This window comes from Aricia agestis, chromosome 3 (assembly GCF_905147365.1).
Source record: "Aricia agestis chromosome 3, ilAriAges1.1, whole genome shotgun sequence".
Lineage (NCBI taxonomy): Eukaryota > Metazoa > Arthropoda > Insecta > Lepidoptera > Lycaenidae > Aricia > Aricia agestis.
Genome location: NC_056408.1, coordinates 10,050,960 through 10,123,048, shown reverse-complemented (window position 1 = coordinate 10,123,048; position 72,089 = coordinate 10,050,960). Strand labels below are relative to the sequence as shown.

The window sequence follows — 72,089 nt, the reverse complement described above, 5'->3', positions numbered from 1 at the left end:
AAGGGCATACATACGACCACGGCTATCCTTTAAAATTTCCATATCCCTATAAATTGTTTTCTTGTTTCGTACTTTTTAGAGCGTGTTTTAGTAGTCGGGTTTTAGTTTTTTAAACTTTATTTTATACTTATTCTAAACTTACAAAACTCTACGTAGAGCTAAATAAAAAACATAGAAAAAGTTGGTTTGTAAGTTTTTGTAATTTTTAAAGTCGTTCGACTTTAAAGCAAACTTAAAGCATACTACTGCAGTTTTTTAAGTGCCCCAGTTTTTACCGATTCTTCTCGGAACGTCAGGAAACTTTGCATAGAACAAAAGTACAATTTTTGTATTGTTATTTTGGTTATCTAAAAACACCTCGCTCCTTCAATTGTTATATTTTTATAAAGAAACTGAGAGTGTATTGTTCAATTATAGGCCGTTCACGCTTTTTGTTTGCGCTTTTTGTGGCGTCATAAAAATATAGAGCATAAACAAAAAATCTCGAACCCTTTTTTCCGACAATTGTCGCGTTGCGACAATTGTCGGTTACGTGGCGGAATCAGTTTAAAAATACAGGTGAAATAGTGAAGGTGGTTTCTTATTGTGATAATCGTTCGTCTTTGTCTCCACCGAGATATAATTGCTTTCTTTTGAAAGCGATCATTGATTTACGACCGAGAAAGCCCGAGGAAGCGGTTAGTATGTTCAATTTCATTTCGTCGCCACTCCTCCCAGTGTAAAGTGCTATAAACATTTCATGTAATCAGTGTACAAACAACGAAAAAACTTCTACGTGACTCGATGCGAGTTCGTATCAAACGATGCGTGGATTCATATCGTTTACAATTTGTTTTTCTCGTAATAACGTAGCTCTATCCCCTACTATTTATGTATTTGCCGAGTAAAACAATATTTGTAGAACGTGTCGGCCGGCGTGACGACGCGATGGCAGAGCGTGACAACGACGGGACTACGTTCATATTACACATGTTACTCCGGTATTATATTACTGTAACTTTGTTGCAATATAGCCTTGATTATTTCCTTTATGTTATGAAGTTACGAAAATCGGTGTAGGGAGCTCGCGCTGCTAAGCTCGGGCTAGTGTTACGTGATGTTATTACATTCTAAGTTCTACGTATAGCTACCGTGTATAATTGAAACTAGCACGACAACAATTTTTATTCAGATTTCAGAATAAAATCCACTACTATTTAAAAACTGCTCTATAATTATTGGCAACGATACAAAAAATACTTCAGCATGTTCTCATAATATTATGTATTCAGTATTCCAAAATTATATTGTTCGAACACATCGAGTACTTATGTATTCCAATAGATATTGATCTAAAGTATTATTGTGTAACAACGTGTTAGTGTATTTTAAATGTATAAGTAGCACTTTTCAGCAGCTCATCAAAGTTCCTATTATATTAAAATTAAGTACGGTAAAATTAAAATCTTATCTAGTGTATCATCACCCCTTTTCACACGCGCCAGTGACTCGACAGACTAGGGTAAATAGAACAGACATTTCTCGACAGTAATTAATAGGATTTCTAGTGGTTTCGTATAATTTCATATTTTTTGCAAAAAATGTCTTATCTACATAATACGAGAGAATTAGCCTCGTACTAATTAAAGTTAAGAGATAAGGTTTGTAATTTCCATAGAACTTTCCGCCCTCTAGCACTCGAGAGAGAAAGTTGAAGAAAATTCCAATTTCACAGGTCACAAGCTGATCCGCGATGTGTGAAATTCGTCGACTTTATAAACTCCACCTCGAAGTGAAAACCGATAGATTAGGTAGCGAAAACTTTTCTATTTCCAATTTATCGACTCAGCATTTTACTTTGCTTTTGAACTGTTTAATCTATAATAAATAGCTCCTAATTATCACAAATTTATAGTGCATATAAAGCTCTACATTGAAACAAAGATATTATAAACAGGACATTGAATATTATACTCCTATTTAATATGTTTGGAATGAGAATAGAGCTAAGTGACTTTCGATTAAAATAATCGAAACGTGTTCAACAACGCATAAATACTATTTCATGTAACGTCAAGCTAAACCGCTCATGCCATAATCTAATCTTTTAATTCTATACGATATTCAAAACAAGGTAACAGGTACAGCTTTTAAGCCTCCACCATAAAATGCATGATAAATTTAGACAAGCCCTCGCGTGCTCCTTTCCCCGCTGCGAAGGGCTGGGCAGAGCACACCAGCGTACTCTGACCCCTTATCCCTCCCGCCGCCTTTGAAATCCCCCGATCGGTGGGTGACATATCCGACCGCGGCGGGGTCACGTGAACTGGTCGCACGATTCGAATATAAGAATAGGGTTCGGTGCACTCGGCACCATGTTTAAACTCGATCACTAATGGAACATTACAAGATGGCCGTATTCGACTTGAAATTTATAATTTTGTTACCATTTGTTTGCACTAACAATAAGAAATAGTGTAGCGTAGGCTTTATAAATGATCGTGTTTTGTTACGCACAGATTTTATTGAAAGTGTGTTTTACAAATTAAACAAAATGTTTAATAGTGAATAAGTGAATTTGTCAGGGACAAATACGACTTACCACGTCTGTTGTAAATACTAATATCTGTTGTAATATTATTGGTACCTATATCTAATGATTATTAAGGTTTAATCAACAATCATGTAGCTTAAATAAGTATCATTTATGTTAATGCAATAATTCAATTGTTTATGCATCATCACCTCTTTTTCCAGATCTTATACCCAAGAAACACCTAAAAGTACGCGCTATCACTGATAATAATATTTAACACCAAATTTTTATATCCCTTGATATTCGATTTCAACGCGTTTAAATTTTCATTAAGTCCTTAAAAACCAAGACTTATAAGTCGATGGAAAATAATAAAGATGACATTTTACTGCTCGTATTGAATTAACTTTCAAATAAACTCGTAAAGTTAACATTTTAAACACTTTAATTTTGCATGATGTAATTTAATATGCACTTCATCTTGTTAATGTAAAATTGCCTATATTATGGTTTAAAATGTGTCAGTAGAAAATTAAGAAACTGTAACTTATAATAAGGTGTTAGTCAACCAAAAGGTTTAATAATATATTTATGAATTCGGAGTATTTAAAAAACTATATTATTTAAAAAGCAAAAATAAAATACTTTTGATCGCAGTAGTTTAGTTAGTAACAGTTATAGTAAAGTTAGGCTAAAGTAAAACTAGTATTTCAAAATTAGCAGTTACAATAGAAGTGGTTAGAAAGTTAAAGCAAAGTAAGCTTTAGAATAAAGTGCATGGAGCGGTAAACTAGAATTGTCTGTCGTAATAGAGTTGGGAAAAAGGACCCTACTATCCTTTAAGACAATTGAAAAATATAGTAACACAATCTAATCCTTCAATAGAGATGTTAGAATGTATTTAGTTTTTGCATGATGGTCTCGTCGTGCTGTATTAATTTCTACCACTATACCAGATAGGTATAGTGGTAGAATTAATACTGCCACTATATCTAGATAGATATAGTGGCCTAATTACTGCCACTATATCTAGATAGATATAGTGGCAGTAATTAGGCAAACAAATCGAAAGAGTAATTTTAAGTTAAAAGTTCTACTTATCAAATCTTTAAGTACCAATACAATAGGGTATGTACGTGTTCCTAGTAGAGAGTTCACTGTGAAAGTAGCAGCGCTGAAAGACGAATTTTTTTTTTCACTTTTGTATGGGCAAGGGCCCGAACGTCACGAGTTTCCTCATACAAAAGTGAAAAAAAATTTTGGTCTTTCAGCGCTGCTACTTTCACAGTAAACTCTATACAAGGAACACGTACACACCCTAAAGTATTATCACTTATTTTTGTTACACCCTGTATACAGTTTTGCCATAATATTGTATTTATCTAAAAGCTTGTCACACAATGATATGACATATTTCATTCTTGTAACCCGATATCCACTGCAGCATTCACTATACATAGTCATAGTCATTAGTTATTATACCCACACAATAGGATGTAAAAACTTCCTACGCTTACTCTACCCCCTAGGGGCACAGAACATAAGTGCCTATTTGCTCTCTGAAATACTATGGCAAAGTAATATTTTGCGATCATACAAGTAATAAAAGTTAAAAAAAAACAGATAATATTAAAAGGAAAATGTATTTAAACGTTGTTCACAACATTTTATTATTTTTTGCAAGCGCTTGTGGCTTGTATGATGCTTGTACCTCATCAGATTAAAATCTATAATATTACACTTAAATTGTAAAAAAGTTTGTTATAACCACGAACTTTTTATTTCGATTTTCGTATGTATTTATATGTAAATTAAATGCTGCTTAAAATTATATTATGTTATGTATCCTGATATGATTTGACACAGTTTCTAAAAACACAAGTAGCACCTAGTACTACGTGAACGGTGCTACTGTATCAAAATTATTTTTACTCATATAATTACTTGACTTGATTTATTCATAATGTCATTTTACATTACTTAAGTAGCAAAATTAAGGGCATGTCGTCACATATTATTAAGTAACTATAATTTATGATATTCGGTAATCAATTTAATTAACTCGGAATGGATTTAATCTTATCGAACGTCGAATACTTCAAGAGGGCTAAATTAATTTTAATATAACAACAAGACAATATAAAGTTGTATGTATGAAAAAAGTTCAACGCAATTTTCAACTTTAGCACCTCGGAATAGAGCTTCGGTAATGGATTATTGGACGCAAAATGCACCTAACTAGATGCTGTGAACGAGTATGGCATGAACCAGATGCCACTAACGAGTTATGCCTCATCCAAAAACCATGGAGCCAGACTGATTGCTGTAATTGTTTTGATAATTTTCTAGAAGCTTTTCGAAATTACATCCAAATTGGATCCCTTGATGGCTCGCCAAAACATTTCCATCTAAGAAAATCTGAATTTTAAAACGAAAACTTTTGATGGAAGATTTTACCCGAAATAGTTTTTGTGGCTCTCATATTATTAAAATAATGTAGTTTTTAACAAAGGTAGTTTAGTTATTTCGGAGTTTTTCCACGAAATTTGCTAGTCTGGAGTCTCGACTCTGTTAATCTTCCGTCGAGAGTAAGACGCCGACGCGTCGGTAGCGGAAGGTTTAAGGACATTTTCGCTGTGGCCCAAGTCATAAGAGGGTGTCTTCAAAAATGCAGTAATAGTTCATCATCGGCCTGTTGTGATTCGTAAATGCCAACGCCACAAAATGTATGGGATTTGACATTAGTATTCGCTAGCGAAGCGATGACTTATGTCAAATCGCATACATTTTATTAGCGTTTACGATTAAATCGCTTGCCACTTGTCTACTAGGGCTGATTCAACGTAAATGATAAATAAACGTTCGTAAAAGTAAAGTCATATTATGGTAAAATTAAATGTAAAAGTTTGAAATTTTTAATCGTACTTTTACATTTAATTTTACCATAATATGACTACTTTTACGAACGTTTATTTATCATTTTAAATTAAATTGTATATTGATAATTAATTATTAATTCGTTAATTCATTACAATACTACTAACTATACTTAATTAATCTATATACATAGACCTGCACTGGAAAATGTCCGGATCCTTTGTTGTCCCGAAGTTGCGAACAGCAGCTACAAATATTACCGCTCGTAGCAGCAGCGTAGATGAATAGGCATGATGACTATTTTTTTTCTTATCGGTAATTAAAAGACACTTAAAAAATAGAAACATCATTGAAAGAATGACTCTGATAGCTTAAAAATTCACCAAGATATGACAATTCAAATATCTCATAAAAAAGACCTGCCCGAAACGCTCCATACAAAGTGCTACTAAAGTGCGTGGGAGAGCCATGCTTCGGCACGAATGGGCCGGCTCGACCGGAGAAATACCACGTTCTCACAGAAAACCGGCGAGAAACAGCGCTTACGCTGTGTTTCGCCGAGTGAGTGAGTTTACCGGAGGCCCAATTCCCTTCCCTATCCTCCCCTATTCTCTTCCCTTCCCATCCCTACCCTCCCCTATTACCCTATTCCCTCTTAAAAGGCCGGCAACGCACCTGCAGCTCTTCTGATGCTGCGAGTGTCCATGGGCGACGGAAGTTGCTTTCCATCAGGTGACCCGTTTGCTCGTTTGCCCCCTTCTTTCATAATAAAAAAAAAAGTATGACGTCAGTCTTTCGTAGTTTGTACGCATCGGGAGACAACTTTGTTCGACAGGTATATTAAATATTGCGTTTATGAAAGTAGTTTCATAACAAAATTTGCTTTTAATTGCATAAGTTATCGAATTGTATACAAATATTAAGAAATTTAATTGAAAAAAAATTCGACTTGAATATCCAACTTTGAAGGCGCATAACAAAAAAAATACAAATGCTATCAAGCTGAAATTTTGGGAAAACTTATTTTTTACCGCGATTTCTTTATTTTATTAACAAAATTCGCTAATATTTGACCTTGTCATCATCCCTATTATGATACCTTTCTCAATTGGTATGTTGTAATTAACAAATTACTGCTAAATTGTCCTTTTAAGTTGTACTTTGAATCTAAGTCTCTGTAGCACTGATAAAATATTATTATAATAAAATATAATTGTCTTACGTTGATTCATCTTAATGTATCTGCTACTCAACTGTGTTTAGATATAATGACAGTATGTTATCAGCGCAAGAAAATATACTAAAATTTTCTATGCAATACATTTTTATCCTTATCTAGTTTATTTTAAATTTTTTTTCAAACTAGAATATTTAATTTATTGTTAACAAAATCGCTTCCTCCTATCACTTGCTGCCTCGACCTTTTAGTAGAGGTACAATGGCTCGGACCTGTTTAGTTATAGTACCTACAAGTAAAGGTTAATTACTGGGAGGTATCCATAAGCGTAATGCACCTCTGTCTGAGGGTGCTAGCTAGTTTCCACGAAAAAACCCACTTGCACGAAAAACCTTTTTTGAACGAAAACTGCATGTTTGAAGTAAATAGCCTGGACAGTGAATATTAAATTAGTCGGGCTATATAAAGACAATTTTAGTTGTGGGCTTGCGATAACCCGACTAAATTACATAGATGTCAATGTATTTAATGAATCAAATTTCCTGACGTTGAAGCAAACAATATTATTTAATAATTAATGTTCAAGGAATATTTTTCAGTGGTAATGTTACTACGAAGGGTGAATTATCTCAACAAAACAAATTTTTACTTAAAGAGGGAATGGAAATTCCAAACGCAATTGTGGGATCCTAATTACGCCTTTCAAAAGATTGCTTTTGGGGAGCAAGTAGCCTTAATTTGGGAAGAAAATGTTTTGTATACAAATTTTAGATATTTGATAGTAATTTCTAGATGAAATTAGCAATTTTCTTGCACGTTACTTTTATAATAAAGTAATGCTCAAGCAATTTGTTATTTCAAACCCATCTTTTTTACTATTTATTAAGAGCCCATATGACCCTAACTTGACTACATACTTTAGCCTAGATCTCAAAATCTGTAAGGTCTAGAAAACTGATTTTTTGACACAAGTAACTTCAGTTCATAAAGATTAAATGCTCAAGACGAAAACACGATTACTCAAAAAATGCTCGATAGTTTCTTTTTTACAAAAAACCTTGTTTTAGACACATTTTTGCTTGGATCTTCGAAGTTTGCTGTCTTTTCTTTAATATTTTTTAATATCTAAAAAGGTATTGATAACACCTAAATTTGCTCAAAACACTTTTTTTATAATCATTATAGTTCGTCTTTTATTCAAGTAAAACTAACTCGGCGATGATTCCGCGCCGTCCTTTTTCACCTGGCATATGAAAGACGGGCGTGAGTGTGAAGAGAGAAGGACGATGTTTGATTTTTAGAGTCAGGTGAGCTCTTAAGTAATTACAAACGGTGTTACAACTTACAATGCGAAGTTTTAACAGAATAATTTGCACCGTACGAGTAAGCACATGTTGCAAATGGAACAAAGTTTATTTTCATATTATCAAGTATAATATTATATAATTATTATTCTCTTTAGTGTTGTATTGAGTTGTATTCCGTAAAAAAAATAAAAATATTTTTATTGCTATATCTAATAGAAACACGCCTGATGAACACATCTCCTTATTTATTTTAATTAACTTGAACTATAATGTAAACTGGCACGTATGCTCTCACTTAAACAATAATAAAATACTAATATTCTAAATGACCAGCTTAGGTCATAAAGCCATTTTAGTAATTTATCAAATATTATTACGACGATAATAATATAAATTAAAGTGATTAATTGTATTCTATATGTTATTAAACAAAAATAAAAAATAATGATCGCATTAGAAGCGATAGTATCAGTTTTAATTTAAATTTTTTATAACTGTCGCATACTTCCTGTTACTGTTTTTATATTGAAAACGTATATTTCTAGCAATTTAATATAAATAGAGACTACAGCAAATATTTTTTGTAAACTAATTTTTATCTTCTATTAAAAATGCATAGGGACTTATATTATTAGGAGTACCCAAGTAATCGAAAGATAAAATGTTATTCTGATATTTATGAAAACTGTCTTTTGATAATTCTTGTACCAAAATAAATAACCATATCAAAGAAGGACCTGTAGAAAATAGTGAAATCTTGATATTTAAGGCCCCGTCCGCACTGCGAATTTTCACCGCGAGATTTAATTTATTCTCGCGAATTTATTCATATTATAATTTTTTCATCGGCAGTGAGGACACGCTTAAAAGATTCAATGTGATCGCAAATATCGCGAAAAAAAAATCCGCGCATTTAAAATTTGCAGTGCGGATAGGCCCGAAATCTATTTTTTTTTTGTTTTGCGAAATAAAATCTTTACATTAGAGGCATACATACAATGTTAGTACAAAAACTCTCTACTAGTATAAATAGAGGGCAGTAGACGATTAATATGAAAATACGATACAGGTAATGCGTACGAGTTACGGACTGCGGTATCTAAAATTCTAATACAAGCCTTTTTAGATAGCTTGAGCTGTGTTATTTATTATATTATTATGCCAGAGAGTATAATATGTACTTTTTCTATTGCTTGGTGTTGTAAATGAATGATTCCTGTAACAATAAATATGACACTTAAGTTTTTTAACTCCTAAGTTTTCAATTTTAACGCTAAGGAGGTCAAAAGGTCAAAAGCGTTTAACCAGACTTGTCTTCGACTGTGCAATCAAAATATAATTAAAATTTAATTTAGTATTATTATTTGAGGATGAATACTGCAGGCACATTATTACGAAAATATTCTGTTATGTAAGAATTCCGAATTCTAACATTCTACAAATTTAATTTAAACATATTATATCATTACGAATCATAAATAATTTTGTATTTATCTTATCATGCGTTAACAATTTTTCAAATATTTTCTATGTACCTATGCAATGCTCAGGCTCCGTTCACAAGTTGAGTCCATAATATTTTGCTTCCGAAAAAAATCGCAACTAAAATACAGGAAACAAACAAAACTAATTTAATTGAATATATTATGTACTTAATTATCATTTTTATTACGAATATTGTATGTTACAAATTATAGAGTATTGTAGGACTATTAACTGACAATATAAACTAAATGATGGATTCAAAAGTTTGTCAATTTAAACAAAAATCTGATCGTCAAAACCATTAACAAGATAATATTATCGTTACTCTGTATTTGTGTAACTGAAGCTAACTATAACAGCTGGTAAGCAGAATAGGTAAATGTAACATGACGTTATTCATTAGTCATTACCAAAACACTGAATATTTTCTGAAATCTTATTCAATAAACTGTTTTATATTTTTGATATTAAGTAATATTATATCTTACGAAATATTTATTGAAAGAGAAAAGAGGGAACTAACGCAAAATCGCTTCATGTGAAAGCGGCCTTATCTATTAAGCAGTCGTTCGTCGAGGTTTTATTTTATGATTTACTTTTGCAGTAAAAATTACAAATTCACATATTATTGCTTAATTTAATAATAGCAAATTATAATATTAGATTACACATAAAATTAAAACGAATGGAAAAGTCTTTTGTTTGCCCATTTTGTTAATATTGTACCATCGAGGAAATTGATTCCTAGGCAGTTGACAGACCAACGTAATTTGGTTGGATCATGTCAATTCAATGTTATTTGTGATCTGTCAGCTGGGTTTGACATAACGCGACCAAACTACGTAGGTCCCCCCTATCTGCCTAGGAATCAAATGCTCTGATAGTACATATTATTACCTATAATACCTGTTTTGTATAAAAGAATGCAAAAATAAAACTATTCCCTATCTTAACACAAAATTGGAAACAAATATTTAAAAGTGGTTTTTAGAACAGCTGGCGTTCTAAATTTGAGTCGTGTAGGCGAATATGTTTGAGTCGGATTATATTTGGCTCACCTTTGGCTTAACTGGGCTCAGAAGTCAGAGTGTTCTCTTTTCAAATGGGTGTAACGTGCTAAATGGTAGATTTGAGTTTCAAACTTAGTTTGAATCATTTGCTGTAGTTACAAACACAATAATTCTTATACTGACACATTCGTCCCCCAATAACTTTAAATTACAATTCTGAATTAAACTATCCGATATGATATGCATATTATAAATGCAAAAAAGTGCCTGTTAGGCCGCCCATCAGACACGGTATGTATATTCAGAGAACTTGATTCCTAGACAGATGGCGACATAATTTGGTCGGATACGTCAAACCTAGCCGTCAGATCACGACTAGTATATGAATTGATATTACCCAACCAATTACTGACGTAGGTCCGTCAACTGCCTAGGAATCAATTTCCTCGATAGTTCAGAATGACTAAGTACCTAAGATAATAATCTAAAAACATTGAGTAAGGTAACCTATTTTAAATAGTTCTAATAAATACTAATGTGGCAAATAGGCAAATAAAGCCTCCATAAGCCGACAGTTAAAATTTAAAAAGTACTTTTGAGCGTCAAATTGTTTGTTTAAATGGGCATTCAATTTTGCTTATGACCAAACGACGTTGACTTATTACAGAATTATTAAATAATTTTATAATCTATTCATACAAGTGACGCTTCCGCTAAATATATTTGCGAGGATTCCTAATATTTTTATTTTGTCTTAAGGATTTATGACCTGCTAACGTCTAATTATGTTCTTTGCTATAAGTTACAATCTATGAAGGCTAGAACTATGGAATGTGAAATGCTAGAGAAAAAGAAATCTACACTCATACGATAGAGTTGAAAACTGAGCACGCGATTTGATAACAGTGAGAATTCCTAAGATAGTCGTAAGACATATATATAGATAAATGGATTTTTAAATTATATCTCAATAAAGTCTAATGTAATCCTTATTTTGATTCTATTAAAAAGTATGCCACAGTAACCTTATTTCTTACAATGAACATAAGATTCCTAATTAGTTTTTAAACTACACATTTTCTTATGCCCCATCAGAAATTTCGTTGCCCTTGCAGTTTCTTGTATTATTTACGTTTATACTAATAAAGATATATTTAGGTACAATATCATGGTGGCTTCCGCCACCCCTTTCTTATAAGCAACTAGTCCCAGAGGAAATAAAACGCTAATATCGGCTTATAACAAGTAAATAAGATGCCAAATGATGCTAATTCCGTGCAGGGGCCAAAACATGAACGAACAAATGAACGGCCAATGTAAATAAGTCCTTGATTGATCATCATGATCAGCTCCTGTCGAAACAAATGTTAGAAATAGTAAGAGATTCGTCTGACGCTTGTTAAACTAATATGTATTCTGTGCTGACGCTAAAGAAACCTCTAGTAGAGTAGTGAGGTAGAGTAATTTCATACCCTCTACAAATTGCGAAAACGTGTCCGTAGGCAACCTTTTTCATCGTCAAATCAAACAGCTGACTGAAAACTCCCACCAGTAAAGGAGAGCGACAGCAATGCTTGGGGTTGCGACGAATGAAAGAAACAAGTACCTACCTAGGTACTTGTAGAGCTCGGTTACTAGTCGAGGCATGCAATCCATCCTGATAAAATCAGCATTTCTCTCATGGCATGAGAGAAATGCTGATTTTATCAGGATGGATGATCCAAGAAGCATTTAAAAATACTATTGTGATATCGACATAATATCTTTATCACTCCAATTCATAGTCTTTTAAAGTAAGTCATTAACAGTTCTTTCTATAAATAAAAGCATTGAAATAAATTACTATGATAAACTCTCAAATAATATTCTAAAAATATCATTTACATAATATCCATTTATACAAATCTCTCAATCTAAGACGGTTCAACGAATCAGAAATTTCGTTAAAAAGTTTTAACTTAAACGAGTTGATGAAGAAATAAGCTCAAATCTTGATAGTGGCGGATTCTAAAGATGTCTTATCTGGTGACCCAATGAGAGACATTTTGATTACTCTATGTAATATACAGTATACAATATTTTACATGTGGATTTGAAAACAGGTAAATGGACATTCTTTACTCTTAATACGTCAGCGAACGCATTCGCGCGGAGAGTACGCCTGAATACGTATAAACATGTGAAATAATTACGTGCCAATGGTCTATAACTGTGTGATGTATCTATATGGCAGTCTAGTAAGCATAACTTGCATTCAGAAAAAAGAGCGCCAAGCATCTGGACTCCGGAGTCAACTCAATATATGCCGCATCAAAGGTCTTGCATACGAGTGAATAAACATGCGCTTTCTGAACGAGATCTTAGCGTATATTCAGTTCTAAATGCTTATCTATTGTCTCTTTTTAAAGGCATGCATTGATTGAAACTGTATTCAGAATTAATACTTAATACTGCGAGCATTAAAAATGTCTAGAGCCTCTAACTTTAGCAAAACAACGTCTGACTTCCATAAAATATTCTTATAGCAACCGAGCGACAGTTTTCCAATAACAAAGACAACATATCACAATAGGCATAATATGTATCGATTCCGAATCCCCTTTACGTAAGTTGCGGGTCCCTGCCAATCCCTCGCATAATACGACCTAACAATGCTATCGACCAAACAATGCTGGATGTTTACCAACAAATTGGCAGGAGTCCATCCGCGCATGCGCAATGGAACATAGCGGAGAAAGCACACTCACTTGAGACAATGCAACTGAATCTAAAGCTTGTAAAAAACCAACTCAGCTCCCTATTCTCTACCTCTCATAAATTCATAGAGATACCGAACGCTTTTATTTTTTGATTTTTTAATTAGAATAATAAATATAAATATTTTTAAAATAAAAACGGCAGCAATTATAAATCAACTCGGTGAATGTAAATGCGAAGGAAATAATTATTGTAATTAAGTTTAATTTATTACGGGGGACCGAAAAGGTGCGACCGCATCAATATTTATAAATAACGCTAAATTAATTTAAAAGTAACGAAATTCGAATTGGAATCTTATCAAAATCCGAGTAACTGAAATGCTATTAAGTGATGCATAACGCCATCTATCCGAAGTCCTTAGAGGCTCTACAGCATCAAATGCTTCGGGATGTCGTCAATTTTTTTTTTATTCAGGATATTAAATAATTTGTAACATTACGTTATTTTAAAAATTTACTGTTTATTACTTGAGTTACCGTAAAATACAGTTTTTGTAAAGGAAGTAATGAAAATATTTATAAAAAGTTGTGTGCAAAATAAAATAGAGAACCTGTTTTTTTATTATAAGTAATTCAAAATATATACAGTAATATTACTGTAGTACAAAACTTTAACCATGCATAATATGTTAGCTTTTTCAAGCTAGAAACTTATGGGTAATTATGAAACAAACTAGATAAGACTATGCAATAAAATAGAATTTAGTCCTATTTATTCTATTTCTGTTACTTTTATTTTAGATATTATTAATAATAAACGCATGACAGACATTTTTTTTAAATGAGACTTAAAAATGTGCAAGTATTCGAATATTTTTTTAAATAATCGCGTCGTCCCGCAGCATTCGGTAATAACCAGTTTCCCGACGAAGCCTTTAAGGTACGGCCTATCCGGCTTTGTTCATCTCTTTTCAAATCACATATCGAATCCTTATCAGAAAGAGACGGAGATATTCTACGTAACCTTCACTTAAACCAGATTCTTATAGGATCCAGATAAGAGTTATCTTAAGTAATGCAAACAATACTTTTTTTATTTTTAATTGGACGCTCGTTTATTGAAGATAAGTTATGTATTTACTTATCGGATGCAGCTAGGTGCTAGGTGCATAATGTAATAGATTAGTGCCCATACCTTAAATGTTATATGTAGAGGCTCTTTTCATTTTTTATAATATTATTAATTTTAAGTAAGTACTATTCTTTCATAATAAGGCGTGAAAAGTTTTAACAACCTTCGTACTTGAAGAATGTGAATATACTTCGACATTTATAATATTGATGGTATTGACTGAAAAAGCTGTTTGTTATATTTTATTTATCATTCTCATTAAACAATTATATTATTTTGAATAAAATTTCTTTTGTTAACATGACTCTCCACTTTTTAATGTATTTAAATAATGAATACAATCCATATTCCATAACGATTTTTTTCAAGGGCGTCCTATTGCGAGTGAGTTCCCATGACCGCGTTGACCCCGAAAAGCTTAAAAGCTTTTATTCAAATGTCTCTTTGAGAGAGTTTGTTTTAGGAGATTTAAATAATAAATAATAAAAAATAAACACAATATTATTATGTAATGATTAGAAGTAAATTATTGAGTATCACGTGGAATACAGCCTACTACTTACCTAATTACTAATTCAGAGCTTATACTAAATAAAGAATGAACTGCCGATCAAAATAAGTTTAGTAGTTTTTCCTAATAAGACGTAACAAACACACATAACATTATATTATTATTATTATTAAATCACAATTTAAAAAATTCGACATTCAAAATTCGCTGTTATATTTTTTGCTGTTAAAATGTTACAAATTTTAAGCATTTCAGTTCCTGTTGCGCTGTTTCTAGGAGCCATACAGTTATTGTTCTGTTAGAAGGAAAATATGATGATACTTCAAACGAAATTAAGCCTTACTCGAACGAGTTAAGGTATATAGCTTAGAAAACACAGTCTCGTGCAATTTTCCTGCATAACGTAAATTGTAGAGTCTGACACTTTTGCTGTTCAGCAAAAATTGAACCTTGTTTATTTAACAATACGGTCAAAATGTTGGCGTCCATAATTATGAAGGACCTAAGTACGTATAGCTAAGTATTATTACCGACATCAAATTGAAAGCAAAATATTATGCCGATAATCACACGTATTTTATAATAATAAGACATAAAATATCCTGTAGAGTCAAAAAGCATGGTCACCTAAATGGCCCCAAACATCTCCATGTTTGGGGCCATTTTAGACGAAGCGTGATCCAATAATGTCTGAGAATAATTAGCATAATAATATAATCAATTACGTATGCCTCGGACCTAATACGATTATTTAAATATTCAATTATGAAACCTGACAAGTGCGGACAGCTAAATTGTAAAATATTTCACGATTGCGACGGGCACCGTTATGTGGATATGTAAATTGAGACATGTTTATCTCAAGCAATTCCTGTCCATAAATATTCTTGTATGGGAATAAATGTGATTATTAATACGATAATGTAAATGCGTCTGCCGAAAATTAATACGAAGCGCATTGACTAAACTGTCGTAAGTGCAGACTCCAGCTTTTCAATAAAATGTCTCCAAAATGAGTGCCCCAAAGCGCGTTTTCGCGGTTTGTCAATGCGTTCTTATTTTGTCCTATTATTATTTTGTGTGCCATCACAAAATAATAATAGGACAAAATAAGAATATCTAATCATACCTGTTGTTGTTATTGCTTTCTATTTGTATAAATTGTTATTTAATTATATTAAATACTGCTTACAGCAAGATAACATAAAGACTTCAATGGAATCATCTCTATTCTTCAAACCATTAGCCACTGTAGAAGCTTAATTTTCATAAGTTATATTTTAATAACATTTTTAGTGAAAAAGGCTTCTAAGTATCACACAATTTCTCAAGGATAACGGGAAAACTTTAATGTACCCAATCAAAGGATGTAGCTAAACGTTGTGTGCCCCAATTGTCATAGCTTGCACTTAGTGTATTGTTGCCACGGAACCCCAAAATCTCATCTACATACCGACTTTAGTAAAATCAATATTATTTCATTACGATCATAATAAAATTATGATAAATGTTTTCCTCTTCGTGAATAATAATAATATTATTATGTTTACGCCTTTTCTTGATTGAAGACTGTCTTTTGTTGTGTAGTCGGTTAAAATTTACACATTTTTAGAACTAGATTAATTATACAGTGACCTAAACTTTCATTTAGAAAGTGTACCTTTTGAAACAAAAATAGAAAGAAATGGTTTATTGTAAAATACTGACCTATCTTTATTGTTAAACTTTCAATTCCATTGAAACTTCACAGATGCAATAGCACATCTTAAACTTAGGGTCAGCTGACACCAAGAGTACGCTGAGCTGATCATCTATAGTAATGAATTAATGATTGAAGAATCTCTAAAAAATTCGAAAATTTAGAAAATTTGAAAATTTCATTTGACTTAGCATATTAATTAAATTAAAAAAGTATTCAAGGAGAAAGTTTTCATTTTCAGTTACCTACAAATAATATTATGAATATTCATGTATACTTATCTTATAAACGATAAGTATTGCGTAGATATAAACGTTGAATACTAAGATAATCGTTGTGGGTGGTCTCACAGGCTCCTGTGATAAAATAAACTAGCTTCCTAGTGTAACTCCTGTGTACTTGTAGAAATAAATTCATGGTAAAATTACTAAATCAAAAATAATCAGTGAATGAGTTAAAGTAATTAAATTTAAATCAGGAGGTAAAATATTAAACAAATTACAATTTTTTCCTGACTCTACAATTTTGTCCGTTATAATATTCTACCAAAAAAAAATCATATTATTTTTTATGTGTTTATTTGTATGTGCTGATAATATTGATGATGGTGATAATAAAAATATAGTAGCAGACAGGTTGTTGAGACTAACCGCTAGCGATATAGCGATAAGAGATAGCATCAAATACTAATGACAGTAATTAATTAGGTACTAGGTAATTTAAATAATTAAACCATAGGCTTCTAGCACAGGCAGGTGACCTCGGGATCAAACAGCGCCGATATTACAATTAAGACATTATACCCATATCGGCAGGTGAGTAATTTGAATATGCAATAAATTCACATACAGGAAGTATTACTCCTTGCAAGTAGATCAAAAGCTATCATAGCGTTTTTCGACCTTCAAAGTTCAACTGCCACCTGCTATAGCGACGACAATGGCATCTCTCCCTCTCTGACGTAAACAAATAAGGGGGATAGAGCACCCTTCGTGCACTACAAATGTCAATGAACCAATCTGCGAAATTCGGAGGTTTTAGATAACAAAAAACCGAATCCTATAGCTGACCTTTAAATTGCAAATTTATTCAAATCAATTCGTGGAATTTCTATGTCGCACTTTCAATTATTGCGTTGCTAAGTGGATAAGCATGTAGAGCTAAAAATATATGAAAATCAATATCCGTTTGTTTGTATCATAAGATATGACAGCTTCTGCAACTATAAATTAATTAATGATAAAATACTTTATCTGCATTTAAATCGTTAAGTACTAAACTATTCCCTTTTTAGTGTTCCGTACCCAAATGGTAAAAACGGGACCGTATTACCTGTGCTATTACTAAGACTTCGTTGTCTGTCCGTCTGTCTGTCGGTCGCCAGGCTGTAACTCAAGAACCGTTATAGCTAGACATCTAAAATTTTCACAAATTGTGTATATCTGTTGCCGCTTTAACAACAAATAATAAAAATAATAAAATCCCATACAACAAACTTGATTTTTTGTCCTTTTTGGCAACAGGTAGGCACTTGAAATTCTCACTATATATGTGTACTTTAATAATTAATAATAATTTTTAAAGAAAATAAAAAATATGGGGGGCTCCCATACAAAAAACACAATTTTTGGCCAATTTTTGCTCTATAACGGTATTTACCCCTTCGTGCGCGAGTCCGACTCGCTTCTTGACCGATTATTTTTAATTTATATAATTACCAGCAACCGTACGTACTGATAATACTTTTGATCAGCAAATATTTATTGGTATCATAACATTTAATATTAGATTATCAACATCTATTCTAGAATTTAAAACGACCAGTAGCTTTAAATTTAAATTTTATTCGACGCAATAAATAAGTAGGCCATCAAAAGTAACGAGCTGTGACCGTGATTTTTTAAAAGATGTTTAATTTTTAAATAAAATAAAAAAAATACAATTTAATAAAATTTTAAATATTTGTCTGCTGGGTTATACTTTAAATTAATTTTAGTATTTTTTTTTGTCTTGCATTTTTTACAATTAGTGATGAATGATGATCAAAAAATTAAAAATTATAATTTTTGTTAAGCTTTTTTTGTATCTTTTATCTACAAAAATTCTATTGTTTAGTTTTTTGTGTGATTACTGATTAGTGTATTTTATATGGCAATTGCCTCCGTTGACCTTGGCGAACGATGTTATCATGATTCACGTTTTAAATACGAATAACTTAATCAAATGGTCTTGAATTTTATTCAAATTACTTACCTTTTCGATATTAGCTTAAAGGATACAGAATTTGGTTTAAAAACAAATTATTTTCAATTTATTTACCAATAAAATTAAACGATTATGACTTGACAATCGACTTAAACCTCGTTTAATGTCTCATTACGAGTTTAATTTGAATTATGAAATAATTATACTGATAAAATAAAATAATTATGCGTAAAGTACTTACTAATAAAAGTTCAAAATTAGATTGGTCTTATATATAGATGTAGAATTAATGTATTTTAAAAATATTGAAGTACCTAGCGGAAACCGTACATTTTATCGTGTTCCTCGTAATCTACCCTATATCTCGATTAAAGTTAATCCAGTAATTTCGAAGTTTTATTCAAAGGACATAAAAGCATACCTTTCCTTAGATTTAGAATATTGTTTTATAATTAGTATTAATAGACATAATTAGAAAAAAAAGTCTGAAAGAAAAGTTTATCCATAATACAGCTTAACGAAATTCAGCTAAACCTCTGTCGAGGACTTGACTTTGTCGTGATAACATTTTATTTTAAGCTTGGACGGTCGACCTGAATAAGTACGCAACTGAACTTTACAACCATAGTACAATTACTATAATATAATATTTTACTCGCAAAGACTGAAAAGCTATTGATTGTTTTTCACCTATGATTATAATTGAATTTTCCTAATAATATTATTGCCGAAGGGCATCACACAGATTTCAATTTATTTTCAATCATTTATAAATTATTCATAAAAAAACTCCTCCTCCTCGCGTCGTGATGTGACGTTACAATCTTTCCATATTTCTTAGAATACCTATATCTTCTGATCTCCTTTTCACATAATCCTGTGTTGTTGATGTTGAATCGCAGGTATACAAAGTCGGAGACTACTTCAAAATCAATCAGGCCTGCAAGATCTAATGTTCCATAGCTATCAACCACCATTATTATGTACTCTCCGTAGGCGTTAAAGAGGGTGACAGAATACAGCCTTGCCTGACGCCTTTTCCAAAGCTAAATGGTTTTGAGTAGGTCTTGTTAGCCCTAACAACTCCTTTGTTACTCTTGTACAGTGCCTGAATAAGAGCGATGAGGTGGTGTGGCACGCTAAGTTCCTTCAGGACCCTCCACAAGTCAGACCATACAACACTGTCGAAAGCCTTGCTATAGTCAATGAAACACAAGATGATAGGTGTATTAAACTCGCATGACTTCTCAATAAGCTGCCTGATGTTTAAAATTTGCTCGCGAGTACCCTTGCCTCTCACGAAGCCGGCTTGTTCCTGTGGAATCTGCCAGTCAAGAAAATTGTGAATTCTATTATATTTATAACGTGAAGAAGCACCTTGCTAGCGTGCGATATGAGTGCCATTATGCTATGAAAGTAACAAACTGCTGCAGGACCCATGGCGCTCAGAATCTCGGCAGTTATTTGATCTTGCCCAGGGGCCTTTTTTGCTTTGAGTGCGGATATAGCAGCAGTTACTTCAGACAATAGTATAGGAGGCTCCAATGTCAGTTGGTCGCACTCGAACGTAGATGTTTCAGTCCGTATTTCTGGGTTTTTATAAAGTTCTTGACAGTAATTTCGCCAACTATCTGTTATTGCTGCAAGATCGTGTAAAGATGTACCATGTTCATCCTCTATAACTCATGAGTTGACTTTAAACTTTTTAGAGAGGAGTTTAACTTTTTTGAAAAGGTCCGCACTTTGTATCTTATTGGCATGCTCTTCTATATTTTCTGCACAGATATGATTTATGAAAATATTCTTGTCACATCCACATTGCAATTGAACCAGTCTGTTAAGATAAGAGTATTTTTTTATATCTTATTCTTTGGATATTCCCCTGTTCTTCACAGATTTCCTTCCTTCAATGATTTTTCTTTGGACATCCACAGACTGAAATCCACAGACAGGCATGAAAAAATCTAGTCTTTATAATTTTAAACAGAATATAACGATTAACACCACACGTTTATTATAATGTTTTTCCTTCGTGCACAAAAATGTTAGGAAAATGTTAGGAAATCAGATCATAATTTCGGAAGTTTTCGTAACGCTTTTTTTACTACTGATTCGCAGGTAAGTCTCACACACACACCACCTGCGAAGGTGTCATGTCGTCGTCGTCAGGTCGTGTCATGTTCACTTCGCGTACCTTACTTATTTTTTTGTTTTTATGATAATTACAGTTGATGGTTTTCAGGAAATATTTCATGTACCATCGAGGAAGTTGATTCCTATGCAATTGACAGACCAACATTATTTGGTCGAATATGTCAATTCAATGTTAATTGTGATCTGTCAGCTGGGTTTGACGTAACGCAACCAAACTACTTAGGTCCCCGATTTGCATAGGAATCAACTTCTCTGATAGTACATGCAAACTTGATTTAATAATACATACTTAATTTGTTCTTAAAAAATATAATATTAAAAAAATATTTCTTTACTAGCAAGTAATTATAGAAACACATCATTTAATTTTAAAATGTGTAAGACTGATTAAGTGTGATATGAACACATAATGAATAATATTATAGACGTTTATCTTTAATGTTACTTCCAATAATAGCAAAAATGAAAAAAATAAAAATGAATAGTCAGCGGTTTTTGCCGACAATTCGCCGACTAGTCGATGACTACGAAAGTGGCCGGATAGTCGGCTTTACCGACTAGTCGGCAAAGCTATAATTTAAATACAAAAATACGGGTTAAAAAGCTATTGCATAGCATTTTTTTTACAACTTATGCCATTATAAATCGCATTTTACGTCTAGTCGCACGCACACAAACTTTCGTTACGGAATTTCTTGATTCAGTCGCCGTGCTCAAAGCCCGCGACAAAAGCTACGCAATAGCTTAAAATAAATTCAAAATATTATAATTTTTATAAAAATAAAGTTTGAATTCAAAATTTCAAGTCCAGTAATTATGTTTGTTTATTTCAATATATTTTTTAATGATTATTATTAATTTTAAAGTCAAAGTATATTACAATAATATTAAATTCAAAGTGAACAATATCTACTATCATTGTCTACAACTTTTTAGGTACGACGCTATGCTTCGAGACCGTAGTCTTGCAATTTCACATTTCCTTACTAGATGTCGCTACGTACATCGTTCTGTAAGTTTGAGCCACCTTTCAACTTTTGTTTGGCGAGTCGAAGCCACTCACACTAGCGTGCGCGTATTCTTACAGTCTAAACACTAACGAACACATTGACAGCTTCTACGTTGTACACGGACGTAGTAAATATAGTGAAGCGCGTCTGTGTGAGTTGAGCCAAGTATACAAACGTTGCGATTACGACAGATGGCGTGCACTGTCTTGATACTTGAAAACTTTCGAGTATCAATATTTTATGGTCTTGATAATGATAATTATGTTAGTTTGGAAGCAGAATGTTAAGAGTAGACATAATAATTGTATTGGAATCTTTAATCAAATTAAGTGAAATGATGAAAATCTTATCTAGTGCCTTGGCTGTAGATGATTTTTAACCACGAGCTTGTGAAGTCAACGGCCTTGGAAAATGAGATTTGTTTTGCCTCTATTCCCAGATGAGGGCCAAAATTCACCCGAACATTTTGTAGAAATATAAATAGGCAGGACGACGTCGTCTCTCGGTTCAAGAGTAAGAGGTTTGTTACTTTGCTTTCTTAGTTTTCATTTACTCTTTACTGACATTTTTAATGTATCTTTAGTTTTACTTCCAGTTACAATTATTCTTAAGTATAAATATTATTACCTTGATCGTGGGAATCCCAGACAAAATAGGTTTTCAATTGTTATGCGGCACCCGGGTGCCGCTTGGGAGTTGATGGGTTAAATGGTTCTTAAAAATATATGTTATATTTAGAAATTATTATTATCAGCCTACAGTGTCCCACTGCTGGGTAAAGGCCTCCCCTCTTTCTTTCCAAAGTTCACGATCCTGTGATGATATTTAGAAATAACAATTCTAAATAAACTAATATTAGATTTTTTAATAAAATTATTATTTTGATCCCGTGATACCTTTGTTTATTAGTAGTTTTTAGGTTTAATTTTCCTAAAATAAGTATTTTGTTATTCACTTGTTTTCCATTCTGTAACTTCATCTATCTACACAGAAAATTATATTTAAGTAAATAATTTCATCGAATTTCGTTTATTTACGGCTTCTGCCTTCTGTGCTATAGCTAGGAGTAAAATGTATGTATATTGTATGTACATATTTTAGTAGTTATAGTTTAGTATTCCTAACTTTGCACCGAGTTTGAAGATAGACCACCAAAAGTAACCTTGGACATCGCATGTAAATTAGTTTAGTTAGGTATTAGTAGCTTATGTGTGATATGAATACAACGACTGATATTATGTCACATTTTACTTCTAAAATCTGTGGTCACATTAGACCTGCATTCCTCAAGTTAACGTTAAGGTTAAGTCATTACAATGTGATAGCAATAACAAATAATTTCAAATAACTTTCTTTAATGTAATTAGACTTCTGTGAATCTTTTCTTTCTAAGTGATTATTGATTAATCATTGTTTAATTTATATTCCTATATTTTAATATAATGTTTCCTACATTTTAATACTAACATTATAAATATTAATTTGACTCTTTGTGTAGATATTCAATACACATTAAAGCTACTGAATGGGTTTCGAATTTCGATTTTAGGCACACTTTAACCCGTCGATCGTGGAAAAATGAGAAACAATAGAATTTCTATTGTGTCTCGGTCACCGGTGACCGTATGGGGCTTGATGAATATAGGTACTACTACTATATTTGTATACCACGAGACATACCTACTGGTATTTTTTAGTAGCCTATGACACTCTTTACTTTAAAATGTTATCAAAATCGGTCCAATCGTTTACGCTCATTGCCGTGAATCGTAATAGAGGCAAATAGGGATTCATTTTAATCTATATCTATACTTATACTTATAATATTATAATTGGGAAGAGTTTGTTTGTTTGTTTGTTTGAACGCGCTAATCTCAGGAACTACTGGTCCGATTTGAAAAATTCTCTCAGTGTTAGATAGACTATTTATCGAGGAAGGCTATAGGCTATATTTTATTGCGCTAAGACTACGACTACGAAGAAATAGAGAAAAGCGTGGGAAAAAAAGGGAGAAATTATTTGAAATGGCTTATTTGAACGCGCTAATCTCAGGACGATTTGAAAAATTATTTCAGTGTTAGATAGCCTACTTATCGAGAAAGGCTATAGGCTATATTTTATCACGCTAAGACTAATAGGAGCGAAGAAATAGAGGAAAGTGTAGAAAAAACGGGGGAAATTATTTGAAAGGGCTTATTTATTATATGTGGGAGAGCCATGCTTCGGCACGAATGGGCCGGCTCGACCGGATAAATACTACGTTCTCACAGAAAACCGGCGTGAAACAGCGCTTGCACTGTGTTTCGCCGAGTGAGTGAGTTTACCGGAGGCCCAATCCCCTACCCTATTCCCTTCCCTACCCTCAACTATTCCCTTCCCTTCCCTTCCCTACCCTCCCGTATTACCCTATTCCCTCTTAATTCTCTTTTCTAAGAGAATTAAGAGGGAATAGCGTAATACGGGAGGGTAGTAGTCTTAATTCTCTTCTCTATTATAAGCTCTTCTGATGCTGCGAGTGTCCATGGGCGACGGAAGTTGCTTTCCATCAGGTGACCCGTTTGCTCGTTTGCCCCCTTATTTCATAAAAAAAAAAATTGAACGTACTGGAGCAATTTTTATGTTATTTGGCACACATGAAGAATAGACCATGTGAAAGGACATAGGTTTCTTTTTTGCGGAAAAATGCACGGTTTCCGTGACATTCCTAAATTACGCGGGCGAAGTCGCGCGGAACATCTAGTATAATATAAGACCAGATGCCGTTCGCAACTCGTTGATTTTTTATTCGTTGATCTCGCGGATACCGTATATTTGTTACCAACAAAACTATCCTCTCCTATGTCTTTCCAGTCTCTCAAACTCTCTCCGTACCAAATTTTATTTAAATCAGTTCGACCGTTCTAGTATGAAGTGGTAATAGACAGATACATTTTCGCATTTATAACAATTATTTTGGTAAGATTTTTTTATTATATACAGGGTACAAAAATAAGTGATAATACTTAAGGGTGTGTACGTGTTCCTTGTAGAGAGTTCACTGTGAAAGTAGCAGCGCTGGAAGACAAAAAAAATTTTTCACTTTTGTATGGGGAAACTCGTGACGCTCGCGCCCTTGCCTATACAAAAGTGAAAAAAAAATCGTCTTTCAGCGCTTCTACTTTCACAGTGACTTCCCTATAAGGAACACGTACACACCCTAAAGTATTATCACTTATTTTTGTTACACACTGTATATTATGCAGACGTAGTCTTGGATTACGTCAAGTTCACTAGTACTCTTCAGAACATCTTTTGATGACGTCATACGGCGGCCCTATAGCCGCTAGCATAGTAGGTATGTATCATTTATTATTCCTATTCTACGCATTCCGAGCTAAACCCGTTTGCGATAATTCTTATCCAACTTATAGCTTCTGCTCACGAGAAGGTTGTACTGCCGACAAACGTGCTAGCCAGTAGAAAAATAGGGGTAATAATGTGATAATAATGGCAACTTAACTCTACACATCTTTTTAATTTACAATAATATAATATTACACATTTTCACAATATTATAAACCTTAAAATACCGATAATTATAGGCATTATAATAAAAAAAAAAAAAACATGGAAAATTAATTTGCCGTTTGTTTGTAGCTAACGCTTCATCAGCTTGTGCAATTAATCTGATCTAAATGTAATGTTTAAAAAAATCTCCTTTGGCAGGGTATTAACTATTTATATTCGTCCACATGCAAAGTAGTCAAAAACTATTTCTACTAAGTATCTACCTCTTGATTTTAAAAACTTAATTCCATAATATTTAAAGTTTCAAAAATACATTTTTAAAAATCCTTTATCCTTTTCAACTCAAAACCTTTACGCTTTTTAAATTAGAAACTTGAGTCACAATAAAAACCATAAAAACTAGAGCAAAACATCTAAAATATTTCCATATAAAAAACGTTCCACGTCGATTTCTAACTTTCGATTCTTTTTTTGAATCTCCGGCGGCCATATTGTCCCCGCGCATTGATTGGCAGAAAAAATCAACTGATCCCTTCTGTTCCCCTGCCATTGGCCCAGTTTTTAGTCGAGGGGACACTATGGGATCCGCTTTCCCTTTTTTTTTGCAAGCAAAGGGTCCCTTTAAATATGAATGCTTAAATTTCAGTAGTGCAGATGCATTCATAGTTCTGTGAGAATTAAAAGTTGATTTCATTGAGTTAAAAATTTTAATAACTTCATAATATTTTCTCAGTGTCGATGATATAGGTAAGTTCTGGTACCTTTTTTTTTAATCACAATTTTTTTTTCAAGTTACTTATTAAATTTTCAAAAATACAACATTGTTATAATATTACTTATACATATTTAGGTAAAATTATGATTTCAACATTAATCAATTACAATACCAGCATTGGAAATGTAAAATTGTGTTCTTGTAATACTTTTTTCATAATAAGTATAAGTTTTATTGGAATAAGTAATAAATAAATAATAATAAACATTGTATGTAGCATTGTTTAAAGTTGCTAACTGCCAAGCATGTCATAATAATAATAGAGAAAAAATGACATAAAAACATTAGCACATAAAAACTGACAATACACAAGACGAATTACCATCACAATTCACAGCTAAGTTTAAAGTATGTCTAAATAGTTTTGATATAAAACTAATTTTATCGCTCGTATATAAAATTATCACCTAGTTTTCATAAAAACGCAATAAATTTAAACAATTGCTTTATTAATGCCCCCTGCTGTGATTACAAACTCTTAATTAAAAATTTTACATAATTATTATTCCAAACACAATAAGTATTATTTACTCGGAAAAAGTTTTTTCTTGTAACTAATTATTACATTAAATCTAATATTTCAAGCAATTATTTCGTTTACCTACATCAAATAACATATTTTACGTATAGTTGGTAGGTTGTTTGTGTTCCTTTTATCAAAGTTTGCCATGATACGTTAGTATGAACGTATCAGTATAATATTTTGTCGGTAGCGTTATCTCTACAGAGCTATTTAGCTGAATATTTCGTATCTACCTACATATTATACATAATATAGTTTTATAGCTAAGTAGGAGAGGATGTTATGACGTCATATGTGTCCGGCGTTGTGTGCTTCATCCTCTTCAAACTTCCAAATTATGTACACATTTCACAGATACGCTTCATATCCTATGAATGTGTTGCTATACAACTCTTTATCAATATTGTGGGCTACGTATTTTGTGTGCGTGGGTTTTTTTAATAATTGAGTTTTGATAAGGCTATAACAGAGCTTCGGTTTCGTAGTGGGCTGATATGGCAACTTACGTGTGGCAAAATATTTTCTTTTTAACTTAGGAGTTAGGGCCGGGACACAAACACGATACGACCTCGTGTCGTACCCCGACTGGAGCGTCGTTTCACGATGCGACGTCGCGTCGTGGGAATCTACGACGAGCATCGTAAAAACTACATCGCGATATCGTAACGTGACACGGCACGACGCGGACGTCGCGTCGTGTTTATATTATGTCCCGGCCCTTAGAGGTAAAAGAGAAAGATAGTTAAGTACATAGTAGATACGTCTAAATGTAAGCTTTACGATATTATAGAGTGGTTCATCGCCTAGATCAAGAGTAGCCAAATGTCAAAATATCTTCCATCCGATATTTGCTCGTCATAAAATTAGCTGTTTAATCCTGATTTCCCAAAGTAAAAGACATCGAGAATAGGTCGTTAATTGTTGTGTTCATGGTCCAACTCAGTTCCAAGCTACGAAAGGGGCCACGAAAATTGATAAAAATTTGACATTCACTATCGTCTCGTGGTTTGGACCATAAGTTGCAACATGAAAAAATCAAAATCTGAGGTCGCAATGTGTAACATCTAATTAGACAGTGAAATCTGAACAGTACCGCCTCTCTTTACAAACTCTTTTACGGCTCCGCTTAATTTCAATAAATTAACATTGAACTAAGTGTTTTGATATTTTTACACCTACTCTCAAAGAAACTCTAACCCCCTTATTAATAAACGTTGTATAAGCTTTGAATAGTTATACAATGTTTTGTCTTCTACAATCCAATTAAAAATGTCACTTGTGTGACAGGAACAAAACACTGCATAACTATTCTAAGCTTATACAATGTTTATTAATAAGGGGGTAAGTGTTTCCGTTCATTAAAAACGCCATTTCGATTTTATTCAACTGAAACTGTATCAAGAATTGCGTAGGTATTTTATATGTGGAATTAGATTTTTAGTTTTTACTTGCAGTACCTAACGTACGTAACATTTGTTTACTTCAGAAAAATACTATAATATTATAATGCACGTTAGTTTTTTTAAAGTTAATAATTTAGGCATTTTTTATTTAATTTATATTTTCAATAATTCTGAAATTCTTGAAAATCGTCTCTATAATAATTATTCTGTCTCTACTTTCGTACGAAAATTAATAACCACAAAGATACCCATTCCCACCAAATTTAATCCAATTCATTTGTAGGCAATTCCGACTTCCAAAGATATAATGATGTGCGCAATCAGACACGTCGTCGAAGCCGGCTCACTGTTCGGGGAGTGTATGATAATCAAATTTGAGGCTCCGAAGTAGGGTATTACAGGCTTGTTCCAACTTAAAGCCCTTATTCGGGAAGATACGGCGTATATACGTAAATAAGGATTTTGTTGTTGTTTTGAAATAAGTTTTGTATATAAATTACCTATATTTCCGAGTATTCGCTTTGTTGTTTTGTGTTTGTATGTTTTCGTATACGATCGTTGGAGATTTGATCGCCACAAATAACCTAGAATTAAAATGAATATCTTTAGCATTATCATCTCAGTAAGTTTTAGCATTAATTAAAAATCTTTTAACGTGAAATAACTTAATATTTTTTGGTAAGTAATCTAAAAATAAGTACTAAAAATTCGTGAATGTCGATTTCATTAAAACTAAATGAACTAAAATCTTCTATCAACTTCCTTGGATATAAGTCGGATAGTCCAAACGGAAACACGAAATAATGTTGCATTGTCTAAGTCACGGAAAAATTATATTCATATATTTTATGTAAATGGCGAAGGCGTTCCTTAGTTTTAGTATGCGTGTCGTGTTGTCCAAATCCTGCCCTCCCACTAGATAACTGAAGACACGAGTGGATGAAGTGGATAAGTATAATTTTATAACATGAGGGCAAATACCTAGGTACTCATTTTGTTCCTAATTTAATCAAACCTTGCAACTTACCTACTACATCATCTGGCTAATTTATCTAGTTAAACATGGAATCCTAATTTTTTTTTATTCCAAATAATTTTTCCGGTCCTAAGCGTTTCCACCAAAGATGCGAGGAATGTGTTTTTAAGATCCAATAGAATCGTTGCGCTGAGCGAGGTCACGGCAAGCTCACGTCAATGAAGCGTTTCTATTGGTTCTCAAAAACACGTTCCTCGCAAGTCGCAACACATGTTCTCTGCTGGAAACGCAGCCTTGTACAAATAAAACGATCATTTTCAAATTGTTAGTTACCCACTTTAGCCACTAACGTCTTCAACTATCAATCACTATATGGGCCTCGGCGCCTCAATGTCGCGGAGGCATGCAAAATTTTTCGAATACAAGCCTAATTTGTGCCAAACAACCAGCAGATTGACCCAATCAGGCTAAGAGACGAAACTTTTATCTATAATAAACATCCATACATTATTTTTATTCGGAAAATCTATTTTCTTTTAGGCATTTTTTCTATTATCTCGATGTGATCTTTTGGTATCTAGGTTTATTCGTCACGACAAACATCATCAGTATTATGCCTGTAGGCTGTAAACCGAGTTTCAACCAACTGAGACCCAACCAAAAAATTTAAATAGCCTTAAATTTTTTGGTTGGGTTTCAGCATCATAGAAATGGAAAATATACAAAAAATCTTATCTTAAATCTGTTTATCTTAATTTTATTTACTTGTCCGAATTAATCGTTTCTATAGTAAAGATTTTAGTTGACTATTCAAAATTAACATAATGTACCAGTCCTATCTTCTTCCCTTTTGTATAATGCAGGTGGCTATCTTTACAGCCAGTTGTATATCTAAGAATATACTTTATCAGAACAAACAGGAAAAAGAAAGCAAATTAGGTAATAGGTATTCATCTGATACAACAAATCCTCTCTCATAAACTAGGTGGGTATCACGACGAGACGAAAATACAACCTCATTGAAGAAAAATTTGATAGGCCCCAAATCTGCGACGAAATAGGCATCTTAGTCTTGAAGGTAAAAAATAAAAATGTAAACATGAAATGTTTTAAACCTGAATAAGTATATATTTTCGTTCTATATTTAAGTACCTAAGTATTTTTTGTTAAAAACATACCTGATTTCCGAATTATTTTACAAAAGTTCTTGTAATTTTTAACACTATCTTCCAACATTATCATCAAACTTATCAGGAACACTTAAACCACTGAAATGATAAGCAACAAACAACTCTGGGCTCTACCTTCATTATAATATATTTCTTAGCCTATAGCCATGTTACATACGATGTACATTACGCATAAAATATTGTTTCATTATCATGTTTATGTAATTATCATAAATAATACAGAAAAAACTAAAAACGGTGGTTCAAAGTTAACAACGTAAAGTAACGTATATAACTTACGGATCATATTTCTACACTTAATTTGGGAAACAACCATAATCACGTTCCCAATTTAAACATTTTTTGGAATTATATTTATTGTGGTAATAACGATATGTAAATTAAGTGTCTCATGCAATAATTGTATGGGAATTATAATAATGCGTCATTTGAATAAAATTTTCGCTGAGCTTTTCGTAGAATGCAATTTTCGCATAAATCAGTTTGCTGGTTTACCTACGCAATATCATAATATTTCGTTTACGTATGTAGAGTCACTATTAATATTTAAAAAAAGAACAATATTGTGAAAATAAATTAAGTTTTTTGAATTCAAAATCATAGAATTATTTTTATTTTAAATCCCAATCCCCAAAATTATCGTTTTTTTTTAAATTCAGAGCCCTGGAATTATCTCGCGCTGATGGTTCCATTCCAGACTTATTCGTCTCGGGGGCTTTCAATTCCATCGCGAACAATGGACAGTAGCAATACGAGAAAATAACCAAACCGTTTGGGAATACCTAACCCACCTTTGCGACGTAATATCAAGAGATTTCCACCCTTCGAGGATCACGTAAAAGAATGAGACACGAAGCCTCTCCGTCCGATAGCCGGAGACTTATTATATTGTGTACACGACATTCGTGGAATATTTGTTCAAATATAATCCGAGTGAGAGTTGCCCAAACAAGTTTCTTATTCTATTACTTGTTCGCCCGCGTTCGATACATAACGTTATCTTAATATGTGAAATAAATTTGATTGTTGACTTAGATTGGTAGGAAATAGAGTCATTACATCGTTGCTTAGAATGTTGGCTCTAATGAGCATTATTAAGAGTACAATATTATAATTTACTCATGTAAGTATCGTGCCAGTAACTTAAACGTCTGCACGATATTTAGGGCCACAATGCAGATACCTACATAATGATTACTATGAAGTATGGACTGACCCAGCAAACATTTTAATGCCTTTTACGATACCCATAAGCAAACATTCGACTATCTACCTCTGTGTCTCAGTGGGTGAGCGCGTTGGTAGTTAAAGCCGGGGGTCGCGGGTTCGAATCCCGCCGACGGAACAAAAAGTTTTCAAAGTTCCTGGGTCATGGATGTGTATTAAATATTTGGATCATATAATAAAAATCTTAAATATATTATGTACTAGCTGTCCCGGTGGACTTCGTGTCACTTTAAAACCTTCCCTGGACTTCTACGAATATTTTAAGACTAAAATCAGCCCAATCCGCTCAGCCGTTTTCGAGTTTTAGCGCGACTAACACATTTGAAAATCCATTTTTATATATAAGATTAAATATATTTCCGTTGTCTGGTACATGTAACACAAGTCCTTCAGGTAGGTACTTACCACGGGGCCAGACTGACGTGGTGTGAAGCGTCCATAGATATTAAAAAAAAAACATAATTTCATAAAAATTACGTCACATCGAGTCTTTAACTCCATAACTCTACATTTTCTCAAGAATAATTAAAATTACTGTTTATGTGGACATTAATAAGTATCCTGTATAGGAATTTAGGTTAGTACATATTATCTATATAAGAATTTTATTAGAAAAACGTGTCAGAAGTGGTCGCAACACGCACAATAACAAACACGTCCCCCTAACTCCCCCGAGCTCACCTGAACTATAATATTGTCCCTTGCGCAATATCATAGGTTTCCATTTACAAGATAAAAAGAAACGTACCTACCTTACCTTTGAGTCTTATGAGACATTTTATATACAGTACGAAGGACGGACCTAAGGTTTTTAACTTAAAAAAATGCTTTGTATTGATATCTATAATCTACATCTATATATATATAAAACTCAAAGGTGACTGACTGACATGGTGATCTATCAACGCACAGCCCAAACCACTGGACCGATCGGGCTGAAATTTGGCATGCAGGTAGATATTATGACGTAGGCATCCGCTAAGAAAGGATTTTGATTAATTCCACCTCCAAGGAGTTAAAATAGGGGATGAAAGTTTGTATATAATAATACTTCTTAACGCGAGCGAAGCCGCGGGCAAAAGCTCTTTTTATATGTTGGTAAGTGGACTTGATTATAATATTTTCTTATATTCATGAGTCTCTACATTCACTTTCAAAAGTTTGTATACTGTATAAAAAGGCTACATCTACCTAAAAAGAGTATTTTCATTAGGTACGCCGTACGGCTAACTGTGCAGAATTATTTGCGAATCTTATTGGTTTCCCCTAATTGGAAACGGTTCAGTCGGAGTGTAATTACGTTAAGAATTTATATTCACGACTGTACACGAGATGCCAGCCATTTAAAGTACAATCGAGAGATTAAGTTTTAATGATATTGAGTTCAAGCTCATGTATTTCGTGTCAAAACAACTTGAGCGTGCGATTATAAATAACAATAAATTATATAGGTAGGATAAATATTTTAAATTCTCTTATTTTCAAAATAATCTCACGTAACACGTTACATACTTTGCTTTGGCGGATTACATTTTAAAATGTGATAAATCTTAAGTCAAATCTCATAACAAAATATGTATTATTAGTAGTAGGTTCAATGGAAATTGCAAAGATTAGGTAATTAAATGAAGTGGACTATTTAGTAACTATTTTTACATTTTTTTATTCAAGTTGTTACTCCTAAAAAGTATCTTTTATAGTTAATTTTCGTAAGTTTCAATTATTTCACTTGCTATCAAAATACATAGCTTAGTACATTCTAACTTTATCATAAATATTCTTCTTTATATCCACTATTGATATCGAAAGGAAGTTGAACCCAATTAGGTAGGTAGACATTTACTTGATATACTTATCACTGAATTTATTTTAACCTGTTATACCAAATACAGGTATTACGTACCTATTCAGGCAAATAATTATTATCAAATGCTTAATTTTCTGGTTTTGCTATCTATGAGGTAGGAAAATAAATTTCTACATTAACTTTAGGTAGGCATTAGGTACCTACCTATACAGGTACTACATTTACATTTACTGTAATATTTCTGTATAGAAAGTAAAGCATGAAGACAAAATATTCATTTTGTCTAATTATCAAATTATTATAGAAAGAAGATAATTTTTATATATTTATATTAATATATGAATATTAATATAAATATAAACAACTTATAAGTTACAGACTACAGTATGCAAAAAAATATAAATGTAAAAATTATATATTTTTACTTATAATTAAACGTTTTCATTAGGTACCTACTTTAGCACGGTTAATTTTTATTTTATCTTGTTTTTATAATTAAATTTTATTGTTTGTACGATAGTATGTATTCAATGTAATTGCTTGAAATGAGATGCCTTGAAAATTATAAATTATTAAAATGAGAAAAATAATTTTAACGGAAATTATGAAATCACTGGGTATGAAATAAATCCGCAATAAATGACATAATTATTGTTTTTATTATTGTATCGAATAAATGAAGAAGCGGATTCCCTGATGAAAAATTATATCGTTGCCAATAGACATCGAAGAATATGCAATCTCACCAAAAACATTTCTTGTAAAATGTTGCCGAGACAACAACATAAGGTTTACCCTTTGAAAAAGATATAAGATCTCATGTAGAACCAAGCTTCTGAATTTACACGACCTAACTCTACTGACCCTAACTTCAACAAATTCTACATACTATCAGTAAATATCTATGGCTTAGCCGTTTCGCTACCGTCGTGGAAGTGATGCGAATATTTAGATTCTGGTCTGAAGTTAGTAACGAAACAGACAAGCCATACATATTTACTGATAAGTAGAATTTGTTTAAGTTAGGACCAGTAGAGTCAGGCCGTGTAGATACAGAAGCTTGGTTCTACATGAGATCTTAATATATATCTTTTTCAAAGGGTAAACCTTATGTTGTTGTCTCGGCAACATTTTACAAGAAATGTTTTGGTGGGATTTCAGTTCTTTTTGTGAGTTGGTTCTTGTAAGTACTTATTTATAGGTTTTTTAGTTACTGTCTACAGTCCCGAGTGAACTTTCATGTCCTAATTCATAAAATTGGTGAAAGTCTCATATAAACATTCCTTGCTAGGAAGCTGAAATTTGGTATGTAATCTAAGTTTAGTATACAACCAACAAAAAAATTCATAAACTTATAACTTTCGCCCACATCCCCTAAAATGGGAGGGGTAAGGAGGGCTGTTTGATGATCATCAGTGTGTCAGACAATTTTGATGATAATCAGTGTGTCAGTGTGTCAGTGAGTCAGTGTCAAAATCAGTGTATTTTAGATATCAATTAAATCTAAGGTATAAATATAAAAGTCTACTCAATTGAGACTTTGTATGTTTAATAAGTCTACTATAATTCACATCATATCTTGAGAATATGAACTATCTGATACAACGGAAACCAACTCTATGAGGGTTCAAAAAAAAAAAACGAAGAAACACTTCGAGAAAAGGTAGGTAGTGCACTTGCGCTTCGCTTGACTAGTCTCGGCGGATGCACTACCGTGCACCCAGATGTCGGTGCCGGTTTTCAATAAATATTTGTATTAGATTATGAACATTTTGTTTACTAGCAAAATTAGATTTTCAAGTTAAGAGTGTCTCAAATGACAGTTAAAAACTTGACCAATTGCCTATGCTATTACTGTAATTAACAATAATAATCCGGGAGTTGACAGTATGTTTAAAATTTTAAAATAATTATTAAATTTTATAGATTTATTTATAAAAGATCTAAAACAATACAAATAACGAAAAAATAATTATTGATTCATTTTATTTTACATTGAAAAAAAAATGGATTTATTAACTGTAAGTCACGTGATTGGAAACGCTAATCTGAAGCAGTGACGTCATCGTTCAGTGTCAAACAAAATTGACAGTTGTTAGGTTAAACACTTTCGCTCACTTTTGCTCTGTTTACGCTTGTTTTGTTTCATGAACGATGACGTCACACATCACGTGACCATAATGCCGCGTTTTTGTGACATATTTTGAATTCAGTATTTAAAATAATTTTTTACTCATTCTAGGGCATAATAATGAATAAAATATTAATTTACAGGTATTATTGTAAACAACTGAAGCGCTTATAACAGCTATTTTTAAAAAGTTGTCAACTCCCAGATTATGTAAACATTAAATATAAGTAGGTACAATATAATGTGTCAAGTCAAACATAATGTTATTATTTCAAGTAGGGTAAAATTATGTCACCACTCACCACAATAGAGAACATAACCCTCCTGGCAGTCGGGTAAAAAGATAAGTAAGTAGGTACAGTAATTTCTAAGACAATTATTATTGTAATAAGGTAGTAACGAGGTAGCTGCTGCCTACTTATAGATCCTACTAATATTATAAAGGCGAAAGTTTGTTTGGATGTATAGATGTGTGGATGTATGGATGTGTGGATGTATGGATGTTTGTTACTCTTTCACGCAAAAATTACTGAACGGATTTTAATGAAACTTTACAATAATATAGCTTATACATCAGAATAACACATAGGCTACAATTTTAACCGACTTTCAAAATGGGGGAGGTGTTATGTTCGTTTTCTTATGTTCAACGATTACTCCGCCGTTTGTTAACCGATTTTCAAAATTTTTCTTTTGGTATATAGGGTATCATCCCAATTTGGTATTATATTCACAAAAGTGGTGATCTGATGAAGGATGCATAAGTAATCGAGGGAACTCCTCAAAATTTATATGGAAACATGTGGTGACTTCGGTTTCGTGAGAAGTATTCTAAGCATATGCTACCAACAAGTTAGATTTTGCACCGAGGTACACCTGGTATACCGTGGTTCGGAAGGTGCTGAGAGAACTCCTGATTCTTTATATATACAAGTTTGGGAGTTTCGGCGTTGTTTTAAGAACGGAAAGCATATGCTATTATGCAAATTACATTTATCATCATCATCACTACCATATTATGCCATACATCGTCCCATGGTTATGACTTATGAGCCTATAATGATCCTGTTATTGGTACTTTTCATAGTCTTTTAGATCGAGACTCGAGTTTGTCAAGCGATAATTTAAAAAAATTTATACATAATATTATACACCTGAAGAGTATGTTTGCTTTAACGCGCTAATCTCAGGAACTACTGGGCCGATTTAAAAACTTATTTCAGTGTTAGATAGCTAATTTATCGAGTAAGACTATAGGTTATATATTATCACGCTAAGACGAATACGACCGAAAAAACTCAGGAAAATGTGGGAAAAACGGGGGAAATATTAGAAATTACGAACTACTGGAGCAATTTTTATGGCAATATTTGACACAGATATAGAGTAAATAAGAGCTATTTTTTATGGGAAAATGTACGGTTTCCGTAAAATTCCTAATTTACGCGGGCGAAGCCGCGCGGGACATCTAGTTTAGTTACTAATTAAATGACGCCTGCAACTCCGTTGAGCCAAAATTCGTGTATCGCGCGGGAGCCGTACATTTTTCCTGGATCCTATGTTCTTTCCGGGGTATCCTATGTTCTTTCCGGGGATTATATCCCCCTACCAAATTTGAGCAAAATCGATTCTGCGGTTTGGGCGTAAAGAGATAAAAGACATACAGACAGACACACTTTCGCATTTTTAATATTAGTATAGATTAGATTTGCAAAATTATACTTGGTTCACTTTATTAGTTAATCTACGTAAAATGCACAAAAAATATCAGAGTTCACAATTTAAATGCTTTGTGGTAACTCTACGAAAAAAACTAAACTTAACATTGTAAATGTAACTTGATACTGTTATCCGACATTTTCACTCCCGTTACTTGTCACGTCTCGTAATAAGTTGTGTAATTTACATGATTTTGTATTAAATGGACGTTGCATCGATATTTATGATCGTGCTCGCCGCCTACTTTCATCTTTGCAATATTCCAATTTCGAAGTCAATGTGATGTAATTACTGCCTAAATTTGGGTATGGCCACACTGTGGCGTTTAAATGTATGAGATTTATTAATAATATCAATACATGCTTAAACTAATAATTAATCTAAATATGTATATAAAACTCAAAGGTGACTGACTGACATGGTGATCTATCAACGCACAGCCCAAACCACTGGACCGTTGGGCTGAAATTTGGCATGCAGGTAGATATTATGACGCAGGCATCCGCTAAGAAAGGATTTTGATCAATTCTACCTCCAAGGGGTTAAAATAGGGGATGAAAGTTTGTATATAATAATACTTCTTAACGCGAGCGAAGCCGCGGGCAAAAGCTCGTACTGTTATAATTGTCTTTCAAGTGGTTAAAATATAAATGGTAATATATAAATCAAAAACAACAACATGGATAAGTCAGAATTGAAACGTCATAATATGAAAACAATATTTGATGCTGCGTTTATGAAACACATCCCATAAAAAATAAATGCCACCGTACGCCAATAAATTATTTCATAATGTTAAAGTTAAACTTTATTTATTTCAGAAACTGTTCAGAATTTCGGAGCGACGAGCAAGAGTAAGCTTGAGTGGCGAGATAAGTAAACAGAGAGAAATAAAGCAAGTTATCAAGTTAGCAACTTTATATAAGACTAGGAACTGGAGATAAGTATCTTCGTCTGAGGTTAAACTGTTCTTAAATTGTTTTGGTAAGGATAAACAATGTTTTTTTTGTTTTCTTTGATGAAACATCAAGTAACATACATGGAAATACTAAGTAGATAAAACTTGAGCAAATACGTTGTCAGTACTACGTTTATTCTTTATTGCATTTAAGAAAATAATGTTATATTGTATTTCCTATGTATTTACTATTTACAGCCAATCTGTAGCTCATTGTAAAATATTACATTAACCTAAAATAACCCCAAAAATCTTGTTAGCTTGGTGCCAAACTTCCAACTTCCTTCCTTCCTTAAAATAAAAACTATTTAATTGGAATATATTTTTTAAGTACCGCGGCTTCTTTTCTTTACATGACCTCAAACATTTTGATGGACCATAAATTTTTCTCGGGATTTTATTCGTAAATAATGATGACGTTTTATGACATTCGTAAACACTACAGGTTGACCGGAGTTACGGCACACAATAATTTAATAGTCAATAGTCATACATCCATTATGACAGTATTAGATGCTAAATCGTAATAAAATTTAATTGATAGCCGAAATAAATAACGGCTTTAGATTTATTGGATGATTTTATACGTCACGGACGTAAAAAAAACGTGTTATACGTATTTAAATTAATGGACTTTCTTTGTAGTTGTATAATGAAGTATGTGGTTGTAAATAAACGGTGTTCGTTTTCGCTCGTTTCGTAGTCACGCATAATAATAGTATTAAATAAAAAAATTTGCAAAATAATAACGAACAAAACTTATAGGTAAGTATAAAATATCAGGAATTACTTTCAAAATATTCATAACCCTTTCACTGCCGTCTAAAAAAATACACCTAAAAATATGCCTACAATTCAATATTAAGCGGGACGAAAAACAACGCAGGTAAACACCGCCATTGTTGTTCCCCTCCCCGCTGACATGCAAATGACGCACGCCGCTGTCGGACCACCGGTTATCTCTGATTGGGCCCGCTCGTTCCAATTTGACAGACAGGTTCCAATAATTTCAAATGCTCGTTCGTTCGAATGGAATTACAATTCGACTGATACACACTAATTAATAGACTCCTATTTGCGAGCTAATAAAAGGCACAATTTAGATTGCATTCGTTTTGCATATCATAAAATATGCACGGCGAACATCTATCAGCTTACCTACTTAACTACATGAAAGACTTTAATTTTTTAAAATAAAATAAAGTACCTACAATTATACTTTGTAATAAAATGTAAAGCTTACAATATGATTTTGAAAATAAAAAGAACTGTTCCATAAATGAAAATATCCCGAAATAATCGAATTTTCGAATGACGAGTCACGGTTCACGAGACGAAGAAAATGGCTTCGATTACCTAGAACTAAAAATAAATAAGAGCATATCTTGCGTGACAAAAGACAGTTGCGTGTTCGATGTTCGATTCTATTTGATCTAATACATTCTACGTAACCAAGGCCTCTACCACTTAATTTTGTTTACTTTGTATCCACGCAAGAACATGATCATTATCACTTTTTCTGCTAAAAAAACAGATTAAAGTCTTTAAATGCACATTTTTATGTTATGAATAATTTTTCAGAAAATATGAAAAAAATGAGGAAGACTTAAATTAGTAAAAAACAAAACGGAAGACTTTATAAAGTTTAATGCTTTTGTCATAAAAAAACCCATTTGCAATGAAGGTGTACCTGTGAGATTAATAAAGCTCTCGCTGGCTTCTAAACGTGTCAATACAAGTGCTAAAGTTACTGCAAATGTTCTATGTTTTTCCCTGTAAGTAATAAGTATCATTAACACGTAATTAGATAGTTTGCAAAATATGCCATGGTACTTAGTAGTAATACTTATTAAATAATATTAAATATTTTATAAATATACAAAAAAGTCCACCCATCACTACTTAAACTGTCAACCTCATCCTAGATTACCTAAATGTAAACATAACCCAAATCTGCCATACATATCGGAAATTTCCCCTAAGCAATGTCTATTATGTAAACAAATTTTGATATTGGTCACATATCTCTCCAGCAAATCTTCTTTTGGGACCAATATCGAGTTTGTTTGGGATCGGGTATGGGATCTCATTACCATATTATGCACATCGGCCTTTCGTATCAAATTTGTCCCGGCCGCATTGGCTCCATTTGGCGAGATGGAATTAATTTCATTTTTAACTTTACGTCTTGACACATGTCAATATAATCCATACTTTACACGCGTTTCGAATTATCATAACTTGATTATGTATCCGAAATATTATATACTTATTTTGAGATATAACGCTACAAAATTACTACTACGTAAGTAAATAAGGTATTAAAAAAAGTCTTAGATACGATTACCCAAAAAAAATAATTAAAGAACACAAAATATATTAAAAATAACAAAGTTTCTAGCAAAATTTTGACAAAAGACTCACTTAAAAATTTACGTTGCCAAGAAACTTAAATCAGGCTTATACTTTATTTATTAAAATCTTCGCGCTGAATCAGTTGACGCAGATTGAGATGAGTTAGCCAACCCCTCAATCGCCAAACACTTTCCGCTTATTAGTTTTTACAGGAAAATTTGCTTTGAGTTTCCCGCAAGCTTTATCATGTGGGATAAAAGTTTCCTAGTCTTATGGTATTGGTAAACCGTATTATCCTTTCTAGAAAATATTCTGAATCTTATGTTAGAAAATATTTTCAGCGGTCGATCCTTTCAAATTCATCTCTTGAGCATCGGTCAGAAATCCTGCAGGATACAAATATTTTTCACATAGTTTCAGCGTATCAATTTTTTAACGCGACAATTAAAGGGTTAATCGTCAAACGCTTATAATCATTAGAAACTCCAGGGTCAACTGAATCAGTACTCAAAACACTTGAAATGCGACCTATGCCCTTGACAGATTTTTGTGATCATAAAAAATTTAACGACCACCGCGGGCGATTCCTTACTAACCTCGTGGCTTCCCGGAACATTAAAAAGTTCCTTCAAGGATTGTTTGCTAATCTTTGAGCGTTGATTCCTAAACTATGAGTTCATAATTTTATCTATTAGGGGTTTTCGAAATGAAACATTTTTGAAAAGAAAAAAAAATAATCTTAAAGTAACTGCATTTATAGTATCTTAGTAACAAAATCTCCACAAAACAAAGATACAGTAAATATAGGTATAAAGACAATACATAGTATGTATCTCTTCCTAAAAGCAAACTGCATTTCCGTGATAGTAACCATTCGGTACACTATACACTCTCATGCTCACAAATCTATACCCGGTAGGTAAATGGCAATTTTTTCACAAGTCACGTCCTACTCGAGTTTATTTGGCGTTAGATTTAATGATGATAAGTGATACAAAAATATATATTTACAGTGTACTGGAAGAGGCTTGGTAAATCTCAAACTTATAACTCGTTTTACCTAGTCGAGTTTCTGTTTGTATTTAAATGGGAAAAACTTTTGACACGGATTTTTTTTCACATTCCGTGTCAAAAAATTCCCACGAGTAAGTTTAAGAGTAATCTATGTAATATTTTTTTTATTACTCGCTTAATAATTGCAACATTTCATTTTATTATAATTATTTGTAGTTGTAGGCTACAAAAATAAGCAATTATAAAATAAAAAAGTGACAAAATAAAATAGTGGCAGATATTGGTCAATTTTTTTTTAAAAGTCCTTTCTAGTGTGGTGGCGATCCATGGTCGTATACCTCACCCGAGCTTCATTGAGTCAATATCAATAAATGGGAAGTCGGGAAATTGGATGTGTTTCGGCTCATAGAGGCCTGAGTCGTCGTTCGTAATAAGATAGTAATGAGCCGATCTCGCCACTCGTAAAAATATGGCTTCCGTTCTATGACTAAATTATTTACTCCCGAAGACAACACGACGTCATCCTAATGCAATATTTATAAACGGGAATTTTACTGATTGTATTCTAGTTACAAAACATATTTTTTCTTAGTAAATAATACTTAACTTGATAAATTAATGGAGTAAGGAAGTTTAATTAAGGCTTATCTTCAAAAATACTTAGTTACCAAGATAGCTTTTCCGGTTTCTTTAAATCGTTTGGGTTTTTATGTATAAAGTTACTTTGAACTTTGAAGATTTCTAGGTTGGACGTCACGTCTTGGCCATAGGCACTGACAAGTTTGATTAAACATATTCTGTTAAAATGATAAGTGTGTACTTACACTTCCACTTAGATGAACTCGCCATTTTATTCCTGTAACAAAAAAAAAACGAATACATAATATTATATTATATTCAACCCATAAAATATCAAGATAGTCTGTTCTTTAGGCTGACAGCACACTGTCAGATTATATTAGTTTCAATAAAACGTCAGTGGACATTAAAATTGTGTAGCTTTCGGTAGCCGGTTGCATCAGTCCAGGATTGATTTGACATTGAAGACGAGCGCATGCGTGGTGTCCTAATTGGGTAGTCGTTGCTAAGGGACGGATGTATACGGCTCCGCGTGAGAGAGAGCAAGACGCGTGTATCGGGCGCTCGAAAGGTCACAACATGGCCGACGCTGTATGCAACTGCATTGAAGGATTAACGTCCTTAATATAGATTGTGTTAAATATTAGAACAGACAGCTTATGTTTTAGCGTCGGCTGTTTACATTCTGAAATCTTCTCGAGTTAATTTTTTAATAAAAAAAATAATAAGCATACAAGCATTAAACATGTTAATGTATAAAAATAGAAATAGGCTTAAATGCGGCCATTATAAATTAATTTGTGGGGTGGCAAATTGATTTTAAAACGTTGATAATCATGGTCAAGCCTGACAGTTTGCAATATTTTTATTGAGTTAACTGGATTTATTTTCCTTTCAAGCTGTTAAGTGACTAATAAATACAATTTAAGTCAACACATTGGCCGTATACAAAAGTAAAGTGTATAGGTATTAAGCAAAAGCTTAAACTCTACACCTAATTTTGATTGAAGTTTATTTCTTTTTTCTTTCTTTTAATATTAAAATAGGGATAATATACTTTTTAGTTGGTAGCATTATTTTTGCACAAAAATAGTAGTAATGAGTATAATATAAATTTTATTTAGAAAAGCCCGAAAATTTAAACAAAGCAAACAAAAGTTTAGGTAAATGACGTCGCACAGTTAAGACCAGAAACCAAATGCGAGTCAGAAGGGAGGCGTAATTATCTCGTCCTATTTGGCTTCTAATTTCACGTAAGCCTTTAAATCTCTCTAGCTGCGTATAATACAAACGTTTAGTTCTCTTTATGGGTTGCGCATTTTTTGTAGAGACAACCTTCTGTATATAAGGTTGTTACTTGTTAATAACAATTTGTTTTCAGTTGAATCAAGCTTATTATTAATTATATTATAGATTATAAGTAGGATCTTGGAACTAACTAGAGGAATAATTTTGTAGTTACTACTTACTACTAAAGAACAAAAAAAATCTTTTGGTTTCAGTAGCTCAATAACTAAACAGAATCAAGACGCATGAGATTTTTTTTTATGAAATAAGGGGGCAAACGAGCAAACGGGTCACCTGATGGAAAGCAACTTCCGTCGCCCATGGACACTCGCAGCATCAGAAGAGCTGCAGGTGCGTTGCCGCCCTTTTAAGAGGGAATAGGGTAATAGGGGAGGGTAGGGATGGGAAGGGAAGGGAAAGGGGGAGGATAGGGAAGGGAATTCGGCCTCCGGTAGACTAACTCACTCGGCGAAACACAGCGCAAGCGCTGTTTCACGCCGGTTTTCTGTGAGAACGTGGTATTTCTCCGGTCGAGCCGACCCATTCGTGCAGAAGCATGGCTCTCCCACGTATAACTATAAGTTATTCTGAATAAAGAAATAAATAAAGAGGACGAGATATTACAAAAAAAAATCTAAACCATGTCCAAAGGAAACACAAATAACAAAGTATTGTTATTTGCTAGTAACATGAATATATCGTCCCTATAAGTTAATTAAGTTGGGTCTGACGACGGCTAGTAGTTAACATACAAACGACGATGTTAAGTCACCGTACATTTTGTTCATTGTAATTCAATGTTCATTAAGTATAATTAGGTGAAAATCCCCATTGGCTGGTATTTAGAGGGGAGAAGGAATTTACATAAGGTAAATAAAGAAAGAATCATGTTTAGATTGCTTTGGCAGATACTTGTTATAGGCTATTCTTACTATATGTCTACCAGAATCTGTCAATGGCAAAAAGTGAGAAAATAAATTAACTCTAGCAATACCGGGGTAATAGGAATAAAACATTTTGATCCTGTTTTTTTCCTTATAGTGGCTTATTCTGTGTGTGAAATATGCGAATATAAAATTTATCCAATGATCATTTGAAATTCTGTCATCAAAATTTGCCATCAGATTCTGGTAGACCTATATATAACTAAAAGTTTGGAAACAATATTATTATAGTAAATGTAAAATCTTGGAATGAAAGATGCACATTGGTGATATAGGCACACATTGCTTTTAGAAACTTATTAGGAATGTGTTATGATTTATGAGTTACACTTACAAAAATATTCTACTGGTTACCTACGGATGAAAAATTTCCCGACGGAGATTTTAAATAGAAACTAAATTTCAACAACTAACCCAAACTATAAGAGTGAAGAGTAGTTTTAAATTTTTTCTAACTTTAATTTGCACTTTATATTGGTAATGTTGGTTTACAGACTGTACCTAAGGTCTAAATTCTAAAGGAATAAAGAAAGTAGAATGTATACCTAGGTCTATCAGGATTTGATGACGGATGGCTGATTTTCAAAAAATATCCTTGATCATTGGATAATTTTTAGGATTCCGTACCCAAAGGGTAAAAACGGGACCCTATTACTAAGACTTTGTTGTCTGTACGTCTGTTTGTCTCCAGGCTGTATCTCAAGAACCACTATAGTTAGATTTCTGAAATTTTCACAGATTTTGTATATCTGTTGCCGCTATAACAAAAAATACTAAAAATAAGATAAAATAAATATTTCATAAATACCCATACAACAAACGTGATTTTTTTTACCTTTTTTAATCGGTAACAATAATGGCATCAGGTAGGCACTTTAAATTTTCACAAATGCCTTACTTATCATATATAATATGTACTTACTACTTACTTTAAAAATTAATAATAATATTTAAATACTTACTTAAAAAAAAATAGGGCTTTAATACAAAAAAACACAATTTTTGCCCTATTTTTGCTCTATAACGGTACGGAACCGTTCGTGTGCGAGGCCAACTCGCACTTAGCCGATTATTTTTATTTGCATATTTCACACAAAGAATCAGCCGCCGTAAGGTATAAAAGAATCAAAATGTTTTATTCCAATACCCCGGTATTGCTACAGTTAATTTCTTTTCTCACTTTTTGCCATCAGATCTTGTTAGACTCTATATCTAAGTCCCCCAATATCTGTAATGAAGTTAGTAACATTTTGTTGTGAGACAGGGATTGCGGGTCGAGGATCTGAGAAAGGTTGATAGGTAAGTGACCTCGCCAGACTTGCAACGTCTGGTTCCAATTTCGTACAGATTTTTGGTAAGCGGCTCTTTTTGTAGCGCTTGAAATTTATTAAACGTTCTTAGGGTTCCGTAGTCAACAACCGTCTGTCCGTCCGTCCAGCTTTCTGTCCGCGGTTTTGCTCAGAGACTCTATGTCCTATGACCTACAAAGCTGTAATTCGGCATAAATGTACATATTAGTGATGCCGACAAAATGATATATAAGATCTTTAAAAAAATATATTTTATGATGATTTTGTTTTCGCGGCCACCCCACCGTTGGATAGGTTTTTTAAAAATATTATGAGTGTTCATAGATCATTTTCCGATTTAGGGATCCATTTGTGAAATATTATGAAGTTTTAAAGTGGAAAAAATCGTTACAGTCCAGTGTCCCTCCCTTCTACCAGCTAAACGATTGCTTCTGAAAATTTGAAAAAATTCACGGGAGTAGAAAATATACTGAATTTAAAAGGAAAACTATCACGGCTAAGAAGGCTTCATAAGTTATTGAATAATAGTCGATCAACTAAAAAAAATATATTCGGAGAAGCATACTTTTCGTTCAAATTTCTTTAAACGTAACTCGTGATGTGACGTGACGTGATGTTAGTAATGTAAAACAAGTTATGTACGTTTATAATTGACCATTAAAAATATATCAAAAACTAGCGGTACTACGGAACTCTATATTGCGCGTGGCCCGACATGCACTTGGCCGGTTTTTTATAGTATAAGCAAAATTTAATATTATGCACAACGTAAGGAGCATCTGAAAAATCGGTAAAGATTTGGCAAAATTTTACATGCTAGTACCTACTACAAAATTTTTATGATAATTTTATCTCCATCTTTGAAGTTTATAAGCTTAAATAAACAAGTTTAGACTTTCTAAACTATTACTCATTGAATAGTTTTGCAATAATTTTAGGTTGATGTTATTAAAATGAATACTACCAAAATAGAATCTCAGATTTCAATACTATCTAAGAGTAACTATTATTTACAAATTCATAAGAATCTCTTAGAAAGGGGTGATACGTCATACAATGATACAATACAATTATTATATAATATTATATGTACGAAGGCTAGTGTAAGTTGTAACTTTATTGGATGTTCCAAGAGATAAACAAGCCTAAGAGGAAAATACGAGGCAATACAAACATGTTAATGAAATCAATCTCTCTGTTTCAGGGTTCAGTGCGAAGATAATATAAGTGGAGCCAATATTCGGAGATTATTCGACGACACTTGGAGTTCAACGCCCTTTTCGAATATCGAATCCGAACGCTCACCGAGGCTTAAAGGATTAAAATATAACAAATTCGAGTTGAAAATTTTACCTACATAAATTCCGTTCTTATTTTCGAGTTTATTCACCGCTTAAACTCGAGCTAAAGCGTCTAGTTGTTTTATTTTATCTCCAAAGAACTCGCAAACAAAGGGGCCGTTATCTAAATGGCGGAGGTAAGTTTTTGCATTTCACCTGCAGGCTAGAGAAAATAAAGTCTCTTTATCTCATACAGGGAGGCAATAATGCGGTGGATGTTAGCCGTTCTACACGGCGCTAGGTACTCCACGTTCCTGTTTCATTTAAACCCAGAGATAAAACAAATAGGTGGAATAATAGAGGTGTTCTCCACTTTTACATCTCTTAAGTCAAATTACAACTAAGTATGTGTACGATAAACGGGAGTTGTTTCTGTACTTAATGAAATTACACCGAACCTTTTTAACTGTAAACATTCTGACATTTACTATGAGAGAGACCGCCCGAGTGTGATGTAAAACCTTATAATGTATTTTGTGATAGTGAGGAAATTATATCTGTTACTTGTTAGATAAATTCTCCTACCTACAGGTAGTTTTTCTGTGTACCTACTAAGAATACCTATTGTTTTGCTCAGACTAAAATTCGAGATTCTTGAGAAAATTTAGAAGGCAAGTATGAAAACTAATATCCATTCATAAACTTATATTCTCTCAAGCCTACAAAGTACACATAAATTAACATCCACTCTATATTCTGCAATATTTTTACGTAGCAAATACAATTTTCTTAAATATACATTTAAGAAAATATGAAGTTTGTCAACGGAGGGGCACGAACTATTCCCATCTGATACAAATTTCACGAAACGAGCCCCATACATTTTGCATGAGCCCTCGGCTCGCTCCTAAACGAACCAGACACGCCTCAAAAAGTTACCAATTCTATTTCCGTTACGTATTTTTATCTTAATCTTCTCATTTATATTCAAACATGCTATACTTTTCATTAATTTTTTTCTTGTATTTTTAAGATGTTTACTTATTTTAACATTTTACGTTGCATGCGGTTTTTTAGTTTTATCCGCATTAACGGTAAACGATTCCGAGTAGCGGTCAAATGTTACGATAAAAATCGTTGGCACCGATTTTTAGTTGACCGAATCAAGTAGCACTTTGATAATGTTAGTATTATCTTATATCTTTAAACGAGCAATTCTTGTATATAAATATATAATTGGTATCTCGGAATCGGCTCAAACGATTTTCATGAAATTTAGTATATAGGGGGTTTCGGGGGCGATAAATCGATCTAGCTAGGAAACATTTCTAGAAAATATCATTTTATTCGTGTTTTATCGAATACCGAGCAAAGTTCGGTCAAATAGATAGTTGTTTATTAAAGACGATTGTGTTTATTTTTTGTAAACCCGTATTTACCTAAATAAGTTAAATATCAGTAACTGTTTTACTTTTAATTTGTAGTATTTAGGATGATAACAGCTATGTATTTTATATTATATATTTTTTTATCTTGGTAAAAAATATTTTGCTGTAAGTAACTTTATTCATTAATTGTATTACTTGTATCATGTATGCATTATTTAGAAACTATTTTTACAAATTACAAAAGGGTAAAGACACCTTTGATCTTTTAACTAATTCTGCAAAGAGAATTTCAGAATAAGCTTCATTCTCTGTATTCTCTGAAAGCGTACTTGAAATAATTGTAGAGAATCCTCGTCTAACCTGCAGACAACTATAATTATATAGATTAGTTTAATTAATTAGATTAGGAATTTGCTAATGTCGTTAAGACATTCGGCAAAGTTATCATTTTCATCACTATATATAGTACCATCCTTTGCCCGTAAAAAGAAACGTTTTATTTTTTCACATACAACAATACGATGTTTCAGTGCCCATGACAGTACGATATCGGCATGTAAAATGTATGCTTTTCAGAAAAGAAATTATGTATTTCATACAGTATTTATCGAATAGTTTTGTTGCAAAATTAAGAATAATATAGCAAGACCCGATTCAGCAGAGGATGCCTACAACAAGCTGAAGCAGCCACGATAACGAGACGATATCGTATTGACGATATGAAATATATTATGATAGGCTCATATAAAACTGTTCTGGGACAGACAATTTATAAATAGCGATAAGTTATTATTAAGTACGAATAATATTAGAGCAAAATAAGTACAATTTTTTCAGATGTCTACTGCTGAAGTTTTTATCTACGATATTCCGAGATTTATGTTGTATATTTATGTTTGTATCAGCCAATGACATCAGTATTGAAGAAGGGCTATGAAGAGTTTCAGAATTGTGCATCTTTACAAGCCATTTCCTTATTCGCACCATTTGAAGTAAATATATTTTGTTTCTGAGTAATTTATATGCAAACAAGTGTTTCAGCGTACGAATGTACTAAATTTTCGTTATCAAGACCATCTACAGATAGTATACCAGATGCATCGAATAATGTTTTCATTTAAAAATCTCGCCTCGTACATATTAAAATAAATGTTCTTATATTAAATGCTATAAAATGCGACAATTTCATAACTTTAGAAATAGCATGGCGCAATTTTGATAAAAAATTCTCAGATGAATGTGGTAACGCCATATTTACCATAAGCAAACACCTGAAATATCAAAATAAGTGGAGACATTAATAATTCTATTATGATTTTCACCTCGACATTTTATATATATAAAATCTATGAATTCATAATTAATTGTAATTACTGTTGAGAAATAATATTAAGTTCTATCTAATATTTCAGTAAGAGAAAAGTGGAACTTTGTAATTAAAATCCAATCTATTAAATTTAGAAGGACCTTTACAAATATTTTATTTCCCATAACTTAAATTTAAATTACTTTTTTAGTGTTTAGTGCCTATAAAACTTATGTTAATTATTAGTAATCAATTTACTTAACAGCATAATTTTAAACATCACCAAACGTACATGTAAATGTGGTGCAGTTTTATTATTATTACTTAACTACCTAAGTTACCCTACTTTGTTCACGCCATTGACAAAATATGTAAGATACTTTTCCGTGACAAATCTATCGAATGTTGTGTACAAATAATGAATGTTATTATTGATTTCCCTATCGACAGGATTACTCAATAGGATTTTAAATTTTATGCAAATCGGCTCAGCGGCTTCATTAATGGTGGACTGATGACTGACAGACACACTTTCACATTCGTTATATTAGTGTGGAAGTAGATTATAAATTAGAAATATACCAGACATATGCAACCATGAGCCAGACATGCAGCTGCTAGGATTTGACTAGATTTTATCATAATTATGTTGGTCTAAATCTAGAATCTAGATTAATATGGCAGGTGCTCATTTAAGTATCTAACTATATAATATTATTATAATTAAGAACAGAAGAACAGAGCGCTGTTATATACCTAGTATTATATACCTGTTAACAAGTATTGACAAGATACCTGTAAGATGCTTAGGTAAATAGTTAAATACCTAAATCCGTTCCAAATTATTTTTATTGAAATGGGTATAAAATAGTACCAATCTAAATGCAAAGTAATAAAAAAACTAATACAACAATTCAAAATGTATGTAAAATAGAACCAATTAAGGTTGGGTTGCACCAGAGGCCTGGTTAAAGTTAAAGTTATGGTCAAAGTTATGGTTATATTTAACCTTTGACCACAGAATTTGACAGAAGACGTTGCTGGTCCGACAAGGCTTTATATGAACGTGGGCGGGGGCGCTGCTGCTAAAGGAGAACTGTCAAAAATTGCGTTTTTGTGTGATGACAGCGTTAGTTCCTTTTTTCGCCACGTGCATTTAAAGCTTTGTCAAGCTCTGTGGTTATGGTTAAATATGGCGTCTTGACGGCGTCCATTTTTCACTTTAACCAAAGATTTGATATTTTGCATTGTAGTTAAAGTTAAGGCTATAGTTATAGTTAAAGTAAGTAGGTGCAACTCACCCTTAGCTTTACTTTAGAAGGTCGTACAACGAAGACTGTGTTATGTCTGGAAGTTTTCCTGTTTTTCCTGTTTTATTTAATTTTAGTACAGTAAAAACTACGAAGGTATAGAATTTTCTTTAGAATTTTAAATTAAACTCTTACAATAATCAATATCCTGCTATGGTAAGTACCTAAATTTTTTTTTTAATCCGAAAAAAAAAAAACAATAGCGTACACATCAAATAAATTCTACCAATTAATTTAGTTTTTATAATATAGAGTTAATCCCCAAGCGGCACACGGCTGCCGCATAACAAATGAAAATCGATTGTGTCTGCGATTCCCCCGATCGAGGTATTAAATAAAGAAATTATAACCAAAGGTTTACTAAAACTCTAGTTTTTCTACTGCTATACTATATTGTTACAGTACCTAACATCTAGGTTCTAGACGAATATTATTCGTAATATGGAGAATTCCCTTCTAGAATTTCCTTCTAGAAAATGCTCTGTTGTGATTTGACTTAATCGAGACGTCGGAATTGGTCAATCTAGGACGGACGTGCCCTGCAACTTGAACCTGCCCAGAAACATCTTACAACTAACAGCACCTTATAATATCTAGGATTTAAGGATCATTTTCGTGGAGACCAGAGGCAAAATAACTCGGAACTTATTTTCGCATATCCACTCATTCTACGCTTTATCCAAAATGCATTTGTGGAATAAAATGAAATGAAATTGTAGAGCGTTTTATTTAATATCAATGTGAGCATGGAGTAAATACTGTGGATATTGGACACGTACCTAAGATTAATGGTACCTAACTATATAAAAAGGGTGAGTATTCAGCAGTGACTTAGGTATCCACTTTACTTTTAACTTAGACAAGAATAATATAGCTACTAAGTTTCATGCAACATCTAGACAAACCTACAATATTATTAATGTGAAATTATTTCAACTTACAACATTGAGATATGAAGTAAAAATTGTAGGTATCAAACAAAATACAAATCTTGAAAAAGATGAAGGTTAAGTTTTTAGTCAGAAATAGAAAGTAATAGAAATAAAAATAAGTATTAAATATTCATGAAGAATATACTAAATACTAATACACCATAAGCTCTGTGGTGACTGGTGTCACACATCAGTTTCAAATTTGGAATTGGAAGGAATAGAAGACCCCTAATGGTCCAAGTTAGATGAGTGGGGTGTTGGGATATTGGTTCCCCACCCGTGGAGCGACGACGGTAAAACTTGGACTCCAGAACTTTCCGTCTACAGACATTAACCCGCCATCGGGGACTTTAAATTTACTTGCAGATTCGCAACTTCGGTCTCGAGTACCGCTTTTTTAATTATTCAAGTAAGAAACTAAATAAATATATGGCTATTGATATTCATGTTGTGTAAAGTAAAGTAGCCCGCAGACTACCGACTTTTAGTCGGCCGATAGTTTGGCCAAATTGGGGTTTCAGTCTTTTTACATTATTATCGGCCGATACAAATCGTTTAACCTTCATAAATCTTCGTACTCATTAAGCTTTCGATCAATCATCAAACAATCGGCCGACTAAAAGTCTGCAGTCTGCGGGGGCTCTTAAAAATAGTTATTAAATACAGCACCAGATAGGTGCTACATTTCATTCTCGCATGCTTATGGAAAAATGTATAATCCCATCTCGAATTTAAAATTTCTAAAAGTAAAAATATACATTAATACAATATATTTTATTTCCCTAAGATATTCTTAAGTTTCTTTTTTTGAACAATTTATGTAGCTTCGTATATACTATGTACTTAACAAAATTCTGTTCGTACAGCTGCTGCTTATGCGAGAAAGTCTTGATTCTTGACTCTTACTCTAGCGACACGATTGGAAGTCGATGCCCAGACAAGGGTTAAGGAAGATTGCCCTTTAAAATTTCGTATTAATCCTTTATTAATATTTTGATAAGACAAAATTACTCTTCAAGAAAATCTTATCATTAAAACTCTGTGTTTTTCATGACTAACATTTTTAATTTAAAAATAAATGTTTGTTTACTGAATTAATTTTAACAATAGCAGTGTTTATTTTAAAACAGAAGTAATTAACTAACGCAATTTAGCAAACAGGATGCATTACAATTTACAAAAAAAGTTTATTATAATATTGTATTTTCGATCCTTGTAAGATGAAAAAAGTCTCTTTGTTCAGTTAAGTAATATTTTAAACATAGAAATAAAACAAAATTCCCTTATTAAGATAAAAATAATTATAAGTACTATATTTTTATTTTATTTTGTAACACTAAAGCGCAGCCAATAAATTAAGTGGCTGCAAATTTTATAAACATGAAAATGTATATTTATATTTTACAAGAAAATAAAAGGAGTTAACTTTTTACGTTACTCTTGTAAAAGGTTTTTGTAAAAATGATAAAAAATCATGAAAAATACCACACCAGTTAAAACGTCTTAAATTTAAAATATAGCCTACTAGTTGAAGTTTCTACTTGTCATCCCTGATCCCTATACTTTCGAAAATAAATTCTGCGCAGTAAAATATACTTTGAACATGAATAATGTGTTACATATTGTTGATACATGGACGTCTTCTTATAATGAACAAGAGAATAAATACCTCAAGATCAGTCTAAGCAGGTTTTAATAATCGTCTACATAGACTAATTAACGGGGACAGGTGGGCCATTCTCATCTTAATTTATTTCGCAGCAGACGAGACAACGGGACCGGGGCCCGGGGCCCGGGGAGCTCGTTCATAACTCACGACTTCACTATCACAAAATTATGATAATTATGAATAACTTAAAGAGCTAGAAAGTTAATAACCTAGTATACTCTTGGGGAGAAAAGCCTTACCAAATGTAAGAAATAGTATTATTTTTAAGAAATGAACTAGATCAGGGGTTCCCGAACCGTGCGCCGCGGCGCCCTGGTGCATCGTGGAAAAGCAAGAGGGGTGCCGTGAGTCGATCCTCCATCCTAATCCGAAACCACAAATATAAAAATATATATATATATTAATTAGGTGAAGCAGGTAGATGAATGAATATTATTATTTACCTGTATAACCTAACTAATCTAACTATGTATAATAATTAAAGGTGTTTATTTATGTAGCTTTTTCTAATAGCTCCGTAGAGTAGGGCGCCGCGCCGTGACAAAATATTGATGTGCAACTGCGCCGCAGGCTGAAAAAGATTATTTATTATAAATGCATATACATGGTTTATATTATTGGATTATAATTAGAAATTTTTAGTTATGAATATAAAATGAAATTAACGATTATGATTAGAAAAAAAAATACACAAAAAAAAACTTTTTACTCTAAAAGCGAAATACAATAATCTTGCCTAAATTCAGATATATATTTCCAGTATCAAAGCTCCTTTTAGCCGCTTGCAATTTTGCAAGCTTTTACCATGTAGAGTACCAGCGTGGGACACAGACGCAGAGTAGTGTTTACGGTTGAAGCTGTAAGGTAGAGTCTGTAAGTACCAAGTGTAGAGATACAGATTGTTAAGTTGTAAATGGTCGTAAAAGTGTAGTTCAGATGTGTAAGGAGGTAGCGATGGATGTATTTATATTTTATTACAATAATATTAATTGCATTTTAGTTGTAGATAGAAATAATTTAACCGATATTCAATCCCAAAGCGGTACCCGGTTTTCTCATAACAATTGAAAATCTATTGTGTCTGCGATTCCCACGATCGAGGTATTTACCTGTATTATATAATTATAAAAGTTATTTTTATTTTTGTCAAAGAAATGTTAGAATTGTTAGAACCTATAACTCGTATTTTTAATAATATTAATAATTTGTGTTGATAAGTATCAGAAGAGAAAGTGTTTTTATTGAAATTAAGTATAATTATACTAACCTAAATGAATAGATGCATACATAGTACATACTACATACTATAAATTCAATTAAAAAGTGAAAATTTTGTACAAAAATTATTACCTACACACACCTAACTATAATAAATCCTATGAAATTAAAACAAAATATTTCTAAAACCTTTATTTTTTAAGTATATTAATATTTACTATGGGGCAAATAATAATGATTATTAATTCATCAAGCCCCATACGGTCACCGGTGACCGAGACACAACAGAAATTCTATTGTGTCTCGTTTTCCACGATCGGCGGGTTAAATGAATGAATGAATGAATGATTAATGAAAAGCTCAATAATTCGTATCTTAATTTCCTGAGTAAGGTGAAAACAAATAAGAGGAAACATGTTTAGTAAACAACAAACAATTTGAGGGGATATAACTTAGGTAGGAGGCAGTGAAGGGTTAACCCTAGCCACCCTTCGAGGTTGTCATTCTATAGTCTATACTCTATACTATCCACATCCCTTACTAAACCTTAGACGTACTCTTCAAAACAATGGTACAAAACATAATATTTTACTCATGCTAAATATAAAATCTAGATTTAGATTTAGACAAAACAGAATATTATTACCAAATGCGGAATCATACATTTCATACGTAGGATAAGGACAGAAATATATTTTGTCTACAAAACACAAGTAAGGTGAAGTAGCGTGTTACAGAGAAAAATGCGACACAAGATTCGAACCGACGAAATAGCGCCATCTCGCGGGGAACGGCTGAAGCTTTTGAAGAGATTACGCGTTGTCTGTGTGCGTTTATAGTATTTACACACGTTCGTGCACAGACACGATCCGAGTGTCGATGTGGGGGTTTTATTTTTTGTGAAAGACCGTACATAAAGTTCCTGCGATTAATGCCTTAACGTTTCGACTTCGTCACAGATGGCACTAGTGGTGTTAATTTCAGTAAAGGGAACACAAACTAAATTCTCTACACTGCAAGTATATTTTTCAGTACTTACCGAGAGCTAAAGCTTCTGTATGCAGGTGTTTAGGATTAAATATTGAAATATTACACAACACATTAGCAAATTGAAATACGTGTTATCCAAACCGACGTAGTCCAATAACTGTATAAGAAAATAGCCACGTAAAAAACTTATCGCGTAGAAATGTAGAGCGAAACTGGCCGCTATTGTTTAGTTAGCCGACGTATACATATTGGTTACACTTGAGACTTTTATTAAGGCATTACCGATAAAAATGGTCGTAATAGGATTATGAGCAGATTTTAATAGCGATACGTTGAGGTTGTGCATTACTATTAGGGGCAAGTGTTTAATGATATTGTTACAAAATATAATACGATAATAATTGCGAGATTGGCAGAAGGTAAGAATTTTGAAGTATACAGTGTATTTCACGAAGAAGTGATAATATCATACAATGGGCATCTTTTAAAATAATAGTATCACTAACATAAACATTCTGTATGATATGATAGTATTTTTTATAGTGAAAATATAGAGTGAAATGAATCAATAAAAGCTCGGCCGGCACAGTTTTCAGTAACTTTTCGTCAATTTTTAGATTGGATGAGGTGCCTGGGAGGGAGGCTATGAATATACCTGGGAGACCATAAAATCGTGTACACAGGGCATCCATTTTCTACTAGGTTGATGCAAAATGGAAAAATTTCCACGCATAGATAGCAGATAACATTTTTACCCAGGCTGTATTATGCAGATATTTTACCTACATCTATGGAATAAATTATTGTTTGCACTACCATTAATTATCACTCTGATATTATAAAAACAAAAGTGCGTCTGTTGCTTTTATTCGCAAAACGAATGAAAGAGTTTTGATAAAGTTTGTCACGGTATTTAGTAATTATTTAGGCAGACCTACATATTGTATCATAAGACCAACCTGAGGATGACTTATTTTTGGAAAACGACTCTCATGTCGAGCTGCAGTATACACAGTGAAAAATCGAACTGCCTACAAAAATATGTTTATGTAAAAAAAAATATAGCCAACACTCTTAAGAGGAGTCCACACCGCCGTTTTTCCATACAAACGTTGTCCCCTGTTTCCTCCCTGGATAATGTCGGTAGAGGTAGAGAGAGGCCACTATTAGCATGGCCAGATTTTCCTTTGTGTTCAAACACCCAGAAAACAAAACTGGCTAGAATATACAAAAAAAACATAGGAACACAGCTCAGCCTTGTTTTAATTCTTAATGAAAAAAGTACTTAAATCGGTTAAGTTTTGGAGAAGGAATCAGCGACAACGAATCGAAGATTTTCTGTTCTTTTAGAACTTTTGTCGTGTTGTCTCTATCGCGCTCTGCGGTGGGAGACTTGAGATTGGTGAGACAGCAATACAATATTTTCAAATACCTATTTTTAATTTCTATCGACCTTGGTGTATCCTCTTAAAAGCTCTAGCAGTATAGTATTTACTATATAAATATTAAAGTTTAAAAAAAGGTTAGATCTTTTCGAATGAAAACAGTCCAAAAATAATTGAAATATTTTTAAGAAATTAGGCACAAAATATATTTACACTAGAAGACGTGAGTGGAAAAAATAGGTAACACTTTTAAAAGTGCAGTTTTTTTTGCATAAATGGATTCTTTAGGACCTGAAAAATTATTTGAGAACAAAAAACAGTGGCTTTTGTGTGTAGATATATGAGCCAGATGATGAAGTATAATATAAGGTAAGTTACAAGGTTTGCTTAAATTATTATAAGAGAACAAATACTATTTAGTTATGTGGTTATTCCACTCACGTCTTCATTCCACATTATATAATATATAAGGACTTTTGTACCGCTAAAAATATCAGTTCCTACAATTAAAAAAAAGTCGCTTGCAACATCTATGGAAAATAAAATAACTCAACAACATCCACTCGCATTTCTATGAAATAAAACCGTCTCGACAAAGTAAAATATTCATACGGCGCACCCCCGAGTAGGTATGCAAGCACAGACAATATTTTATTACCCGCTGCACTTACTAAACTTTATTTTGGTCTGGGGAAGTCTAATCATCTAATGCACTCTATGGCTAAACTTTTTTTTAATTTATAGGATTGTTTTAGGGTTAAAGTTTGTTGAAAAGACTTAAAAGTCACATCACGTCAGTTAGATCCCATGGTCAGGAGGTGTGAGGTAGCTATTGCAGTAAATAAAGGGGAATCTACATGATTTAAATTATAATGAGTTGGTTTTACATAGCGTATAGCGTCCCAAATTGCCCTTTGAAAAAAAAAAACATGAATATTTTAGACCAACCATGTTTGCGATTTTTTTTAAACCACGAATGTTTTTAGCTCTCAAAAATGTCAGAGAAATGGTGCCTATAATAAGGTAAGTACAGTTTTCATTATTGAAAAACATTATAGGTAGATATTGTTATTTGGTTGCTGTTAAGGCATTTGTGTGTCACCCAATACTTTTTTGTTTAGTTATGAATTCAGTCTTGTTCTAAATGAGGTAAAGAACTGAATTCATCACTCAATAAGTTTTTTTTTTGATGATACACAAATGCTTAACAGCGTCAAATTTTAAAATTCATGATAGCAATAATTGAAAAACTTCCTACTATAACTTATACTGCTGGATTCCAGCACAGGGTCCAAATTACAGTACCCACTTATATTAAATATTTAGGATACATACTCGACAGCGGCTGGCTGAGGTAACTTTTTCTTATACAGGGTGTAACAAAAATCAGTGATAATACTTTAGGGTGTGTGCGTGTTCCTTGTAGAGAGTTCACTGTGAAAGTAGCAGCGCTGAAAGACCAAAATTTTTTTTTTCACTTTTGTATGGGGAAACTCATGACGCCCTTGCCGGCCTCCGGCCCTTGCCCATACAAAAGTGAAAAAAATTTTTCGTCTTTCAGCGCTGCTACTTTCACAGTGAACTCTCTACAAGGAGCACGTATACACCCTAAAGTATTATCACTTATTTTTGTTACACACTGTAGTAATCTATATTTTTTGTATATACATAATATAAGGGGGCAAACGAGCAAACGGATCTCCTGATTGAAATACTACCGTTGCCATAACACTCGCAACATTAGAAGAGCTGAAGGTGCGGTGCCTTTAAAGAGGGAATACGCTCTCATCTTGAAGGTTTGCAGGTCGTATTGGTCCAGAAATACTGCTGGTGACAGTTCGTTTCAGAATTAAATGCCCATATAATTTTTAGGCCAACTGGTTTTGCCTGAAAATTATCAATTAACTTTCGAATCTGTCAATTGTTCAATCAAGAAACATTTTCAATCAAGATCTGTGATTAGTAATTTAGTACAACAATGAGTCCACGTTATCGCGTCGTTTATCGGGTTTAATATGCGAAGAACTCGACGGCCTTATCGTTGTTCCATTTCATTATCGCAAAGGTACTGGCCATTGTATTTTCTCCTTGGTCTGTGTAAATCGCAAAGAAAAATCTCGAACGTATTCGTGTCCCCTTGGGAACGTAATGAACAAATATTTTGGTCCTCTCGAAATACACTGGAGGAATTCTTATAAACGTGAGATTAAGCGAAATCTCTTCTTCTATTTACTTCTACTTATGTAAATTATTATCTTTAAAAATACTGTGGCAGCTACAGCATAATATATGAGCGGGTCTATAATACAAAATTATTCACAATAGTGAAACACTGCATATAATATTATAATATAGAATATTTATAGAAACACCGATGCTGCAAACTTTTAAAAGCTTTTTTGTGAGGTTTAAAATTTTCACGCCTCTGATTTTCGTATTAAAATAGGTTTTATTTTGCCGCTATGTTCACAAATAAACGACGGTAAAATGATATTTTGTTTGTTTGAAATATAAAATGGTAGCTGACTGTGTAAACGCTATTTCGCCCCAGTTCACACTTTATTTTTCACCTATCGGACGCACGGACATAAAATTTTATTGAGGCTTAAATAATATATTGTGTAAATTTGGTCGCTGAATGTCAAGTACTCTGGAGTTTAACGTTATCTCCATGTTTTTAGGATTTTCTGTACATTTTAGCAGTATTTTCAGACTATTTAATCCTAAAATTTTGACTCTACATCGAAAAAATACTTATTTCATGAAGAACATAAATATTATTTAATACCAGCCTACTTAAAAACCTTTGGAAATGCGACCCATACAGCATACTCCGTCATTCATTTTGATATATTTACTTTATATAATATTATAAAGCGGATGAGTTTGTTTGTTTGTTTGAACGCGCTAATCTCAGGAACTATTGGTCTGATTTGTTTCAGTGTTAGACAGCCCATTTATTGAGAAAGGTTATAGGCTATATTTTATCACGCTAACACTAAAAGCAGCGAAGAAATAGAGGAAAATGTGGAAAAAACGGAAGAAATTATTTGAAAGGGCTTATCTCTCAAACTACTGCAATCATTTTTCTGTTATTTGGCACAGATAAGAAGTAGACCACGTGAAGGATCAATTTGTCTGTGAAATATCTAATTTACGCGAATAAAGCCGCGCGAAACGTCTAGTTTATAATATTATGTAAAACAATACCTCGAAACTGAAGCAAATGAATGACCTAAATTCTTAATTGTGCACTTAAAATTAGTGTCATTTCAATTGTATAGCCTTTATTATGCGTTATTTGCACTTAGATCAAAATAAACAGAAACAAAGTACTTAGAATAGAGAACCAGACGTCCACTAACTGAGATGGCCAACTAACTGCAACAAAATCTAGACTTTACTACCGTTGTAGGCGAGCGTCATATCATTGATTCAAACTGTATGCCCAAAGGAGCATTTTGTATGCAGAAATAAGTGCACTAAATTGTGTGTGGGCTGTTCAATCAACTATGTAGGATGAAACTACCAGCCATGCCTAATGGATATCAACTTGGATACTATCCTAAAATGCTATCGCTGGTTATAATAACATTTAATATTATACGACTTCAATAATATCATCTCAAAAAGTTCTTCGCCTTCTTCTTACCAAATTGCCGGGGACCACCCAGTTGATTTACCAAAATTATTAAGGGTTGTTTGATAAAGAAACAAGCACAACTTTATAATTAGCCTAGAAGTACACATACAGTGTAAAAAATTGCCAGGTTAACGAACTATTACATTTTATTTTTAAAATTTATGAAACCCACCGGTAGATAAGGTTTTGTTTTAATTTATGGAAAAGCGGTGCGCGGCAGACGGCTACGCCTACCTTCAAAAGCGACCACTCATATAAAACTTGTTAATTGAATTATTTAAACATATAATTATGTGGACTTTGAATAATTCATGGACTTTAAATTGTATATCATTTTAACGTTATATACGTCCATTTGGTTATTAAAAAAATATAAAAGTACAGTCAACACGTCTTACTAACTAGGTACTTAATAGGCAACTCTTTGTACTTAACACCACAATACTATGTTGTTGGTTTTTTTTTTAATTTTTCCATCTTATAGGTAACTGTCACAGTTTTTTTTTTATTAACGATCTCGTAACGAGACGTCGACCTCACAGCTGATCAGCGCGTGACGTCACACGGTCTTTTTTCTCCCGATGATTTACAGCCCCATAAACCCCACACAATAACTGTATCGATTGTTTAACAGTTAACCGCAATGTTTAAACCTTTTCTAGGTAACGTGTTTTATGGAACGGTTTTTTCGACCCTTTATGCTCCAGTTACTCGAAGTTGGTATGCAAAAAAGGGTTAAGTCGGAATTGCGTAACTCCTTTTGAACACCGTAAATAATTTTGGTATACGTTTAAGGCTTTCGACAAAAAATATTTTTTAATATACAATGGTGTAAATTTCATTGTTATGCATATCTGTTGCCTCGTACTGTGAAGGCTGGTTGAAGGCAAAATGCAAATTACTGAGTCATTTATCTTGTTCCTCAGATTTTCAATTTGCTGCAAAGTTATAAATTAAGATCAGAATATTATATTATCTTCTTGTAAGTTAATTACATAATTAATTGTAGTGTAAACTCAATATACAATTGTAGTGTAAGCTCAAAATATTTCAATTTGCAGTTATTGTTCGCAAATTAAAAGATGCAGTGAAAATAATAAAAGTTTAGTTGTTCAGTGATATTATTATATCCCTTGTTTAAAAATACGCAACGGATTTTGATGCGGTTTTCTTTAATAGATAGAGTGATTAAAGAGAAAGGTTTATAAGTATAATAACATTCATTAAATAATGGAGAAATACTGTTATTTTTGGGGTTCCTAATATGATGTCGTAAATAAAATTTACTTTTTTTCCGCTTACATTGAAAACGCAGGCTGAACCCTACGAGATTTATCAAAATAATGTACTAAGTATTTTACTACACCCATAATTTTACACACTACACTATGAAAAGGTCTACTGAAAACTTCGTGGTGGTATATTATATCTAATTGTCTATCTCTTATGGATATCCCACAAAACCATTTTTTTTGTCATTTACTCAAAAATGGCTAATTTTCGAAGAGATTTTCACCAATACGGCAATAATCCTTATTCAATTTAATACTTTAAAAACATTATTGATTTAACATTACAGATCTATATGGCCCTTTACAGCATATGAAATACATGAATATTTTCGAAGATTAATAGATTTAAAAATTGCGGGACGTAGCTTTTGCGGCAGTACCGACCAATGCGATCCACGGGTAGTAAATAGTAATGATTAATGAATATAAATCAAAACTACTGAATCGATTTAAATCATTTTTTCAGTGAGTAGCATAGGCTATATTATATTTTATACCCGTGCGAAGCCGGTGCGGGTCGCTAGTTGTCAAATAAAGTAAATGCGTTTATTAAATCTAAATACCATATATATTTTAATAATCAATATCTGTTTTTACAATGTATCATCCTATGTGTACATAATCTTACCGATATGTAATGGTGTTGTTTTGGCAACTCCTGCTTTCATTCCGCACCGAATAAGTTACAGAACTGGGTGTACGAAAACAAGCTAATATAAACTTTACTCGTAACTCCCGAACATTGTTATATTATGAACTGTGGCTTAGATAGAACTAGTTATCTCTCCCAGAGTATGGGTCACTATTGGGTAGTAATTAGAACATAACATAGCAGCTGGGAATAGAATTATATAAAAAAAATGTGTTATGTGTCGTAGGTCTTAACCTTTTTGACCTACAACACATAACACATTTTTTGTAAAAAGGGCCAGTAAGTGTTGTGTCCCTGTTTAATGGATTAATAATGAAATGGTAATAAATAAAGCGCACATAAAATTTTTGTATGAAAGTAATAACAATAACATGACCATAATTTTATTATGAATTGACCATATTTTTCTAACACTCAATTTAGTCATATTACAAAAACTTGCCAAAAGGGCTGGTAATTCTAAGTATTCAAATATTATATTCGTAATTTTAATATTTTATATTAATTATGTAGATTTACAGCTACCTCAAGTATCTGGGTAGGTTTAAACATTATAATATTTATGTACTATCTATCTTTTAGCGATATTAAATATTCTAACAGATTAACCCTCTTATTAATAAACGCCCTATAAGCTTTGAATAGTTATACAGTGTTTTGTCTTCTTCAATCCAATTAAAAATTTCACTTGTGTGACAGGAACAAAACACTATATAACTATTCAAAGCTTATAGGGCGTTTATTAATAAGAGGGTTAATCTACAAGGAAAACATTTTTACATTGTAGTTTTTACTTTTTGCTACCTGCTTCAATATTTTTTGATTTTTACGTCCTATAAAAACATTAAAATAACATAATATTTTGCGGCTCGCCAAAAAAACTTTAATTTAAATAACTTTGTATGCAATCGAATTATGAAAATTAATTTTTATTTCGCATCTTCAGACAACTATAATTTTGTGATTTTACTGTGTAAATTCATTATGACATCCATAATTCAAAAGTTCATCGACCTTACTATTGTTATATTAAATTAGCAGTGTTAGAACCGTTAATATAATACTGATACATTTTATTGCCATCATAAAACGTGTTATTGTTGATGTTTTACGATGAAATCAATAATATTTTTTCCTCCGCCCTCCCCGTACTCCATAGTCATGTGGAGTACTTGGACTCATTACAATTTATAGCCTCGATCGGGACTCGATTCATTAATAAACATAGCGACTCGTTATGTCTCATTCGTAGTACGTTTTACATAATATACATTATACATAGTGTTCATTTTGTCCCTTATACTAATGAAATATTTTATATATTAAAAAACTTAAACATTGTAGGTAACTGAAATCCGAATATAGTGTGAATCATTTTATTTCTTTGGTAGTAAATAATACGAAGAATAACGTAGACTTTCCAAAACGTAAAGTGTCCAATGTATCTTATTCATTTACACAGTGGCGGATTTACCAATAGGTTGAGTAGGCTGGAGCCTAGGGCGGCAGATTTAGAGGGGCGGCAAATTTAGCCCCATTTTTTTTCTTACAGAAATAAAAAATCCTACTAAAAACATTTCTTGTAAAATATTACCGGGACGACCACATATTAGGTTTACGGTTTACCCTGTGAAAAAGATAATATGTGATCTCATGTAGAGCCAAGCTTCTGAATCTACACGGCCTAACTCTACTGACCCTAACTTAGACTAATTCTACATACCAGTAAATATGTATGGCATCGCCGTTTCGCTACCGCACAGGGTGAAACCTTGTGTGGTCGTCTCAGCAAAAATTTTCAAAAAATGGTTTTGGTGGGATATGATTGTGAACTAAACTAACGTATTGAATTTTAAAGGTCAGTTATAGGGGCGGCAAAAATTGAATAGCATACAGGCGGCTAATTTGTAAATCCGCCACTGCATTTACATATTCGCACCTCTAGTATTCCTGTGATGTTTAAAAGAGGAAATCTTTTTCGGTAAACTCTTTCAAAAATATTTAAATTTATGCTCAGAGTGTGCAGTCCATCGCTTCTTTGAAATGGGCATCTATTTTAAACTCTAAGCCATCTCTACGCGCCACGCATAAAGGGAGTAGGGACTCGCACGGTAGATTAAAATTTAACACATTTAAAAGCTTTCCTATATCTCAATAAATGTAACCAAGATGAAATCAAAGAGGAAATACGTATAATGTATATATATAATAAAGTTTTTCTATTTTTGAAAGTCTTTTTAAAGTGAAGGTAAGTTTAGCAGAAAATAGTAAGAGGAAAATTGAAAATAAAGCACAGCGAGTTGCTTAGAAAATTTTGGACAGTTATGGCACTTAAATTGTTTTGATCACTTAAATGCTTTGAAATATTCAATAGTTTGTATACTCTTTTACATACTCATACAGTATACAATCTAAACTTTTATTTGTACTTTCGAAAACGTTCATAAAAATTAACATATTTTGGTGCACCACTCGAACGCTATCGCTTATATAATAAATACTCGACTTTATCGTCTCCAAGGGCTTGAAGCGGCCATGACCCGGCTACGTAGAAACTGTTCAAAATCTTTTAACCTTTAACGAGACCTTTGCGGCTTCGAAATAAGGATGAAGTTACAGAAACTCCGAGGTAATAGTCATCTGAATGGACTGTAGTGGGATCCACACTCAACATGAGTAAGACACTCGTAATGTCAGTTTGTTCAACTTGCCTTTCATTAGGGATTATTTATTGTAAGAGGGATTCATGGCCACTTCGATCGGGAGGCAAATTAGGGATGAGAGGTTATGTTTAGTTTTTTTACTGATGAATAAAATGTTAGGTAATTTTAAATTTATACAAATAACAGAAAAGAGGGTAAATACTAAATAGGTTTTACTGTAATACGAAGAAACTATTATCGTAAGTATATTATAGTTTCAATTAACCGATGTTTGTTAAAACATAATATGGGAAAAAAAATCACATTCATTTGTACTGTAATGCCTTTAAAATAGCCTTCCTGTTAAATCATTTAGTCACATTGATGTCACAAGCAAATAACTAGCAAGTCTATAAATTGATAGTTTTTAAGTGTGACCATCATAAGGATACGCTCAAAAGTGAACGCTCTACGTAGAGAGTAATAATTTTATTCAAATCACTTCATTCATTTTATTTCAGAGATACGTTACGTAACTTACTTCATTAGCTTGTACCATAATTGACTTAATCACGGCGTCTATAAAAGAATAAGAATAGTAAGACTTTTGGTTGGGATAAGTAAACACGTTTCTCCGGGGCCGTAAGTCACACAGAATGGACCTTGATAGAAGATAATTTCTATTAACACACACATAAGTATGGTCATGTCGCAGAGGTTATTAGCCCAGTCGTATCCTAAAACTGCCCGCGTGCAGTTTTTGTCAAAATTGATCGGACAATGTAAATAGGACTCAATTCCAACAAAGGTAGAGTCGAAAATAGAGGCGGAGGACAATGGAAATAAGGGTAGGATAATGATCTCATTCGGTTGTATGGTGTGACATGGATATACATGTAGATGCAGCATCGCGTCGTTATGTATCTATCGTGTACACGAATTACGACTGACATACGTTGGGATAAATCTTTTCAGCAAATATTGTTCAGGGGTACTTAAAGACATGTTACACGTGACTGTATTGAAACATTAGCTTTAGCGCCTGTTTCACCACTTCCTGATAAGTGCCGGATAGGCTATCCACCACTTAACTTTACAGATAGAGTTTAGAGAATCTGTCAAAAAAGTTGTGGATAGCCTATCCGGCATTTTATCAGGAAGTGGTGAAACAGGCTCTTACTTTATAATAATATTATTGACATTAGTTGTAAACATATTTGTAAATTAATAATATTTACCCACCCTTTAATATCTAATATTCAAAAAGATATTCTTTAAATGAGGAGCTCAATTCTTATTTAGTCCTCCATGTTTAATTTTTGAGGGTCAACAATCAAATCTACCTGCGTCCCAAGCCTGACCCTTCTTACCAATATTTGGACCGCCTCCTCTCGATCTTTGTATGTGTTTGTGAATGCTTTGTCCCTTTAATCCCAAATGCAAATAAAGCTTGTTTTTGTCTGCGCCCATGTTTTTGGATTTGTATTAGGTGAGGTTGGATTGTTAGTATGTTAATGTCGTTACTCGTTATTAGTTCGTTGATTTCAGTAAATGAAGCTATCAGGTGTGGCTAAAATATTTTTGAAATGGAAAACTCTTAGAAAAATCTTCATCCTTAATATAGCTTAATAAATAAAAAAATATATCGTGTGTCTTTTAATACAGCTTTTTGTATATAATTTGGGGGAAAATATTCATCTTATTTTTAAGGGCGAACCAGGAACCATGAAATATTTAAATAGAGGCAGCTCTACCGTCATTACTGCGGCTTTATTTAAGGCGCTCCGACATAACCCAATGTACCGAATTTATACCGCACGAAAATGTCAACGGTCTTTCTCTAGTTTTATTATTTTACCTTATTTTGTTCTAGGTTTTGACGACGTGCACGTTAGTAATAATAATATGTAAGTATATAAGATATTTTGTTGGAAAATAAAACGGTCTAGAAATTATTGTCATCGAATTGTCTAGATAAAAAACGACAGCTATATAGTATTTCAAAATAATGTATATCCAAAAATAATATTAAATGTGTATTTATCACAAGGATATCAGTTATCGTAATAAGTGAATCATTTCTGATCTCATAATATTATTATTTCAAAGTTATTGCAAAAATTGAAACACCTTGAAAATATCCTAGTAAGGAATTGAAGATTCGCACTCATTCGCATCTACAAAGTAAAAGGTAAATCTCAAATTACACGATTTCAACAATAATATTTCGGACAGTTTTGGTCTAAAACTAATAAAATAACCACTTCTGTGAACTTGTTGACATTTTATTGTCGGTGTAAAATTTAGTTTTTATTGATATTCTGCTTTTAGGATATATATTAAAATAACGTTTCGTAACGTACCTATAGAATTTATCAAAGTTAGCGCTATGTCAAAATATAACAACAAAACGTACCTATAATTATTAATTAAGTAGTAATTACCATTTAAAACCGAATTTTAAAATTTATGCAAACTGACCTTCAAGAAGAGAACGAATTCCCTCATAAAAGGCCGGCAACACATCTGCAGCTCTTCTGATGTTGCGAGTGTCCATGGGCGACGGTAGTTGCTTTCCGTCAGGTGACCCGTTTACTCGTTTGCCTCCTTATTTTATAAAAAAAAAAACTTTTTAATTTCAGATAGGACTTACACATTGTGCAAGCTCTATAATTTACCAATTGATATGTCCGATATCGTATCGACGTGTCGCATCGTGCCGTGTAAAAATTACCAAGCTTGATTGGCTAATGACAGATGATATTTTGTCAGTTTTCATTGCGCAGGTTCAGGGGCTTGGCAAGCTTTCAAGGTTCGGGATTACACTCACGTTAAGTATTTTGTTTGGTACGGATATATTGAGTTCACGAAAATATATTATAGAAAGAAATAAAACAAACATTACTGTCGTAACTTGATACGACACACTCTTTGTATGTAAAGAGAACCACCAAAAAAGCTAGATATTCGTTACAAGACAGATTTAGTAATTTAAAAGTCAACAAAATATTATCTGTCGATTTCAAGTCATACAAGTTTTCTACTCAGCAAAAAGATTTTAATAAAAACTAGGCAAGTAATCATAATATCATATTTTTAGGCTGGTTTTTTTTTTCCTTTTATACCTACTATCAAAACTTACTCTTTCTTTAAACAAATTAAGAAGTTATTTAGTAAATTAAAACATAAGATACAGGGAATAATTTACCTCTAGAAGACGTTTTATCCGCGTGGGAGAGTTTATTAAATTTACGACATGATGGAAGGTATGTATAACGAACTTCGCTAAATGAATTGCATACCACATGCGCAAGAATTTATTAAATAACTTTTAGGGAATAAGTAAATAAGTAAAATTATATTCTACTCTCATATTTGATAGAAAATGTTACAGGAATCTTTTATATTCATTTATTATTTATTTTACACTCTTTACAATGGCGGACTAAATGCCATAGGCCTATAGGGCATTGTCTATCAGTTAACTATAATATTGTGTAGGTGGTAGTAGAGATAAAATTTGTGACTGTTTCATAATTATATTGGACAAAAAGATTAGATTGCATTTTGATTTTTTCGAGTTTTACAATTCAGACTCATTTAGCAAAATAAGAACGACGAGCAAAAACTACAAAGGAATTGTAGAAGCCGGAAATTCGTGTAATATTTTTTTGGAAATTCGTGTTATAATGCTGGATGAAAATTTTTTTCCTACGTCATGCATTTTAAATCTATGTAAAACTTGATGACCTGGTAAACTTTGTATTACTTTCCTCCTAAAATAAACCTTTCCTGGACTTCCACGAATGTTTCAAGACTAAAAAAAAGCTCAATGATTGGTCCAGCCATTCTTGAGTTTTAACGAGACTAACGAAAGTTAAAATATTTTTTTATGTACAATATTTATAGTTGAAATATTGCAAAGAAGTTATGTTATATAAATAAATATTTCGAAACTATAAGAGCTATACTTAAAATACACCACCAACAAAAGCATTCTTAGAAACGTTACACGACTTATTTCAACATGAGGCAAAGTGGGATCAATAAGTGTCTTATCGGCCTCTTGAGCCGTCGTAAATTAGACTTCAACTAATGAGGGCGTATACAGGCCGTTCAGAATTGTTTTACTTCGCAGCCCATATAAAATGATCCTTAATTCATCAGCACAAAGATCATAGTAGAGGTATAACAAGTATGAACGGATTATACGTATATGCTCCAGGGGTGACATGTTCGATTGTTTGTAGATGGGACGTTATTGATGTTTGCCTGCACTCATCCGGAGTATTTGTGTTGTAAATGATTGTGCGGCTGTTACTTGTAGGTATTACGACTAAATGTGTGATTAGACATGGTTATGTGACTCACAGTCCGAAAACTGTAATCTGGACGCAGCCTTAGTTTCACAACAAACGGGACGCCTGAGTGAAGAGGTGTTTTAAGCCAATAAAGGTTTACATTTTGTTTACAAAAAGTTGAGTTCTTACATAAATTAACATCATAGTAACATTTTTTTATTAAGTTTTAGTGTACCTCGGTTTTTGCGTAGCGAGCTATGAAACTTTCGTAGACGGCTACGCACTAATTTTCAAATTGGCTCTTTTATATTTTTTTCTTACCATTGTTAGAAATAAGATAATTTTTTCACTGAGATCTTTGTTGGAGATATAAAAACAGGCCTAAAATTGTTCAAGTAACTAGTTTGTGCCAGAATAATACTCTTGAATTCGTTATTTTTCTAATAAATGTATTTTCTTTTGCTACAAAAACTTTCATGGCAAGACGTGGCTTGTTCTAACTATATTTTCGGGCCCACTTTACGTGGAGCCGCGTGCGGATGATTTTCGACTTTATCCTCTCATGATTCGATGATGAGTCGACGTATGGGGGTTCTAGTTACGCTGGCGAACAATTGCGTATCTCAAAGAATATCACTCTAACGAAAAGGTGGGTTGAGGTAGAGGGAGGAGGGGGGGAGGCGGTGATACAGCTCTCTGGGGAGACGAAGAGGCACGAAATTGTTAAACATTTGGTACCGATATGTTATACATGTTGCTTTATGTATGTCGCAGATATTTTGATAGCTGCGCCTCGAATAAAAATGTTAACATGATTAATCATTTTGAAAGGCTTGGAATATTTTCTTTGTATTCTTCTTTGTTTTTTTGTCTATAAACTTTTACGGTGTACGGAAGTAGAGTAAAGTTTAGACTGCAATAATTTTAACACCTTTTTATTAAAGTAAACAATTTAAAGTGTTATTTATTCAAGCCGTCAGTTTAGAGTTCTCATTCATTTTACAATGTATCAAATTCATAAATATTCAATTATTCTATTTTATGAATCATAAAATATAATTTATTACATGAAGAACCGCTGATTTTAATTGTTATAAAACATTTTTTTACTTACATTTTGTAATGAACAAAGCTAATGATTTTTTTTCTTTAACATTATGTTGCTAGTTAATTTCGTATTGGAAAGATAAAAAAATATTTTTTGCAAGCATTTTTTCACAAACAAAACTCGAATGATGTTACTTAAAGTCATAAATAAAATAATACTTTTCAAATTACGATTTACATGACACGTTCGTATATAAAAACGTCCAGGAAAGTTTTCAATTCAGCTATAGCATTCCTGTCCGATCGAAAGCTTAAGCTACGGAACACGGAAGTATCGTACCTTGAATACGTATTGTTAATTAGCAGGTACGGAAATAATTAATCAACACGCCGAACCCTAAACGAGCTCATTACATAGCGCCATAAAATTATTGACACCAGCTACCCTTTCGTATTTATATTCTGTACAAGTCGATTCGGTATTTATTGCGTCATTCTCTCGGAACGTTCGTCGAAACAAAAGGTCGAGATGGGTTCGTATTTAACTCGTTTCCGATACTGCCTACTGCTGAATTTCCTCTTGTCTCGGATTTGTGACGGCACCGGAACAACAATAGGTAAATTTATGTAAATGAACCTCTTCTACGCAACAAAAAGGAAATGAAGGAGGCGCGATCAAATATTTGAGACTTCTTTTATAAAGGGTCCCGCGTCGATCGTCCTCATTTGCTTATATTTGCAATGTAATATTGTATTTATTATTCCCGCCGAGAGCGGTCTAGTGTTAATAAAAGTTTATTATAAGAGAATAACTGAATTAAATATAATATTGAGGAAAGCAGAAGTACAATAAATGCAAATAAGATGAGTCTTCGAAATAGTATAATATAAACATAGAAAAGCATGCAAGTTGGGTGTCTACTTGTAAAATTGCATTTAGGTCTGCTATAGGGTGATTCGTAGTCACTTATACACTCTTAAGTTAAAGTAGAAAAATATAAGTATTAAAGTCACAGTATCTTTTCAATAAAATATCTAGCATAATTGACTGGCGACTTGGCGTGAGATTCCCGTGACGCCGCTGTACGTGTCCAGGCTGCTCTGGTCCACGACGGTCGAGCAGGTCGTGGACTACATCAGGAGCAAGACCCACTTCGTCTTGAGGGTCGAGCGTTTGGAGTCCCGCCACAAAGTCAATTTTAGCTCCTTTGTGGTGAGGGTCCCGACGCATCATCTACCGACCTTCGAGAAGGAGGAGTTCTGGCCGATTGGAGTCGTCTACAGGAGGTTCCGAGGACGACTTCCGAACACGTCGCGCCCCACATCGCTGACAATACGTGTTTAGTGCTTAGTGTTAGCTTTAGTTTATATGTTATGTAATATGTGTGATAGTCTATAAGGTATATACAGGGTGTAACAAAAATAAGTGATAATACTTTAGGGTGTGTACGTGTTCCTCGCAGAGAGTTCACTGTGAAAGTAGCAGCGCTGATAGAAGATTTTTTTTTCACTTTTGTATGGGCAAGGGCCCGAGCGTCACGAGTTTCC

The 72,089-nt window shown here is 32.8% G+C and overlaps 2 long non-coding RNA genes across 2 annotated transcripts in view; both read right to left on the bottom strand.

The window, feature by feature from the left end:
* The window catches only part of LOC121740595, a 17,051-nt gene extending 667 nt beyond the window's left edge, over positions 1-16,384 (bottom strand). The window contains exons 1-2 of the long non-coding RNA XR_006037656.1: positions 16,374-16,384; positions 4,750-4,753 (exon numbers count right to left, since the gene is read on the bottom strand). This is a non-coding gene — a long non-coding RNA (uncharacterized LOC121740595). The remainder of the gene's footprint in view (positions 1-4,749; positions 4,754-16,373) is intronic.
* Positions 16,385-46,145: 29,761 nt separating this feature from the next.
* On the bottom strand, positions 46,146-69,015 carry LOC121740594. Its single transcript, XR_006037655.1, has 3 exons — positions 68,936-69,015; positions 61,048-61,051; positions 46,146-46,161 (listed from the first exon to the last, which is right to left on the bottom strand). It is a non-coding gene; the product is annotated as an uncharacterized LOC121740594 (long non-coding RNA).
* Between the last annotated feature and the right edge of the window lie 3,074 nt (positions 69,016-72,089).